Source organism: Bombus flavifrons, chromosome 3 (assembly GCF_040668555.2).
Source record: "Bombus flavifrons isolate JBK064 chromosome 3, iyBomFlav1_principal, whole genome shotgun sequence".
NCBI lineage: Eukaryota > Metazoa > Arthropoda > Insecta > Hymenoptera > Apidae > Bombus > Bombus flavifrons.
Genome location: NC_138444.1, coordinates 3,080,479 through 3,152,567, shown reverse-complemented (window position 1 = coordinate 3,152,567; position 72,089 = coordinate 3,080,479). Strand labels below are relative to the sequence as shown.

At 43.5% G+C, this 72,089-nt stretch overlaps 1 protein-coding gene across 2 annotated transcripts; it reads left to right on the top strand.

Moving 5' to 3' along the window:
* The first annotated feature begins 17,035 nt into the window (after nt 1-17,035).
* Nucleotides 17,036-65,485, top strand: Delta (neurogenic locus protein delta). Of its 2 annotated transcripts, none has more exons than XM_069132922.1 (6): nt 17,036-18,984; nt 23,139-23,441; nt 36,231-36,294; nt 45,840-46,091; nt 54,105-54,165; nt 59,703-65,485. In XM_069132922.1, exons 1-6 carry the CDS (start codon nt 18,925-18,927, stop codon nt 61,720-61,722), a joined length of 2,760 nt encoding a protein of 919 aa, XP_068989023.1. In that variant the 5' UTR covers nt 17,036-18,924; the 3' UTR covers nt 61,723-65,485. The 2 variants fall into 2 exon arrangements, with proteins under 2 accessions (XP_068989023.1, XP_068989024.1); XM_069132923.1 differs by lacking the exon at nt 17,036-18,984 and adding an exon at nt 21,247-21,437.
* The last annotated feature ends 6,604 nt before the right edge of the window (nt 65,486-72,089 follow it).

Here is a 72,089-nt window from a genome sequence, read left to right as displayed (position 1 = left end):
AGATCCCAAAATTATTCTAAAAGTAATTTCCAAAGTAATTTTCCAAAGTTTTATGATATTTAATTAAAATTCCACGCGCGTCTCGATATCCGTGACCATATATCGAACCAGATCCAAGATATACACAGTGCACGTGTTAACGTCAGCTTAATTAAACTGTCCACATGATTAATATTGTGCACTCGAGCTTTGATTTCGATATCATAATTAATTCATTGGAAAGATGCATTGTAAAGGACGACAAATTATATTAATACAACAGATACTGTAATTAAAATGAGCAAAGTTGAAGACAAATTATATCAATAAGGAAGATATTCGCATCTTCATCTTGCCTTTTTCGGAAAGTATTATATAAATCGAACATAATCTCCATCTTACATAGTGCGTGCCTTTCAGGTTCCGCTGTTTCGCAGCCATCAGCTTCCAGAGGGAGACAGACGAACTGGACCACTGGCAGGTAGCCGGTGTATGTGGTGCAGCAGGTGAGCAGTAGGTCAACTTTGCTCACATGTACATATATTTATACGCGTAGCCGATGCTCGATACTAGAAAGTTCTTTGTTTCGATCGAGAAACATCGTTTGTTCCTCTACACGTGAAATCGACAACAGCCTGTATTTGTACTTGCAAAAGAGTTTCGTGTACATTCTTCAAACAAGCAACAATAACATCAACGAGGCGAGACTGTGTCAAGGTCGCTCAAGGTCGTTCAAGGTGACACAAGATTTGCACTTATTTTTTAATATTCGTTAGCAATGAAAGAAATATCGCGTTAGATTCTCTTTTCGAATTATTGTTACAATTCAATGACTATTTTAAATTATTGGAATTTTTAAGCAGCAATGTGCCAATCGCGAGGAATTACTCAACGATCACCAGTAATTTGTTTCGTCTCGAAAGCTGGTCGGAACCTCGGAAAATAGCGAGGAACTCGACGCACGTTGATCAAAGAGAACTCATCGACTGGTCAAAATGATTTGAGTTTTCGGGTACAGCCGGTACAGGCACACTCACACAGAGTTAGCAGTCAGGTAGTAAGGTGGGTAGGTGGTGGGTAGGTAGGTGCATACGCGTAGCGTGGGAAGGTCCGGCAGCTGAGCGCAGAAGGGCCCCAAAAAGCGGCTGCAGCTTCTTCTTCTTGCCTGTTGCTGCCGCTGCCTTCTGCCTCGGTCCTTCCTTGCCCGTGGGACCTACCCACTTCTTCTTCTTCTTCTGGATATACGACCCCTCGGCCTGACTATTCAGATGCCCGTGAACGCGACTTTTCCGCTTTCCTCTTCTTCCATGGCTCTTAATTCCCAGCTGCGCCACCAGTGCTACTCATCGAACTGTGTACGCGAGCTGACGCGACATGATCGATTCTCTGAAAAGCGTATAACGTTCTTTTCAGGACAAAAGCTTTAGCTCTCCGTTTTTTTCTTTTTTTCACAAAAATATGTTTCGCGTGCGATATATTTTTGACATTTGAATAATTTCATTTTAATCAGAGCGTTTCGGTTAATTAATCGTGGATAGTGAGACAATTTCTTAGAATTGAAATTTCACTCTTTCAATTTCCAATCCAAGTTTTTCAAATTTAAAGATAATTTGTTGGCACAAAAATTTGGTTTCGTAGTGGAAAACGGTAATTACACGCAGAATCCAAATTTTTACGTTCGAAGAGAGCTCCGCACGGTTGAAACACCATTTCCTAATATATTCATGTCACACACAATTGCGTAAATCTTCTCTAACCTATTTTCTCCACGGTAAGAACGATATTCGAACTGTAAACTAACCGTAATTTACATACTACTCCTTCAACGTGCCACGAAACAGGACGTCGAATATCTGCCCTTTCCTTCGACAGTAGAACAGCGGCACATGGGAAGGTAGTTTCCACGGTGATTCCCAATCGCGGATGCGAGACGTCGCAACGACAAGGACAACGACTACCACGACGACATCCTGTCCCCTGAATTGAAAGGACAGCCATTCGGTGAAGGTCTCATTATTAATTGTTCGAGTTCCTGCTCAAACACAGGAGATTAAATCCGGGAGGAACTAATCCAGCACGTAGTGCCTCTTTATTCTGTCTGTCCCACGTACAGGCTCTCACACACGCGTTTCTCTACATGCTTCTTGCGTCCACAGGTCTGGTAAGATAGATCCAGCTCTTGTGTATCGTAAATACACGTACACACGTCTGTCCCCCGTGTGTCTTCGTGAGGGTAAATACACGCCAGGGCCACGCAACGTGTCTTCCTGAATGAAATTTCAACCCTTGAATCGTGTTCTCTACCTGGAATATTTTTTTATTTTGTTCTTGTTTTTTTTTTTTTTTTTTGTTTCGTTTAAAGGCTTAGGTTCATTGTAAAACACCGCGAGAATGTTAATCGAGGGTAATGAAGGGTACAATTTAAGAGTAGGTTGGATCGTGGCCTGGTTTCTTCAATTGTATTTTTCGATATTCGTTAGAAATATGACATATGTTGGTTTTGTGATATTTTTATAGAAAGCAGATGAAAAATTACAGACATGTATCTCTTATATAGATGTATATAAACAGTTTCATTCTAAACGTGTAAAATATCCAAATTAAACGCGTTATAATGCTTGATAGGTAAAACGTACTGCTATTTATGTCTATCTTCAATTATGCCCATAAAAATATGAATCTGGATAAACATCCGTAGCCTGCTGGGACCTCCTGTCCACGAAATCTCCAATTTCCGAAAATCGTTTCGTTTCAAAACAATCTCACCCCCACTCCTTCGGAAGACATCGTACGAACAAGTGACGCGTGTAAGAAGGAAAGAAACAGTGCCATTGAGAAGTGTCGTTCTGAATGAAACCATGAGAAGCCGACTAAAAGAACACGAGCATTCATAACATCCGGCGCGGCGGATCGTTCGAAACAGTAGTCGGCCATGCTAAAATGCTCGTGTCCCTGTTGTTCCGGGCTTCATGGTGGACCCACGGAAATGGCGTACGAACGTCGAAAAACCAGAATAAATCCAGTTTTAAAATACAACGGTGTTTACGTAGAGCACGAAGACGGTGGAGAGCTGCGAGTGCTTGGTCCTGAATTCGAATGCGGGACAGGAAGCGCCAGCCTCCCCCGTTCTCAGCTCGTATACGTATGTATATATTCATAGGAACGACCTTCCTCCCCACTATCCTTCGTCCTCACTGCGCGAAGTCCCTATCTTCATCTCCTTTACTCTATGGGTCTCGCTGCAGGGCCGAAAAAGGCGCGCAACAAACACAATAAAAAGTGCTTCCTTCCGTTCCGTCTGTGAATCCTGCATCTGGCTCGCCAAGCCGCCGATTTACTCTCATCTTTTCCATATTCAGCCTTTCTCCTCTTTCATTCGCTGCTTCCATGTAACTTCAATTTTGCTTGCATGCTTCGATTTTTCTCTCCTTGCTTTATCGAAGCCAACTGTGTAAAGCGTGAAACTGAATACGAGCAGCTACATAATGAAAAATGCATATACGAAAATTGTCCAATTTATATATAAAGTAACAAACTTTTGCCCATATGTTTTTAAAAAATCGCTCGAATCCTAGAAACGTACCGCTGTAATACGTTACGATGCAACAAATATGTAACGTACATGTATACATATACATTCTGAACCCTCTTGCGCAATAATTTGCCAATTAGTGATATTAATTAATTAACAAGTTATAGTTCATAGGTTACAGATCGTTTCCCACAATTTTACAATTTTACGACTATTTGTAAGATTTGCTTCCAAAACTTCGTTCGCTGTATTAATTGACTTATTGGTATTACATAAGAAAATTTGTCAATACACAGTAATAATTTGTGTCTTGTAACTTATGAAATTTCAGACATTTAGTCATTAATATACTGGTACCAGTATCGGTAATATTCAATGGTTCTAAATGATGTAAAACAACGTTCTTTTGTCCTCCGCAATAGCTTCTGGCGCGCGGAAACCTGCAGTCTGTCTGATGAATCTCTCTTGTTCCGATTGCTCCTTCTCTGCAGCTTTATCTAAGTGGATGGCTCAGCCAGCATCCGAGGAACAGGCCTACGATCTGGTCCAATCTGCGGATCGGAGTATTTTAGGTAGGCAGAACCCGCGGGGATTGATCGTCAGATGGGTGGCCGATTCCACGCCCACGAACGGCCGGGAGGCGTTTAGGGTGGAAGATAGGAAAGTTTGATATCCGGAGCCTTGATTTGCCCCAGCCGCGACGCCCTGCGAGCGCCGCTTTTATCCCGTGCGAAACCGACGACTTTACCTTTCTTTCGCCATCGACACTATATTATCGATGATATTTAGTATTGTGAAATTCCTTGGTAGTTTAGATTAAATTGAGATTAGGATGATTTAGTTTTGATTCGATCGAGGCTTTTCCCTCTTGGTGTAGAATTATTTTGAGTCTTCTAAGTACACAAGCACACATACACACACGCGCGCGGTTTCAAAGCTACTGGTATAACAAATTTTGTTTTTTAGATTTTCTAAGTTTTTAACACATTGAATAATTACAAAGGAAGCAATTTTGCTGCTCTGTTCTAGATGTATATATCTGTTACATTTATAATATTTTTAATAGGACAATTCGAAACGAAATGAAAATTATATCCTAAAGAATCTAAATACGTAAATTAGTCCAAATATGATTTATGTTTCTATTATACCCGTTCCCGGAGAAATCATTTTTTAGGATTCGGTGTAATATAACTACGTCTATCTAATAAATTCCTCCACTAGGGAAGCTCCACAGAATAAAAACGCTTCCACAAAAGAGACGGGAAAAACGAATGGAAAAATGTCATTTTCCATGCTCCATCGATATATCGTGGCTCGCTTAATTCGCATAATCGCTTGCAGCCGCTTTCCTGCCAGCCCCAGCCATTAAATAACGCGAAACATAAATATCACAGAAGGCTGCGAATGGCATCGTGAAAAAAAGAGGCTAGTTGGGCAAAGATTTCAAGAATACAGGGCCGAGAAAACAAAGAAAGAATATAGAGAAGAGAAAACTAAAGAGAGAGAGAGAGAGAGAGAGAGAATAGTACGGTGGGAATGGTCGCGGAAGAAGGGAGAGGAAGAACAAGAGGGACAGAGTGGGCGGAAGTGGCCCGTATAGGGAGGCTGCAACCACCTTGGCTTCCGCTATATTGAGAACCACCGATACAACACACAACCACCTTGTGTTTTTCATCTTTCTCCCATGGTTCCCTCACACGTGTTGCCGTACAAGATCGAGAGGAGAGCGTGTATTCCAAGTCGCTTCTGCGAACACAGGCCTAAAATAAGTGGTCCTCTCGTCCACTGTGATTCGTTTCCTTCCTTGTTTTCTTTCCCGCATACGCCTCGACTCGCCATTCCTCTTTCGCCCGATGCTTCCCTTCGTTTCTTCCGCCTTCTGCCACTTCCTCTTTTACTTTTCGTGTCGCGTTTTCAGTTCACTTCTAGTTTTTCTTTTTTTTTGCGATACTTGTTGCAATTAGTCTGATACAGTTAATGTTTGGATTTGATAACACATTGACTGCAAGGAATTTGCTATACGTTACAGGCAAAATTTTTACAGTCGATATGTAGTTTGCTATGGAAGAACCTCTTTCTTTTTTTCTTTGAAGACGTAAGAACGAAAGATTCGTATCCTTCATACTTTCTCATATTTCTTTTGTATTATTTTCTTGATCTTTTGTATTTCTTCTTCTTATTCTTCCTATTTATCGAACGCTAAAGGTTAATCACACGTTGAATTTGAATTCAATAAATTAAGAGAAGAATAACCAGGTTCTCGATTCTCTATTCTACTTTGCTCTCTGTTCGCAACATCTGTCTTCTCATTGCACGTTCTTCGACTTCTGTTTCTTCCTTTCTCGTGGAACATCTTGCAGTTATTCAAAGCAGCATTGTGACTTCATCTTCTTCAAACTCGCAACTTTTCTTTCCTACGTGAACAAATTTTCAAGAAAAGTACCGTTACTTGAACTAAGGAGAAGGGATTAAATTTCGTATCGTTTTTTTCTCGAAACAGTAGATTCGTATTATCTAGAGATTGCAAAATTCAAATTTCAACAGAATTGGAGTAGGGAAAAATTTTCTCGAAAATTATTTCTCCGACCCACCCAAGTGGTTTGCCGTGAGGTGAAATTAATTAAGGGGTGAGCAGAGTTAATTAAAATTCGGGCTGACGAACGGTCAGAGGGTGTATAACAGCAAGGGTCAGTCTGCAGCTGACAAGATAATCGTCGTAAACTACGTCAGTTGGTCAATTTCGCTAAATGGATGAATGCACCCTAATGAAGCGAGAAGACAGATCGCTTCCTCGTCTTATTTATCTTCGTTGCTTAAATATCACCGCTCCATCAGTTTCACGCTAGAAAATTCTTCCTCCGTCTTTGACCTGCGACATCAATTAATTTTTTTTATTCTAAAAGCAAAGCGGACTTCCTACTGTCTCTGATAATATCTGCTTGCAGTAAGTTACACAATTGTTAGCATAAACCAATTAAAAAAAAAAAAATAGCGATCCAAGTATATAACCACGTAAACTTAAGTGCATAAACATCCACAGTCTACAATTATAAAATCCATATATACGCAAGATTTTTTATTTTGTTTTTTTTTATTTAACAATTACCTATTCTATATAGCTGTTAAAAAAGATGTTGGGTTTTGTAATTATCGGGATTCTTTATTGTATTTTGTTATGCTCAAAATCAACTTCAACCATAATGACAGCATCAGGTGTATTAAAACACACAAAGTATAGGCGTTAATGATACGTCGAATTCACGATGATCGTCGATTCAGGGATTATGATTCATCACTAATTAGCGATTCAACGAGTGCTACTCGTGATTTAACCACCACCATTCGGCATAAATTAATCGCCTGGCGATTTTGATTTGACAACGATCAATAAGGCGGCGATTACGATCTCTGGTTAATTGGTAATTTATCGAACATTTTTTAATGGTAATTAGCGATTCATAGTTACCAATTAGCCAATCGATTAGTTGGATATGAAAAGTCACACGGTAGGAATACGAGAAACAAGTCATACCTTGTAGGTACTTACAATGGAAGATGGAAGAGGTAAAAGGGCCATTTACCTCGAAACCACGGTACTTTGGGAAAGTCGATGGTGGTCATACCTAATGACACTCGTGACAGCGTACACGACGTCCAACGACACGTACTGCATCTTTACCGATAAAGTACCTTAAGCTTTTTTCGCTTCCACTTTGCATACTAACATCGAGGATATATATAAAAGTCTAAACTGTTCGATGTGGGATGTTGAGAATTAGGATATATGTAATTTACAAATAATTATTTTAACAAGAAAATTAGCCTAATAGAAATATTCTTATTACGTCCGAAGGTTTGTTCCGACTATTATTGAAGAATATCTGTTTCTATTAATAATTCGTAGCTTGTAAAATTCTACTAATAATATGAATTTAATTGTGCATTGTTTTGACCATCGTAGACCTTCGTAAGCTAAAGTTCCAAGGAACAAAGACATTGCAAAAACTTTCGTTACTGCCATCATCGAAACGTTCAAAGTTCGATGTTCCAAGAACTCCGATAAATCTGTCGAAATATTGACACAACGTAGCACCATCCCTCCACAAAGTTGGAGAAATCCCAAGAATGCAGAAATATTAAAAAATCGATCGTCTCTTAGTTCTCCGAAACATTAAAAATCTCAAGAATTCCACTAACTGCATTCGCAGAGAAGTCTAAACGGAGATCTTGGAAACCAGCAACGCCCATTTCGCGATTTCATATTAATTCGTCGTATCGTGGTTACCAGGTGATTCGCCGGAGGAGCCACAGGAACGATAAATCACGGCTGGTCGACGTGGTTGCGTTTCTCGAGCGGCTTACGCGTACGTACGCGGTGCCATTAGCGCGATGAATTCGCGTCACGTAGGAGCCGCGTGTGGGAAAACGTGGAACAATACGCGCGCTTACGGCTATGACGAACCCGTATGCATTGTTATGGTAAAAACGGCGTGGCTGCCTTGTCGCTTTAATCACCGGCAGCTCACCGACGCGCGATCGACGTGGTACGCGCGCCGCCCCAACCTTTCTCTCTCGGTTCCGTGATTTTTGAAATTATTCCGACGATACACCTGCCCCTCCATATCAGCTCCCCCTTCTTCCCCTGCTCGCCTTTTTTTGTTCTTCATATTCTTCTTCGATGCGCCGCTATGCCAATCGTTCGGTTCGATGATTCGATCGATTCGAGTGTTGGAATTTGGGTTAAGAAGATTTTGAAAATGGAATTAAGTAGGAGTTCTAGAAAATTTGAATCGTTGCTTAAATTGTATAGATATTTCTAGTTTGAAATAGAAATGACGAAGCAATGCAATGATTCCGTATACGAGAAGAAGAAAATTGAGAAACACGAACATAGCTTACCGAATCTTGTTTCTTGACCGAATAAAAGGAAGCATTGTGACACAGGCAGTGACCGCTTCACGGCTGGTCCTCTGCAGGAATAATGGTGGAATAATGGTGGAGCTGTTCGTTCAAAAATCCACGTGTTACAGCGATTCGTGATGGCTATTTTTCTACCGTCGTCGTGACTTCCGTGGCGTACACACCGATGTAGGTAGGTAAATGGAAATCACCGCAGCGTTTTGTTCACCGTGCGACCAAATTCACCGGTTCCCCCAAAAAATGTCCAACCTGTGTTTCGTGGCTCTTCTGGAATGTGACTGCGTTGTCGAGTATCTCTCGAATACATTTCGAATTCGGTATTTTTCGAATAAAAGTCTCGAACGATCGCGACATGAAAGAGATTCGAGGAGAATTCTTGAAAGATTCGAACGAACGATAAAATGTTACCAATGGTAGAAGTGCTATTTTAAGATTTAACTTTTAACTTTTATCTTTTCATGCCCTTTATAACATTAAAAATATCGTTTGTTATCATTCGTAAACATTGAACAATATTAATATATCGAAGGTATTAAGATATTATTTGTCTTAACGATTATAACGAAGCTGCAATGAAGAAAATAAAAGTTAGGAGAAAGAAATTCAGAAAGAAAAAGGAGATATACGAGTGAAATAACTCGAGACAAGACAGGGTGCATGCAAGGATACTGCTTCCAGCTGTACCGCAAAATTCTTCTGGACGTTTTTTTCTTCTAGAGGGCCATGCACATTCTCCGGAGTTGCTGGAGAGAATCCACATCTTCCAGGCATCTTTTCAACCCGTTACACGTCGGATCGCCTCCCTTCTGTGCGGTCACTCTATAGAGGGCTATTAATTTCCAATGATCTTCTGGGGTAACCAGCTGCTTTTCGAGTAAAAAGAAAGAGAAGAGAAAGAAGAGGAGAATAAAAAATATCCTCTCGAAGGTCGAGTATCGATGCTCCTTCGTATCCCTACTCCTCCCTTTGTCGTTCATCATGAGGTACGGTTTCGTTTTAAGTACAGAACCAGCAGACTCCTTCGGTTTCTTCCATCCGTCTCTGTGCAAACTCTCTCTCTGTTTCTTTCCATCAATGCCATACCTCTGTCTCGTTTTTCTCAGTTGCCTCATTCTAACGAAAAGAAAAGCGAGCAGAACAGATGCTGCTCTTCTTCGGTACGAACCAATTCTTCCACGACCGTTTCCCCCGCAGGTAACGCGCAGTCAGATGCAAATCGCCGTTTTTCCTGCGCTGGCTTCTCTCAAGTGGCCACGGGCATTGTTATTTTCTTTTTCCTTCTCCTCCCTTCTCCCCATTTCTTTCTTTTTCTTTTTTTTAATTATCGTTAGTGTATTATAATAATAATTTTGTAAGTTTCGTGCAGTTTAGAGTTTCACGAGTGGACGATACTGTATACTTTCAAAGAGGGAAGCTACAAAAGTGTAGAAACTATCTTTTGTTTTGGTAGGTAACGGTTTCGAAGGTTCTTTACGTTACTGATTGCAAGTTGGATGGGTATGAGAGCTGGATTCACCGTGGTCTCTTCTTTTACCGTGATAATTGGACACCGTATGGCGTCTGGTGAAACGATGATGGTGAAATTAGAGGTTCCCTCTGCAGCGCTGAAAAGTGGTTAAAAATTAAATCTGTCTGGTACGAACTTATCTATATTTAGTATATTTTAAAGGGGTAATTTTGCGTTAAAGAATACTGAAACAGTGGTCAATTTACGCGAAGCATCATGGGATAATAATGGTAATTTGTTTGCTGCCCGGCATAATAACGACGAAGTTAATAACAATCGCGTAACAGTTGAATCACTGTTTGAAAAGGTAGGTAAGAATCAATGTAAGTGTTAAATAAACAGATTAGTGAAGATTTATCATTCTTTAGATGAGACGTCATTTGAAATTATCTTTACTACTTAATAATTAACGAAATTTTCTGTTAAATCTCTCTTAAAAAAATACGTATGCAAATTCATGCTTTTACGAGTTCAACTAAAGAAATGGTGTCTAGACAGATAGTCGCATTGTGTATTACGAATACTTGTACATTTCCATATTTTCGCATACTTTGTACGTTCTGAGTATTTTTGCAAATATAAATATGCCATAAGTGCCTAAACAACGGCAGTTTAATCGTCACCAATTAATTACCCAACCTAACCCCAACAATCAAAACCACCGGGTCAATAGAACCATTGGACAGACCGAAGCCAGGACGAAGGTGCGTGTGTTTAACGCGCAAGTTATTTGTTTAGGAAGCTGGCCCGACCCTGAGCAAGAAATCAGGCCGCGTGCGTAAGCAGGAAGAGCCGCGAGACGAAGGAAGGAAGCAAGGTAAGGAAGAAAGGAAGGAAAGGAATGGAGCGGAAGGAAGAAGGAAAGAAAGAAGGTCCGCTGGAACTCGCGACGGGAGAAACAGCAGCTGCAACACCCGATACGTATCGTGTTGGGTCCGGGGCGTGGTGGGGAATATGCCCGGCAGGGTCACTCGGGAGAGATTATTATCATTTGTATCGGTCGGTTCGTGCGTCTCCGTGGATGGTCGGGAGTGTTCGGGCGCGTGGCACGCGTGCCGTATCCCTACCACTCGGCCAACTCAGGAGAACAGGCCCAACCCGACTGTTCCTCGGTCCCCGGCCGTCTGTATACTCTACTAGGGTGTCTTGGATATTACGCTTGACCCCGCGACGCCAGTGATCGTAAAACTGGGACATTGTGGGCTCGAAATGAATGCGGAACGCCGTCGCTCCGGACATGCTCCATTTTATATCCGCTACCAGTGAATGTCATCATTATCACGCTATTCCTCGCTATCGCTAATAACGCATGGAAACGATTATTGTTAGGTGTAATTGGATTAATTACGGACTACTACCGCTGTGTATGTAAATACAAATTTGTAATAAGATTAACTAAGGGCATTTAGAATTGTGGAGTGAAGGAAAATTTTATAATGGAAATTATTCGCGGATTAAGTAACGGGATTTTTGTATCGATAATTATAAAATGATTCTGGGAAGACTATCCAGAGCTAGGAAACACTGAGTAGCGAGTAATAGCGTTTGTTGGGAGTGGATTGACAGGCGGGGCAGCAGCTGTAAGGAGAATTTAATTCGGACATCGTGACTAAACTGGCCTGACGAAGCTTTCTAATGTAGTCGAAGAACGCGAGACTGCCTCTGCCCGCCAGGGCTTCTGAAAGTGGCTCCTCTTAAAGTAGCAATCGACCCTCGATAAATCTCCGCCAATCGGCTGGAAACGTCACACTGGCATTAAGGCGATTCTACGGAGGATTACGCGTCATTACATGAATCACGCTGATCCACCGAAACACCTAATAAACGAATCCAACCACTCCTCCTAAGTACGGTCGCGTATTTCGTGTCACGAAACGTTTCTAGTTTCGTATACATGATTTCATCGTCCGTGATAATTGACATGGATGAGAATAATCCAGGGGGAGTCGCTTCGCGGAAATGGAAATGGAAATCGAACGACCCTTTTAAACTGATACAATCATCGCTCGAACATACAGATATAGAAAGAGAAAATGTTGAATGTGACGAAAAGATTCGTTAAAGCTGAAATAATGACTGATAAAGCGTCACTCGAGTATTCGAATTTAATTTTTCTTTTAAAGATGAAACATAGAAAAGGTAGCAACAAATGTATAAAATAAAAGGTTCGTGAAAACTGAAGTGACGACAAGGACCATGAAATGCGAAGAATCAAGATAGCGAAGCAAACAGAGGGAAGGATTAAGAGGAGTGCTTGCGAGGTAAACAAACCACTTGGGAACCACTTTCTGGTCTGTGAGAAATTCAAAGAGCCCTGCAAACAGAAAACCACCCCAACATCACCCCCTTGTGTCATAAAACGCTGTTGTCACACCGACTGGAACTTGAAATCTCGTTGGATCTACCTGTTTCATTGTAAAGCCTCCCTAACAAAGACCACTATTATATAATAAACGAGGAAATTGCACGTATATAACATTGCATACAAATAAAAATTCTTTATCAATTTTTTAAAGACAAGATTATGATTTTCAGAATGCAGGATATTTATCGTCTTTCACGTTTTCACTCTTCCAGTTCGAAAATATCTTCCTCCGTATATAACCCTCGCACAATTCTAATTACGCAAATACGAATGTATATGAGTGCTGATAAGTAGAAACGCTTGAACGTCGGCCAAAGCATCGAAGATAAGAATTATTTAGGATAACACGAGACCCGCATTTCCGTGTTCGGGACAGAAATAAGTTGGAATTAAGCTACCCGTTTCTCCCTTGGTCGATTTATGTAACAGGGGCCAACGATCGAATAAGGAGACAATCGAGCAGCGTTAAATTAACATAATCGGCGTGTCTACGATCATTAGTGTGTGTCGCTTAAGAGATCGATTAATTTGTGCTTCACCTGCTCGCAACCAATGTGGGGGCGAATGTCGCCACTCACTGGCGAAGCACGCGATGAAATTTAAACCTGAGCATACCGAGCTCGCACACATAAGTGCGTTAATTAATCGAAATATCGTCGTGCGTCCACCATATTGCACATTCTTCCATTTTTTTTTCGCCAAGTTGTTCGTTCTCGAAAAAGGAACATTGGGCCGTGTGCACGCAAGTGAAACGCGATCTTCGTTCTGGACGAAATGCGTTTAAAACTTGCATGATTCCATCAAACAACAACACGCGCTTATGGCGAAAATTTATAAAACCTAGGGTTCAGATTCGAAGATAAGGGAAATATTTATACAAATATGGATTGACAAGATCGTTACTGGCGTGACAACAAAGAATTTTTCACACGATCAACGTTGTTAGAATGGCGTCAGTGAAGTACAAAAAGTTAAAATACTTAACGGTCGGATCTAAATCAATTTGAAAGCATAATTTCTTTTTTTCGAATGTACAAACAATATGTCGAGAATTTTCTTCCACTCGTATTCAGACCTATTTGTAACATACTTATTTCTATCTCTAGCGCTTCTTCAACCCCTTCGATGATTTAGAATGATTCCTCGCCCCTTCTTTCTCATCCGCTCCTTTTTACCTTCATTTCCACGCGGCAGATGCTGCAATCAAACAGAAATTAAGTTCTCCAAAGGAGAACCGGAATAAACAAGCAGATGGACGACAATGAAACAGAAAGGTGGAAAAAAGAAGTAAGGAAGCTTGGAGTGGGGTAGAATTAAGGAAATCACCGGTTACTTGCGTCGGTTAGGTATAACCCATCGGATCGATCGATCGATCTGCAGGATTAACGAACCGATAAAGTGTTAGGACTGCGTAAATGGCTGGTCTCGGTGAAGAACCGTAGAGAATGACCGCAAACTACCAATCATAGCGTGCAAGATCCCGAACACACGCTTACCTCTAATGGTACACACATGTGCCTATTACTAGACCACGTCGTGTAGTATACCTTAAGCGTCAGCAGTTCATTGAGTCCGGCCTAAGTACGCATACCAGTGCAACGGGCGCATGTGCCGATGCGTCACGGTCTTTCTCTTTCTTTCTCTATCTTTCGGCCTTTGCCCGTTCCCTTTCCTGTACGTGCATACATGAAACGGTCTTCTATATGGCAGCACGTATGAATGAAAGAGCGGCGAACGAAGAAAGGAACGAAGGGAGTCGCGTGACGGATTCACGTGTTCCGCGCCTATCGACCGAACCGCCACGTTAAGACCTGTGGGTCGCAGGAATTCGACGCGTGTTTTTCAGGTGACAATTGCGTGAGAGAATTGGAAAATTACTCAAAAGTTAAAGAGTTAATAGTATGGTAATGTGATTCGTTTACATTTCGAAATATTGTAAATTCTCACCTCCGAAATATATCACCGATCATTTTTGGCTTTAGTCGATTTAAGGACTTAGAATGCTAGGGAATTTTTCTACATACGTAATAATAGCCGGAGGGAAAAACATGAAATGCTTAGAAATTCAAAATGTAAACCGAAACGTAAAATGACGTAAAATGAACATGTACAAGACATCGTGCGCTATCTGAAAAAGTACCTAGACGTTTGTCATAGAAATTTAGATAATCTCGATAACTTAGATAATAAAGATATCGAGTAACCGATCAAGATTGATCTGTCAAGATTAATATGGATGAACCTTTTATGAGGGCTTGTTTATATCGACAGCAATCTCTTCTCTAATTTCTAGATTTATCTTCTTACCTCAATCTGTTTGTACACAAGCCGTACACAATCTGAGAGAAAGAGAATAGGGTAAGAAAGTAGGAGACAGTGCTCATATGCGGAGTATGCTTAGAAAAGGATGGAAAGGGAGTACTACTTGCAGCGTAGTGGCAGAAGCAAGGGCGGAAGTGGTTCCATCTGGCTCCCCCTTGGTCTGACCTGTTGAACCACCTCGTGACCGGAAGTATACCATACACCTACGGCCTACGGGTACCATGGTCGCCACACGTCCCCGTAGTGTACGCCACGAAAACAACAAAGGCTTCTTTCTCCTTCGTGACACGTTATCACTTTTGTTAGCACTGTTTGTTCCATCACGCGGCCATGATTTCGTCCTCCTGTTAGCATACATCCTTGTTCCTCCGCTTACGATTATATAATTGTGAAATAAATTATGTGGTTAACCTACAATTGGTATCATTAGGTAGGTGCCCTACGCAACAGTACTAGAGTACGGCCATTTAGCCCTTTCATAGTGCAGCAAATGAAGAAATGCTTGCTAGAATTTATCTTGTAAAATGTAAAATATGTAGAAAATTAAAATTACGTATCTCAAAATTAAGTATCTAAACTCAAATGTAATATAATTTAAACTGTGATGATCATGAATCATTCGGGGATATTTGAGAATTACTAGGACAATTGAGAGTCAAACAGAATCGGAAGAGATGAACATGGTAAGACGATAGAGTAAAGAGGAAACGAGGATGGACCAGGAGAATTTTACGAGCGGTACAGTTAGTTTCCGAGCCATAATGTTAGATTTACGATTGCACTATTGTCCATGGCACTTTGCGGAACAGGCTGCGAAAACTAAATGAAGGATCGAAGAGGGGACGAAAAATGCGATTCGCGCCGGGGAATAATAGGGGGGACGTCGATTCGTGCTCGAGACAGGTCCAGGGTATTATAATCCAAGCACAAAAGCCCGCGACGAGCAGTATGTGCACCGTAATAATCTGTCACCCCGTACACTACACCACATATACTTAATACTTACGCGTCTTGCATAGAGGGCCGATAGAGGCGGGGTGGGGTTCACCGCACCCCATCAGGTTTTGCAACGAGTGACGTCAGACCGACCCAGGAGACTTTTGCGTATTACGCATCCGCTGAAAGAACCGGGGAAGGGTGACAAAACGAGAAACGTTCGACGAATAGGCTGCCTAACTCTCAACGATTCGCGAGCAAATTGAGTGCCAATATCGGGGTGATACGCTTTACTAACGAGAGCCGCGAGTCCATTTTCGTACTCGTGTTTTTAAAGTAAACATTTTTATTCGTGAAACTTAGGAGATAGGAACATTGATCGATGAAAATACGTACAATGGAGTACAACGCGGGAGATGATGCACTCCCGCGCGTCTATAAGTCGCAGGGCACTCGTTAATTCAGAAAAAAATGTATTTATCCAACTTAATTATTTACATGTATACGAGAGTATTTATCACTTTGTATAAATACTGTCGCAACTTTTTCGTCGCCTCCACCAGATCCCACAATAATTTTACTAAAGACAATTTTACTAAAGAACACCCTCAGATCGCGTCCTATAACATAATTTCTTTCGAGGTAACGGTGGAGCGAGAATACGAGAAGAGGAGAGGAGAGGACCAATACTTGGACGTAATCAGACTAGCGAGTAGCGGCCAGTGGATGGCGGTGGTGTGTATCGCGACTTAAGTAATGCAGCCCGGGCTTCGGTAACCCGTTCGGTCTGTGAGCGTATCGCGGCGCGTAAGAAGCGTAATATGCTTAAAAAGAGGGTATGACGTCACGAGGAGGTGGCACGCGGCGCGTGCCGTCGGATGGGGTACGGCTGGTACGAGTTATCGTGGCTCGTGGAACAGAGACAAGAGACAAGCTGGGGAGTGTAACCGGTGCAATGTTGGAACGAAGGGAGGTAGAGCAGAAAAGCATGCGAAGGAGCCCGAAGAAGGAGTAGGACGAAGACATAACGACATTGGCGAGAGGTGAGGAAGCAGAGCGAGAGAAGGGGGGCGGGAGAGAAGACAGGCGCCCCGAGGAGTCTCCACGACAGACAAGCAGGCAAGCAAGCAGGCAGGCAAGCAAAGCGGGCAAGAAGTCCGCACGAGTGGCTGGGGTGTCGTACAGGGGCTACGGTGGTGGGGGTGGGCGCGTGCAGCCGGCCTGCAGCTGCCTCTTTTACCATCCTCTTCCCCTCACGGTCCCTCGCCCAAATTCCCCGTACCCCTCTAGAGTTCCACACGTAGTGCCACGGGCGCAGCCGCTACCCACCACCCCTCTAGTTGGACAACCCCTCCCGCCGGGGGCCCGGCGGGACCACAATTATAAGTAGGGGTGCTCCCGGCTTACTACCTCCAGTCGAGGGTTGCACGCCGTGGTGTAGACGCGGATACATAGTCCGTCGTTCCAGAACTTAAAGCGCACGCGTGTTCGCGCAAAGTAGAAGAGCGTTTTTAATTGAAAGAAAGACGGACTATAGTTTACTACGCTTTATCACCTAAGGATATCTTCTGTTCTGTCGTGTCCTAGGAGCGACAGAGATAGAAAATAAAACGAGGAAAAGAGGCGGGCGCGCGCAGACACTATATAGTCAACACGATTCGGCAAAATTCCTATACAGTCATCGTGTACACGAAACAAACCGAGATCGGACTCGCCATCTGTCGATCACGCGCTGCCAGTGTTTCGTGAGCCAGACGATGCTTATAGTGCTTCCCGAAGTGACCACAGTGTGGCGCTAGTGTTGCCTGTTAGTGGCGCGGAAACACGTTCGACGATACACACAGAGCTTTTCTAGTGGAAGTTACAACCGTACATATATATCCACACGGTGTATATACCGAGAGAACGGAAAAAGGATAGGAATACATTTGACTGAACAGAGAGTGAGATCAAGCTGTACTCGTATACCGACATACGTACGCACACGATCGAACAGTACTTTCACAAAGGAAAATACGGGCTTACTGGCACCGGTACCGCGGGCTAAGGGGCGCATCTCTGGATCCAGTAGTAGCTCAGCTGCGGAGTAGTGCCTTTCGTGCCGGTTCTCTCTATAGTGTGTAACTTCTCCTGCTTTCCCCTTCCCCTTAACCCTACGAAACTCTTCCCCTCTGTCGGTGTGCGAAGGCAAAAGCACATTGACTCTCCCGTTCGTCTTTGACTCGTCACACACGACGAGGGTATCCTCGCTCCACCTCCACCTTCGCCTCTCCACCACTACCCTTCTCTTCTTCCTCCTACTCTTTCCTCCATCACCACCACCACCATCGCCGACATCACTTCTCCTCTCGTGCTACTCTTGCCGGCGGTCTCCGAGGGAATATTCCTCACGGTTCATCGACGGCCAGTCAGTGCGCGACTCGTCGTTGTTGCGACGGTTGGCGAGGAGGAGAGTGTGGTATTCGTGCCTTTTCGTGGAAAATTATGCTCGTGGCGGATCGTCGTGCTCCTCGTCAACGTAGTGGCTCGTGCGCCGCGAACGAACGCTCAACACGAGCGTAGTTGTGGAATTTTTAACATCGATCGAAGAGCTGACGGAAATAGAAAAAAAAAAAAAAATTAATAGAAATCGTTGAGTACACGATCTGTCTATTATATAGATACATACGCATATAGAGGCAAAGGAAGAATCTGGGGAGATATTGAAATCATCAGAAAGAGAGAGGCGTCGCCCGAAGGATCGCAAACCACCAGTGTGTTTTTCATAGATCCTACGCGCAAGAGTATTTATCCTGTACCCTGTCGGACGAAGCTGTTCTACGACTCTCGGCGTCCCACGGATAATGGAATAAAGTGTGTCACACAGTGTTCAGTGATCGCGCGTGATTTTCTTATAATTCTCGCGGCAACCGTGAATACCTCTTTGCCATCGGATATACATAAATATAAATAAATATATACCAGTATCAATTTTTTTCTGAGTGTATTATACAGTGTGCTACAGACCAGCAGAAGTGACCGCGCGAGTCATTCGCGAGTTCCCTTCGTTTCGACGACTTTATTTTTTTTCCTTTCGCTACATCTTTCCGTGAAATAGAAACCGGTCAAAGTTTTCACATCTATCGAAACGAGGATTACCTATATCGACATCTTGACGAAATCGATCAACGAAAAAACGGAAAAAAGTGTGTGTTGGAAGGATACAGTAGCTTGTACCTCGTACGGTACAGTGGCTATGCAGCCTCGCGAAATTACGGCGAGCAGGTAACGCCGACGAGCACACCACAGCACCACGGTCCACACACCTCCGCCGAGGACGCACCGGCGGCGTGTAAACATCGAAGGAAACAACCACCAAACATGTGGACCACGATGCTCGTGTGGACGATCGCCGTCGTGCTTCTGCCAGCACCCCGAGCGGTAAGTTTAATCTTTTATTCTTTTCTCTCTTCTTCATCGATCTCGCAGTTCACGATCGATTCTGTTACTTGAAATTTAGAAAGAAAGATGTTTCGGAAATATTCCTTGAAAAGAGAAGAAGTTTATTTAGGCGCGAAGTGTGAAATTGGTCAAAATTTAAATACCGCCATTTCTTTCTCTTTTTCGCATTGTTCGAGAAAGATGGTCGGCGGTTTCGTGGAAATATTTCTGTTTATTTTTAGAGGCGTCCGTAGGTTGCTGTATAACGCGTTGCAAAACTCTTTTTTAAACGCACGCCGAAGTGTTTTACAACCGTCTCCTTCCGAAATATCTCGTACCTCCACATTCCAGCCTCGGAATATTCCTTCCGAACAATTCTCGAAACTGCAATTCTGTTGCGTGTCACATATCAATGTAACAAAGTCGAATGATAGTTCGTCGAAATTTGGATGGAGAAAAATGATCAGGATACATTAGCTTCTATTTCGCCGGCTCTTTTATCGGAGGTTGTTTTATGGTCCGTCAATCATTGCTTCGGTCGATTTCATAGGAGTATTGCTTAACGCGTAATCGCCGCGCCACCTTTGTATAAAACTTGTAAAATGACTAAGATCGATCGATAACATATCTTAATATTAAAACTACCAAAATAGTCAAAATGTCATTTTTAGCGTTGATGCTTAATTTTAAAAAAAGCAACATTAGAGTAACCGAAATATATAATTTACAATACTTTGTATGTATTTTATAGATTTATAACGGTCAAAATCTTTTATTATATACTTTTTCATACTCTATTTGACTGCGTTGGTACAGGTTCCATATTCCGGATCGTATGCGTGAATAGTTCTAATGTTAATGAAATCGAACGATATCGTAAAATATCGACATGCAATGCTTTGGATGAAGGAATAAAGTGGTATATACGAATGAACGAATTATTTTGTCAACGGATCTAATCCGTGTCGCGTGTTGTCAAACGGAACGGAGAGGGAGATATACGTTTGTCAACTCGGAGACACATCGTAAGCGACCTTCGTCGTCGTCGATGAATGGCGCGATGTTTTGGTTCGGAATCCAAGAGACGTTCCCGTCTGTCAAACCGGTCGTAAGCTCTCTGTTGGTATTTATGGTAAAAACGATGACACGCCATCGATGGGTGCGTTCAGAATAGAAGCTCGTCTCTATATATTTACCATCTCATTTTGGTGTTTGTGCGCGCGCACCACTGATACGTTCTCCCGCGTCTAATTAAGTACTTGCGTAAGTGCGATCGCGGCTTATATTTATCCAGTCGACCGCTATATCTGTAAATGTGTATAAGGTTCGATCGAGCTGCAGAATGTTTTCCAATTTTAACTCACCTTCAATCTGTCTTTTCCCTCAGTCGTCCTTTTTCTCTTGTGGAAATATTCAATTTTATAAACTCAACGTAACAACGTATTTATAATACAACTTCATGGTTGCGTGTATAATAGTTTCGTTTCTTTTTCACGCACTAGTCACCACGAGTTCCAAGTGTATTCTTCCTGGGAGAGATGTTTTTTTTTTTCACTCTTTGCCTTTCCCTCTTTCTCGCGTAGTTCTTTGCTTGTCCCTCCCTCTAACGTCGTCCATCTTTTTCTTTCTCTGTCGGTCACATTTCCAAACCATCCGTCGAAAGAGGAGAAAACCAGTGGCAACAGAATTCGCCGGCATACAACTCTAAATCTGGATCCACTCTTTTAGAAGTGTCTAGCTTCTGTTCGTCTGCTCTCCTCGCGTCTCGTTCCACGACACTACCCCATCGCGTCTTACTCTCTTTTCAATAATCTCTTTCCGACCTTCGCTGCGGGCGTACCTTTGAAAATACGCGAAAGCAATCTATCATCATCTTCAAATCGGTAAAATCGAGAAATATCGAAATACGTAGTACAATGCGACGTGGGATCACGGGTGCTTAAAGGGTTCCTCTAGAAAATTGTTTAGTGACGAAATAACGCCGGTTGTATCCGTAAATAGTCGGTGGCGGCCATTCTCGTTCCGAGAATAGCGCTCCAGCGCGCCAAAAATGAGAATTCCTCATCGAGGATCGTGGTGAACCGCCTGTGTGTACGCGTTACCTCTAACCTGCTGTGTTTTACGATTCGCAATGAGAAAAGTTCGCGAGGGAATATGTATTTCTTTCGTTCGATCGCGAAATCTCGTACCCGTGTATATTTTTTCACGTTCCGATCTTACAACTCATAAAACGCCATCTATATTCCCAGTCCGCCTCGCGAAAAGCGTGTGGAACGATCGTTTTAACGTAAACGCGATAAAAATGTCAGTCCTTTATGTTTATTTTCTCACTTGCTGACAAAAGAAAGGTGAAGGAATGTCGGTGTCACCGAGTACGAAATTCGAAGATCGCAACGGGCGTATAATGGACGCGCAGGACGGATCGTAAAACGATCCGCAGGCTCGATAGTAAGGTTAGTGCGCTCCTCTCGTTCACGCGAGACACGATATATGTATATTTTTGCTAGGCTATACAATGTCTCGTGGGAAGGCTTTCTCGGTTGTCTGATGACTCTGTGTGTGCACTTGCGCACCTGCGCACGTATGTATGTGCGTGTTCACATAGCCGTAGGCCATTGTCCACAGTGGTCAAGAACTTTTGCTATCCGAACGACGACAAAGGACAGGGTAGAGCCGGAGAAATATTGACACATCGGCTCTGTTTACACTGGATACTCTGTCGCCGAAGAAAAACCATTCCGCCCAGATTGCTCTCTGATTCACCGATCTTAACCTCTACATGTGTTTACGCCTCTCGCTAAAAGTCTTCATAGAGTGACATTGTAGGTTAGCGGACATTTTGTTACAAAGTAGCCATTGGTGGTTTTCGATCGATTTAAGCTTTTATATATGTATTTGACGAAATACAGAAATCTTCCAGATATCTCTGGTTAGATATGCAGTCGTTCCTACTCTACTCGACACATCGGGATTCGTAACGAATTTCTCGTGACTTTAGTTTAACGCGACGAGGAACAGCGGTCGGTAGCATACGTTAATACGTTTACGACTGCTTTCAGAACGCTTTCTTTTTTTCTCTTTGCATGAAAACGCCCCTCGTGTTCCACGATCGTCGAAGCTCGGCAGCACGCGTGGCGAAATGTCCATCTGCGCCTCTACCCGTCTTCTTTTCCCTCTTTTCTTACCAGCGGTTTCTCGCTCGCGTCTTGTCAAGCGAAAAAAAGCACTTTTTGCTGGGTCACTCGCGCGGATATCTCTGCTCCTCCTGGGAGACGTGCAGCACAGAAGATGAACGCGTGCGCAAAAACGAGCTTACACACGTGCTGCCCCGGCGGCGGGTTCGGTCGTTGGGCACGAGACGACCCCCGACGTGGAGTGTGTTGGCCAAGTTTGTTTGTCGCGTGTTGCGAGCAAGCTCTGAGGATTCCTTGGTTCTCTTGTATATTCTTCTGTCGTTGCCGTCAGTTCGTGGAAACGAATCGGCGTAGAGCATATAAATTCGAGTTAAAGTTCTGTTTAGATGAAGGACGCGACATCGTTTCAATTTCGTAGCGATAATGTTCAATTTAGTAGATCTATATTTCTAAAGATACGAACAGACGGTGCGAGGCAGACACACGAGGCTATTTCAAGGCGAGCCAACGATTGTTGGTTTTTTGACGAAATCAGAAGTGCCTCATTTGCTTGTCTCGTATGACGTTAGAATACGCGAGGCAAAGAACTACGATGAGTAGTGAAGAGATGCGAGATATATCTGATCTCACCAAAAAGCTGGTAATTATTGGTTCATCACACGGTAGTCTCGTCTTGAGACAGGTATACGTACACTTTGCGTGGCAGCCTCGCACAGTCTGTACAGTTACTTAGAGTTGCTAAATCACACAGCGTCCGCACGATGAAATTACGACGACATTGTGCCACTTTACCGCATTGAACTAAAGACGGAATCACGAAATGTTTGCCTTTTGAATCTTTGTAATCTAGTGGCGCTAGTGTACAGTTGGAATAAATCGGTGCAGCGAGAAGTATTTCGAGATCCATTAATTGGAATTAAATGACAATTGATACGCAAGAGAGACGCACTTAGGATAAGAATACCAATAATTTGTTTCTTTAATGGAATTTTTATTGAACGAAATCCAATTTGTTTCCAGGTAAACGCCTCCGGGGTGTTCGAGTTGAGACTGAAGTCATTCGTGAACGAGTACGGAAAAGACAGTCTGGGCAAGTGCTGTTCAGGCAGCACTTCCAAGACCGGCGAGTGCTCAGGCGTTTGTAAAACCAGGTTCAGGGTCTGCTTGAAACAATATCAAGTAAAGATCGACACGACGACGCCGTGCACATACGGCGACGTCGTCACACCCGTTTTGGGCGAGAACATCGTTAATCTCAGCCCCAACGTCGCCATGCCAAGCTTCACCAATCCCATCAGATTTCCATTCGAGTTCACGTGGCCGGTAAGTGTCAATCTTTCGAAATATTAATCGTAATCTTAGCTCAATTGATAAGATAGATCGGTAAGGCTAGGTTACCCTCAATGGTAAAACATATTTACTGGTCATATGCATAAAATGCGGCTAAACAATTTACGATTACCCACATTGAAAATATCGTCATCGATAGAACTGTAGAACAGATAGATGAAACACTGGTCGGTGTTCTTTGCCTCCGCTCCTCTGCGTTTTTGCAACTGGATGGCATTAACATATCGCGTGCGTCGCATAGAACGCGAAAAATCGTCGGTAATGTAAGCGGAACTGAAAAGTGCGACGCGTAACAAATCGAACAAAAAGTCAATTCATTATGAAAACCATCGAGCACGATCGTGTTTTTCTCACGTTCGTACGAGAATCGTCTATTAGATAAACGTTTCCCGCTCGCTACAAAGACTTCATTTCCAACAACAATCTTCCTCAACGATCGTGATTGTTCGTTTCTTCTTTTTTTCTGCAGACACGTCACGCTAGGTAGAAAAAGGGAAGAGACTATTATAGAGGGTTTTAACGTCAGCGATCAGTGCGTGTTGTGGCGTCTTTCAGGTACAGTTAGCCGATTCTATGTTGTAACGTTGCTTCCTCGATCTCTGACGAGGAGAAACGACACCGGTACGACCGCGGCTTGTAACTTTGATCCTTGTCTTAAAAAATGAACGCGCGCGAGAAATTAAGATCTCGTCGTTGACTAAAACACGAAAGGGACATGCGCGAGTTAAAAAATCTCTCGTTGTATCAGGCTGATCTTTAACTTCTATCTTTTCACATTCTGGGCAAATTAAATTTTCAAGATTTTCAGTCATCTTGTCTTTTGTATCACCCTGTACAGCAGAAGTAACATACCGTTGATATACGTTACACAGTTAGCGACATTATTAGTTGTCTTATCTCTACTTGTTTTCCGACGGTACAATACCGACAGTAGAACCATTCGAAGGGGTCGTAAAGGTTGTCTTTAACCACACGTTTTTTGTTCTTCTTCTGCCGCTTCCGTCAGGGTATCGATAAGGGAAAATTGAAAAGTAAATTGGCTGATTAGCTGTCGCCTCAATTACCTCGTTCTTTAAAAGTAGACTGCTTTCCATTCTTGAAACACGAAATAAAATTGCGTAAAAATCTCACGAACATACCGCACCTGCCCATCGCACGCGTAACCGGTCGCCTCGAGTAATTAACCTCGTGGCGAAAAAATGAAACGAACCAAGAGAAAAAGAAGAATTTGTGTAAGCAGAGGAAAAATTACAGCCCCCCTTGTCCTCTTCCTACTTTCTCGCGGTCGCGACGAAAGAAAGGCAGGTCGATCAGCATTAAAAACGAACATTTCGTGGCACGGTGCGCGCGTGCACGCACAGCCGCGCGCCACGGTGCGACGAGGATGACCAAACGAATGGCAGATGGTGCGAGAACCGACAGTGCGAGCGAGACGGACGATGGCACTTGTCTCTCCCTCCTGCTGTTGCTGCTATTACTTGCTTGTTGTTGCTTCAGTAATTCCTGGCATTGGCAGGAACGGTCGATTTTTTGAAATGATAAAATAATTACAGATCGATGATATACAATTTAGATAAAAAAGCTTAATGGCAGAATATAACCAATATTTGTTCCACTTCTATTTAATTTTTTAGACGTATTAATTTTAGAGAGAAATAAATTCCGCGGTAGTAAAACTGTCATACTTGTTTTCGCAGTTACGAAAAACATACAAGTACTTTTGACAAAATTAATGTGCTGAAGTAGACATATGATTACATCTTATTTATCTTCATCATACCTCTTTAATTATTATTTCTGTATGGTATATTTAGGAACGTCTAGAGATCAGTAATTCCAGTGATAATCTACAATTTCTTTTTGCATTTCCCGTATTATTAGTTATGTATATTTGTCTGGTGTATACACGGTTTCGATGACACGTAGATAAGATACAAGATGTATCCCAGACTATGGTCGCAACATAAAATTATAATAATACAAATTCGTCGAAAAAAAGTAGCGATTGGTATGTTTTTATTCGGTTGTGCAGCAGTATCGTGAAGAAACTAGAATGCCATCAAGTTCAAACACCTTCGTTACATAAAGCGACACGTTGACGAGGCGGTGCATCACAAGCGTATTCGCTCGTTAACGCGTGCCATCGAGTAGCGTGTCTACGCCAATGTTTGCCCACCATCCCTGGTATACATCAGTTCTCTCGTTGCTGTTCGCGTACTTCTGCCTATGAGACGCACTGCAGGGCCACTGGCAGATGGCTAGGCCTTTTGTGCTTCTACACTTCCCTCGTAATCTCTCTTTCGTTCTCTCTCGCACCGTTTATGCCCTGTCCTTGTTGTCTTGGAAGCTCTCTCGCGGGCAGAGTTAAATTTACTAACCCATATGGCGCCCCTCGCGCCACCTCTGCGCCAGTTCTCGTTCTCACTTCAAAAATTCGCCTTGCTCGTTCCTTTTCCTCGCTTTTCGTCGTATTTCAAACCGCTTTCTGCATCGTCTTTCACTTTTTTCTTTCACAACAGCCGTGTACGTATTTATTTATCTTCCAGAATCTTTCTACCTCTTCTGCCACTGATTTCCATTCGAAATTTGTCTACCGCGTCGTTTAACCTGCTGCTCTCTGTCTCCATCCTTTACCCCCACTATTTTCCAACAGTGGTATCGACCGATATTGCAAGCTATAAAGCGGCAAAAGGCTGTCGGTTGTAAGACAGGAACTCTTCTCGACGACGAGGAAAAAAAAAACAGCGACGTTCTCGGAAGAGAGGCTGGCCGAAATCCTGTGGGTAGAAGCAACCTTTGAATCGGCACGGTAGTCTGTCTCTTCTTATATGTGGCGGCGGACGACGTCAGGGAAAAGGAATAGACGCCGTACGTGTAATCGCTATTTGGAGTGTCGGATTTATTTTCGTTGCGCCAGTGCGCGAGAATGGGTTTCCGTCTGGTAAAAAAAGAAGAGAAGGACCCTAGCCAACAATAATCGTGAATTATTATATCCTATGTAATAATAATCTACGATTGTACCGATTATCGACGAAAAATCATATACCGTATAAAGACTAAACATTTAATTGAAAAATAGTTAACACCGTAGATGTAGCGAGCGGGAAATCTTTGCAGGTTTAAACGAATGGTCAATGAAGAATCGTACACTTCCACGTTAAGACGAAGCATTTAGTGCTATGAAAGTAGTTAACAGCGTATCTTCTTCGAGCGGGAAATCCTTCGAAGTTTGAACGCACGGGTGGATCGACGTGCCGGAAACGCGCTAATTACAGGCACTGCCGGGAGTCGCGGTGCGTAGACGCAAAAGCAACAATGCATCATTAATAACAGTTAGCTGAGTGGCGTGGATAGACGAGCTTCTTTCGTTCGAAGACAGAACGAAAAGAGGAGGTGAAATAAATAAGTGTGCCTTTCCTTCGTGATTTTCCACGCCGGATTCATTCGCGAATTCCTTTCTTAATTATCCTCTGTCGGTCGATCACGAGATAAAAGGAAAAGACGGGTAAGCCTGGTGTTACCGAAAGTTGGCCAGGAAATAGCGAGGAAGAGGTTGGTTGCGCAAGCGTGTTTGTCTGAGGTACGCGTGTCTACCGTTAATTAAGAGGCTGGAAAAGACAGAAGAGGCCCCGAGCTTGATACACGTAATCGTAACCTTCGTCTGGTTGCATCAAGATCGAGAGTCGCTCTCTTCCCGCTTCTTTCTGTCGTCGTCCTTCTCGGGTTAATTGCTTTACGTTACACACTGCGTTGCAAGTCTTATTAAAACAGCGCCAGTTCGTGACAGTACAACCACTGTGCGGAATCCTCGAGGAATTCGCTTCGTTCCGTGGATTTCTCTATGTACTCGGTCTTCTTTAATATTTGCGTACATATATTTCATCTTAATTGTCACGAGTCTCTTAATTCTACACGGACACTTTCTTTTCGTTAACGTTTCTTCCCATAATATTAATATTGTTATTCCAACGTATTTCGTTTCCTATTCTTTCGTAGTTTAACTATATAATTTAGTGTTTTAGCGGATTTCTATCGATAATTTTTCGTCACCGCGGGTAACGTAATCCTCATTGTCGCTCGTAGCCGGACAGAAGATTCGGACAAAGATGATCGGGTCGGTTCAAAGAATCATTAAAAAAATTCCTTTCTTTCCCTTATCCTTCCTGTGTGTCCGCGGTCCACAAAGCAAGCGAGGGCTCTCGCGTATCGTACATACTCGAGGATCGTGGGTACCAACCGGAGGAGGACGTGGAGCGCAGAAAGAAAGGGAGAGAAGGACGAATGAAAGGCTCCCGCCGCGCGACCGACAGAGACGGCCAAGGATAGAGAGGAGCATAAAGGTGGCGCACACATACAAACATAGGTATATACACGTAAAGCAGCCGCGCGGAAGGTGGGGAAATGACGAAGAGAAGGTGGGGCCGAAAAAGACAGAGAATCGTGGTCCCACGGCCGAAAAGGCTGCGTGATTCGCGTCCCAGACGAAGGAACAAGCGGAGAAGGGCGTCGGATGAATGGCTGACTCGGGTGTACGCCGATACGCGGCATCCACGACGTGAAACGTTTAGCATAAATTACGTCTTAGAGACTGGGAGAGGACGCGACGTGGACTCGGACGCCAGCTGACCGGTACTCTACCCGAGTCAGCTCCACGATGCTCGGATACCGCGGCTTTTTTCTCTTATATCGCTCCGCGAGATAGGTACACCAGAGGGATTCGGTGAAAGTTTCGCAATTGTAAATGCCGTTGATTTCTCGAGTCAACTGAGAAACTGTCGATTCATCTTTTATGGTACCGTCAAAGAACATCGATAAAGAATAGATAAAGAATATTAATTCTGAGATGTTATAGTAACAAGCCTCTCACGTTTATTTTAAAAACTTGGTAGCACTTGTTTGGATCATGTACATATATCTTTGAATAACTTCTGCAATGGTATTTAGGCTTTACCTTTATTCATTTTCATTGCTACAGTATGCAGCTTTCTGGAATAATGTTCATGGATTTGTACTGTATTCGCAGGATTAATAAAGGATAGTGTACCTATATTAAAAAGGTATATTTTTGGTAGGAAGGTCGTGTTTATTAAATTCATCCATTTGTGTCAGCTCAGTCATATGGTAGATGTTTGGCACATTTCTGTTTTCCTTCTGATATGACGCAAGACACGATGATAGAGATGATGAAGTTCGACGCCAGCAGATCAAACGAAGAAACGACTGCGGTGCAAACTTATTCGCTAGGGCTAGCAAGAGATTTCAAGCTGTAGAGTATCTTTAGAACCACCCGCGATTGACCTCTTTTCTACCTCGTCGCTTCCTTTCTTTCTCTATTTGCACGCCGCATACGTAATAAGATCGTTTCGTGTATCTTTCGGATCGATATATATATATATATATATATATCGACGAACGACAATACTTCAAATCTGAGCGAGAGTCGAATGGCGGAAAAACGCGTGGCAGGTGGCGCCTCGAGGCGGCCATTGTGTTCCGATCGTGGGAAAGTCGGCTGCTAATTAACCGTCAAAATCTAATTAGCAGAATAACTAATTAGAGCGTTACGTCGGCTAACGATTACAAACGCGCTTGAACTTATCTACAAATAGCTTACTAAGAGGCGGAGGCACGGTTACTCGAAGCGTGTCGCGGATGATGATGAAGAAGCGGTCTTTCGCTACTTAGCTGGTCGTCTTTTGCTTCTTTTACCTCTTTTGCGTCTTCGTCTTTCTTACGGCATCAGTGACTTCTTTTAGAAGGATGCTGAAAGAGCTGAACGAGAGAAGCGAGGAAGAGTGCCCTCCGTAATAATGGTAAAATGGCTTTCTGCCCGGGGGCCATCTTTTTTTTGCCGGTTCCGTGCACGCTGCTGGTACCGGAAAGAAAGAGAGAGTGTGTGTATATGGGCCACAAGCGTTTCTAACTTCACTCTGGTTGCGACTCGGAATAGAGAGACACGTAAATAGGTACCCACATATGTTTCTGCCTCATTCTGAAGGTACGACACGTGGTCATCGAGCAGGTACATCAGCTGATAGACCTGCTGTTTAAGCTTATTAACATGTCCCATGGAACGCGCGAGCCGTTCATGTGGATTCGTTTCATTCCAGCCTGCTTTTCTGGCTCATTTCAGTTCTTGCCGGCACATTAGCAGGATTTTTTTTCCCTTATACCAAGATTGCACGACCAGTTGTATACACTTCGAACGCGCTACTGTTCTTTTTTCTGCTCGTTTTTCTTTTGTTTCTACTCGTTTTTTTTTCTTTTTTTTTTGTCACTAGAAACTCCTCCAATTTGGTTCAGGGTGATCGTAAAACAAAAAAAAAAAAAAAAAAAAAAGAAAAAAAAAAGAAAAAAAATAGAAATCACGCTTATAGATCGAGCGTTTTTGCAACTGCGCTTATATTTTTTGTCAAGTATCTTTATTTTATCTGTTTTTTACTTGGCAGACACTATCCCGCCTGGGACATTTGTTTCTATACCAGTGTATTTACGAGAATAGATTGTATCTTCATCTCTCAGTTCTAGCTTCTAGCACGTTTCACTTTTTGTTCTTCTCGATGTTTTTCCTCCTCCTCTAGTTCTATATCTTCGTTCATCTCACGATGGTTTCCATCCGCGAGACGCGCTCAATGCATAATTCTGAACGCGACACCAACAGAGGAATCGAGTTTATGTTTGTGTTTCGATGCAATAAATCCGCGACCGATGCGATTCTATTGACCAGACGCATCGATCGCAGGAAATTCCGCTGAATAATTGAATAGATTGCGCGGGAAATAGAAACTCGGCGAACGGGTAATATCGCCGCGGTCGCTCAGTGAAATATCCATTAACAGAAGAACGCTCGCGCGAGTTAAAGAGGGACTGTGAAAGCGTGACTTTTGTTCGCATTACTCAAAACGAGGAAAGGAACGAATAAAATTATTCGGTTGGTGTAATAATTCAGTGTAACGAGTAGCGATTAAATGCACGCTGCTGTGTTCGCCTTTAAACTACTTCGACATAGTCAGCGGGGGGAGCGGAGACGTATCGTTTCCATTCGTCGATAAAAAAGGACTCGCGGAAATTGTTTCGTACTTTTGTCGACCGGTCAACGTTACGGGCTACGTAACGCGTTTAAAAAACTTCATATGCACGTTCGAGTGGGTGTGTCAATGTACTTTTCATAGGTCGTGAGCGCCTATAGGAGGCATAGCTTAAAGGCGAAGAGTCGACGCTGGCATCGTCGCTCGTTATCCTCGGTTTCCTCTTCCTCCTTTCGACGAAGAATGGAGGCCACGAAAATTTCTCCATGCGGAAATGCCACGCTTGTCGAGCGCGAGACCACACGCTCGTCTACGCGCGCGAGACATTAAAGCGTGAATGGTTAAAAATAGAACCGCTAGGACGACCGGCTTTCTGCGATAGCTCGTTCGATGTTTTTCTCTTACACTATGTCCTTTTTATAACGACCCTTACCTAATCGATGCTTCATCAATTAACGTTTTAACAGGCGAACTCGAGCGAACTTATCATTTGGATATGGCATTTTTGTCTTGAAACAGATTTCTCTTCGAAAAGTATGTTAACAGGTAAATATTGGCATGAGAATGTTTATCATAAGAACTTCACTTCGCCTCTCTAGCATTTGCATATTATTATCAGGCATTAAAAGCTTTTATGATTATTTAAAAAAAGGAACACAAAGTTAGTGCAACCGGTTGTAAAGATCTAGCTTGTAGCAAGGATAATCGCGCGTTTTCCCAGGAGACGGCGAAAAGTCGTAGCCGACTTCCGGCTCCCTTTTCCACTATGAATCATGCTGCAACAGCAACAATCTCAGCCTCGATACCGAATCACCGGTCGCATCTATATGCGATCGTGTACACGTTCAGGCTACCTGTTTCTTCTTTCTCGTTCGCCGCGACCGTTTTCCGCGATGATTAATATACGTGCATATATGTACATATATGCAGCGCGACGAGATTGCAACGCTTGCGCACACTGCGTGGCGAAACTGTGCGCGCGTACGTACGAAAGAAGGACGGATGACCGAACGAGAGGAGCGCTAGACGAGGTTATTTTATCGGGGCGAAGAAATAGAGAAAGAAGCCAGGGGCTAGGTATTAGGAGTAAAAGAAGTGGCTAGATGTAGTCTCGATAGTGCGAAACGAGGAAAGAACATTCTTTTTTTTTTTTTCGAGCGAATTGAACGGGGAAAGACGAATTACAGAGTAGAAAGAAAGGAGTCGACGTGATGGCGAGTTGTTAGAGCGAGGAAGAACGAGACGAAAGAGGAGCACGAGCAGGAGAGTCGTGTGGAGCGGAGAGAGAGAGGCGAGAGAAGGTGGAGGTATGCTGCGCAGCCGTGGGAACCAACTGCCGCGAGTGAGCGAGCCTCTGTCTTTCTTTCTCTGCCTTAAGCCGGTTTCTTCGCGTTCTCTCTCCTTCACGATCGCCTCGTCCATTCTATCCTCGTTTCTCTGTCTGTCGAACACGGAACGAGAAGAGGCTGTTTCTCTTCCTTTTCATCATTCAGGTTCCTCTTCTGTGTGTGTATATATGTATATATATATCCAGAAAAGGAATATATGACGGTGTCTCTTTTGCAGTGTCTCTTTTCCTTCCTTTTCCTTTTCTCACTTTCAACGTTACCTTACTGCTTACGGTGCGCTTTTTTGCGTCTATCTTCTTTCATCCCTCCCTTTTCTTGTTTCTTTTTCACACAATGTATGTGTATATATATGTATATATATATATATATATAAATATATTCATATATGTACTTGTACATATACATTTACGTACATGATGTATATGTATGTGGAAGTACACCGTCCCTTTCTTTCTCTTTCTTTTCCCATATTTTTCTTCTCATTCCTTTTCATTCAAATCTTCGGTCTCTCTCTCTCTCTCTCTCTCTCTCTCTCTTTTCCTCTCTCCTTGTCCCTCTTTTGCTCATCTTTATATCTCGTTCCGCCGTGGCAGAACTGCTAACCGGCCACTGAACACACCCAACACATTGTTCTTAGGATGCCTACGCGAGGCTTTTTCAGGTTTTTGTCGGCTTAATTCCGATCCCCGTAATAAATTAGCGGCCGATCACGGTGGCATTTGTCTCCTCGACAATTTATTTCCTTCCCCCCGCGGCTCGGGCCCCCCTCTCGATTCTCCGCCTCCGCGGACCGTTCGTTCCATCGTTCCTTCTTTCTGGCCTCCATTGCGCCTCGCTTTCGTCCTTGCCGCGAGAGAAAAGGGCGGTCTGCCTCTTTCAGCTTTCCTTCTCTTTTCAGACATCTACACCTTCCGCTCCATCCTCTCACCCTTTCCACCTTTTCCCTCCTGTTTTATCCCCATCGTGCTTTTCTTCTCTCTTCCATTCCTTTTTGTTTCATCGTTCCATCTCTGTTTCTCTGTGAACGAATGCGCCCCATCTCGAAGGTTCAACAGAGGACTAAGGTATACCGCGGAATTCACGCTGGAACTTTCTAACGTGTACACGCATGTGACATACCTGCGGCCCCTCTGCCTTTTCGTTCTTTTCCCGGTGACAAATTGCCTCGTGATTTTACGGGATATATATCGGGCAGAGAAATCGCCGCGGCCTTTTTTCCTACGTTGCCTGGTATTCCAGGGACTTTTGTCTACGATTTTTTGATTAAAGACCCGAAAGTGACGAAATTCTAAATGTTCGTTCTTAGCAGATCCCTATATGTAGTGTGTATATGAGTTCTGTCGAAACACTTGCCTGTTATGGTATATACATATTATTATTGTATTATGAATGTGTTGCAATGCTAAGCATTTAACTTGCAATTATATCTTGCAATTCTCTTGTAAGAGAATTCGGTAATGAGTGTAAGTGAGTGAAGCTAGATCTGTTTCAGTCGATTAATATTAGTCGTTTGTTAGCTAAGGAAGGTTTCAAACATTACATTTTACAAATCTTGGCAAAACATTAAACAGTATATCACTAGCCTGCAGAGGTTTACCTCGCATTACCCACTGGGATCTCTCGACATATCAAATATTCATAGAAATGAAACCTACCCTCGATACACAAATGTAGTTCGGTTTCACATTTAATTATCCAATCTGCATCTATCACGCCATCGAGGCACGATTCATTAGCAATTGCAGCAAAACAGTCCCCGCACAGCGGATATCGCGTTTCGAACAACGATCAAAAGGGTGTACACCCATGCGCCCGACGTACAAATCAGCCATTCGTCAGCTGCTATCACGAATCATGGAAAAACCGGGTTAAATCGTTCTGTTTAACCTGCAGGGAAAAAGAGGCCGGGCCCGGCAGCGGGAGAGAGAAAGATAGGTGTAGGGATACACGCAAAGCGGATTTCTCACACGAGCGATGCTCGACTCGGCTTACTACGCGCCAGGTCATCGGGGATCTCTGAATAATGAAATTGTTCCCAGTGCTCGCGGCACGTCCGAGTTGCCGGCTCGTTTACGCGAACAGGAACGGCAACGATGATGACAGAGAGGCCGGATATAAACATTTATTATTCACGGTGCGGCAACGACTAACGAGGTCGTGTGTAATACCAGCCGCTCCTCGACCATCTCTCTCTCTCTCTCTCTCTCTCTCTTTCTGTCTCGATAGTCTCTTGTCTGACTGTGTCAGGTACACACGCAGGCCGATGCAGAACCATGTGTGTGGATATGTACATACGCGTGCGTGTGACGTTAATAATTAAACGTCGCATTATCACTGCATGTACACGTACGGAGCACCGCGTGTACGGCACGTACTTATTACACAATAATGTGCCGCCGCGCCGGTGGACGAACGACAGCGGCGTGCACACGATGCGTGTGCACGAGTGCGTGTGTCGCCGCGGCGTGGGCCGTACTCTCGTCCATAGGGAGTATCGTTGCTGGATTTATGGTCGTGCGAGCGATTCGACGCCTACACACCGGTGCCTTTCGCGCCCGGATTTCTACGCAGGGACGTGCGAAATCGTTCGATTCGCGTTTGCTTCGTTAACCGTTTTCTTCTTTTGTTAGATAATTAGGTTCGAAGTGGAAGTCAACAAAGAAGTTGATACGAAGAGCGTTATCGGTGTCATTTTCCTTACACTAAAAATAATTCGGTAAACGATAATAAGGTATTAAAAATAGCGAATCAAGTTTAGAATACTATCGGTGTGTTTGTACTCTATACACTCGCGTCGTTTCAATGTATAATTAGAAACGAAAGAAATATATATCCCATCGACTTGTTTATTCTCAGCTCGCTAAAGACCGACGATAAACACATTTGATAAGCGATCTCTGCGCAAGTGGAAAAATATCAGACGCAAGATCGCATAGGTGAATAACGTAAAAAACCGAGGAATTTTCCGAGTTAACAGAACCTTATCGAATTCTCCGATCAACCGAATGATCAATTACAATTACTGTTCCGTTAATACGAATCAACGTAACGATCGGGTCGTGCGCGGGAATTAATAGATCGCCGGTTGCGTGTCTGCAGAGACAAACGTAATTTCTGTTACACAATACGCGGTCGCGTGTGTGGCCCGTTCTGCATGCACATACACACAAGTGTATATGTCCACTTGTAGCCGTATATATCCATAATGGATAATGCAAACAAGAGTATAACAGGTTTCCCCGGTACGACGACGACGATGGCGACGAAAGCATTCCATTAAAACGGTCTCCAGCGCGATGTGGATCGATTATTTATTTTCGAGACCAATTAACCATCCCTCGGTAATTCTTGGTCAAACGGAGCGGACGAGCACGTGCCATCGGCGGAGAAACGCTTGTCGCATGATTTATATCCGGTTGGTCGTTATAAAAGTTAACCCTCCCCTGTTCGAAGCACCCTCGCCCTCTTCACCCTTCTTCTTTCACGGTAATTCGAAAAGCTGCAGGGAAAGAAGGGGTTCGTCGACTCGTGTACAGAGAGGGTTGAAGGTACGCGAGGCGTGACACGCTCTGTCGCGCCTCTATCTGTCCGCAACGCATGACCTCGGCTCGAGTTCCGCCAGGTTTTTAGGCACGCTTCGCCAAAGGGACACACGCACCCTTCTAATGCGTGGCAGGTGCGCACGTGACGCGATCGGCCAGTCCGCCTCTGGAACGTTTAATTTATTGTTAATTGCGTGACGCGATGGCACGCACAGCTGCCGCGCTTTTTCGCGCCGAAACGTGGACACTTGGGTTCACCGTTCTGTGTGTCGTTCGCGTATCTTTCACTTGGCTTTCTTTTGCGATCGAATCTGTCACGTTAAGTGATTTATATCGTTGTTCAACGCTCGCATTGAACATTTGCTAATCTCAAGCACAACGACTGGCAGGATTTATTCTAACAGGTTAAATAGAATGTAAGCAAAACAACGTAGGCTAACATATAGTTTGTGGAGGAAATGAAGTTGTAGTATTATTAATTTCGAGGAAATTGTTAGTGATCGTGAGTTCTTTGATGTAGATATATCGATCTTTATACAAAGTGACGTAGATTTACACACGCCTGACTCTCATTAAAAAAATATCTTGGATACATAGTACAGTTTATTACAGGTTAGTTTATTAACAATAGCATGATAGAAGTCTATCTGATGAAAATGGTCTATAAGCATCAATATCATTTCCTAATTAAAGTCTTCGTTATCCTGACCGTGTTAAGTGTTCAGTGACTTACAACCAGCGGTATAAGTAACTGTATAAGTCGATAGGGGTAGCGGTTAAGATAAGTAATAGGATTAAGCTCGGCGTCTCATCGAAGTTCACCAACCTCCTCTCTGTTCCCAGGGCACATTCTCGCTGATAGTGGAGGCTTATCACGACGCAGACAACACGACACACCACTCACCCGGTAAGTAACCTTTTCTACCCTTCTCTCTCTATCTTTCGTGATTCTCTCTTCCTATTAAGCCTTCCTGAAGACTGTATCTGGTCTCTGTAGCGTTATAGGCCCCGCGTGTGCGCCTCGTATCGGCGGCACGAGTGCGCTCGCACGCGCTTCGAATAAAAAAAAAAGAAAACGAAGAACGAAGGATGAAGGAGATGAAGAGAGGAAAAAAAAAGAGGAGATGAAAGGAGAGGAATGGAGAAAGGAAGGAGCATGATATTTTAAAATTAGTTCTCTCTCTCTCTCTTTCTCTCTCTCTCTCTATGTATAGTTCTAAATACGGGGAAGGTTTTAGAAGGTTTGGGCATGTGCAGTCCAGCTGGGTCGTGGCCCTCGATACCATGCATCGGGTTCGAACCAGCCGAGAACCCACTTCCGGCCCCTGTGCACGACACTCACCAGAGACGTAACCTCCTTGTATACTTCCTCTTCTTCTTTTACAAGACCTCCGACACTCTTTTCGTCCTCTTCTACTTCGTACGGTTTCGATACGTTCAACCTCCGGAGGGACAGGTCTCTTCCTGTGCCGCACATTTCCGCGGACAAATATCGTTGCTTTTTTCTGAATGCTGCGGTTTCAGCTCTCGTTTAACTGGTTCTCCGTTTTTTCTTTTCGAGCTTTCGGTCGAAAGTCTTGTTTGATGATCTGACTGATGAGGAATAGTAACACCGGCAGAAAATATAGTTTCCTTCGTTTGCGGTTGTAATAGTTCGTGATTCGAAAGAAGATCGAATCGAATGATTGTCATTTCTTGACAAATACGTATACATATATATTTCGTTCGACTCTTGGAAACTAGGTTTTCAAATAAACGCGTAGCGTATCCATCTGCTACCCTACATCATTTATTGTGTCATTTTCTAACGACAAAGTAACGTGTACGTATTTTGTTTCAACATTGTTACGATCTTCGAATTCCTACATTTCAATCTCGTTCCTATTTCAACAGAAGAAAAATAACTTGAAGGACATAATAGACTAATGTAAACAAAAGATACGGTAATTCTCATAATTCTAGCGAACATCTGCGTTCTCTTTCCCAATTTTCATCCTCTCACCGCAAATCGCAAACGCGTTGCCAACATTCTGCCGATAGTTCCAGCTGTACTCGAGTCTTTCTTCCCCCTTCGTGACTGTGTCTGTTCTCGACCCATTTTCAGTTATGTTTCCTTGCTCATTACCGCGTCGCGTCCACGTGCACAAAGTGGTCGGCGCTCTCTGTTGTGTCATAGCGTACGGAGAACAGGCAGAACGAGGGAAAGAGAAGCAGCCGGAGGCGCTAGTGTTTCCTTCCTGTGTAACCGTAGCACCTAGCTTCCAGCAACGCGCCACGGTAATACGAAACCCTCTGTGGACGAGGATATGGATGTATCCTATGTGTACCCGGGTAACCCGGGGTTCTCGTCTATCGAACTCTTCTATGCTAGCCGATATTTTGCCGAGAAACCGCGGAAGTTTTCTATTCATATTTTTTGATGTCTCGCCGAACCTTTTTTTTTTATATATAGTAGATCATCTCGTAGCAAATTAGAACACAAATTAAGCTTTGAGAACGAGTTGTTTAATTTCAACTTTCACCCGGTATCGTTAGATCGTAAAGTAATTATATTATGTTGGAATTAAATACTCTGAGATCGAGTGATCCAAAAGATTGAGAAACTTAAATTCGTTGAAACATCGTTTAAGCATTTACAGAATGAAAGAAGGGGATGTATAGTTTCGTCAAGTGTATTACGTGAAAATATAGAATTCACGGCTTTTCCATGTATAGAATATGAAATCTTGCTAACTGTAAAATATAGAAAGTCGAATTTTGCGAAGTATAGAACACAGAATTCTGATGATTTTTGAGTTGATTCCACAATAGAAATAAAACTAACTGGCTCGATCGATAGTTGTATAAATCCTGGCATAGTATAACTATTGAGCGAAACGAAAGCGCGTATCCATTTACATCTCCAAGTATTGTACAACTTATCAGTGTTACCAATTACCGGAACGACTCGTCGATCCAGTGATACCCTAATTTCCTTCAATTTCCGCAGATGATCGTCGCGAGCACGCTTGAACGCGATAATCGTCGCACGGTTTCGAGACACGACATTCTCTCATTAAAGCATGTACTCCGGGAAAACATGCATGCAAATAGCCGAAAGACGAGCAGGACTGTTTATTACTTCCGCATCTGGGGAAATCTCAGTCAGATTGGCGAGATAAAAGCGAATTAAGCGGTCGAACGTAGGTCCCGAAATAACGAAATTCAATTACCGTCCTGGCGTGATCCTCGCACTCGATGGAAGCGTAGGTAAAGCAATGTGCTTGGGCACACACACACACAGACGCACAAATACACACACGCACACACCCGCGCGAACACACACGCGTATATAAGAGCCACGCATGAGAGCGTTGCACGGCCACGTATAGCTTCCGGTCTCTGGTTCATTCTAATTGCCAGCCAGACACACAGGACCTCGGGAAAGAAATTAAGCGGTCTCGCTCTTCTTACTACGCTTCAGGCCTTCTTCATCTTTTAAGTTCAAAGTGACGCGGCTAGACCAAAGGATCCGAGATATTTGCTCAATCGGATGAAAATCATTCAGTGCATTAAGAATCGTAATAGCGGTGTATATAATTTGAAGCTTCGAGAGTATTAATTAACCTAGAGGCGTTTGAATTTTCAATGATTTTTAACATAACGTTATCCAATATTAAATACAAGATATCGCTTTTTGAAATGTAGCAGTGGACTGAGAAGTCAGTCTGACTACCATGATGATTCTTAGCGCGACGTATAATACTTCTGTTATTTGCTCTGATACATAGTATCCTTCAGCAATTCGGTATCCTAACAATATTCCTGTGGTTTCAAGCCTTCCAATTCCGTTTCTACGAAATGTCGTTTCGCAGTGCGATCCTCGGCTCTAACTTTTTAATCAAACTTCTCCGATGTACTACGTAAAATGGTAATTCAACGAAACAACTTCCTCGACATTCTACTCTTTCGCTCTCCTGATTAATATCATTACTCAAACTGAAACTTTTCCGCGACATTCTACGAAAGAAGAAAAAGACTGCGGTTCTACGGAAATATCTTGCCGAAAGGATCGCTTCCGCTACTTTTTTAATGAAATTTCTTCCGGTTCTCCGCGAAGCTTCCTAGTCCCACGGAGGCTCCACAGCTGCGCAACTCCAGAAAAACTCTCTTCTGATCCCCGTCGAAGCGGCTAATTACGAAGGGAATCGAGCTTGGCTTCCTTTGTTTCAAGCTCGCCCGAGAACGGAATTCCTACCGTTATCCCACAGATGTACCTGCCCGGCGCATCCGCGGCTGGAAAGAGACAAACCGAGACGAAGCAAGAAAGATGGAGCAACCACGCTCTGCCATTAATATAGTACGACGCGCGTTTTGTCCGCTTGGTTCTCGTATGTTTGGACATACCCTGGACCCCTTTATCGTCGAAACACACCGCGCACATTGTGCTCGGAATTTTGTGTGCGCCAGCCGTGTATATCGTCCGCGCCACGCACAATATAATGCCCCCAACGTACTGGTGAAACGAGCCCTTTATTGCTGTTCGCGTTGCTCGGATGCTGCTTCCTTTCTCAGGCCCACACCGTCCTCCGTCTCTCTCCCTCCCTTTCTCTATGTTACTAACCTCTCTTTTCTCTCCTTCTCTTTTCCTCTTCGCCACACGATGCGTTCGTTTGCCCGTTGCCCATAAGCCGAAGATACACAACGTGGTTGCTCGAGGACCGCACCTGCGCCACGAATTATCGTTGGAATTATTTCTGGTTCCGTTTCCAGCAGAAACTTGCTAGGGAAATACGGTTAAATCGAGCAAAAGTTGGCCCTTTCTTTATCACGACAAAAGGCATTCTCTTTTTGCAGTCGATTCTTGTTTACGGATGATGTTGTTCGTCGGTGTAGGATTTTCTCGAGATCCGGTTGACTCTAGATCGGATGAACTGAAACCGTGAAGATTCGACATTCTGCTGCGTGAGTTGTATTATGAAACTTAAGAAGAAGTAACACGTAGTCCCCTTGATAATAGAATCCATAGAATCGATTACAATGGAATCAGAACGATTAAACTTCCATTAAACTTTCCATTAGTCTCTTCATTAGGACGATCTAACCAACCAGTTTCTCTAAATGTTTCCTTAAGACATATCGTCTCAATATAATAGAATTTATATTCTTTCATGATCTTTAGAAGATTAAATCCCCAAAAACACTGATTTTGGTAACACGAGTTTCCGTTTCTCCTCTCGTTTATTGAACGAAAAGGCGTGAGTGAGGCAGCAGCCAGAAGAGAATCAGCAGAGAGAGGTCTCGTTTGCGGTAACGCGGTTCGTTAAACGAAACGAGACGCGGCTGGATTTACGACGGTTTTGCGGTGTGGCAGTGTGTACAGAGCAGCTTGAACGGGAACTCGGGTATAGCGAGCAGAGAGGAGATGGCTTACGTCATCGTCGATTGTCAACCGCTCTCCATCGCTTTTCCCTTTTGCTCCTGTCGGGACAGGGGACACGCCGTGTGCACGCGGCCGCGTGTGCACTGTGCACGCCGTGCGCGTTCCTCGCGGCGCACCTGCCATTCCACAGCCGAACGATAATGAGCGAGCGGAGTAATTGGTCCGCTGTCGCGCGCATGTACCCGCCGTGATAACACAGAACTGGCCTGGCTTGTTCCCGGAACCCCGTAATTCGTCGAATCGACGATGAGATATCGAAAAATCAACCTGCATGCATATCTCCTTGCCTCGTCAGTTGGTAACAAAGCTGTATTAAGATGTTTTATCGGCTGCTAATTAATCGCTAAGTGCGTTTTCTCTTATCTTTCGTACAGTTGTATGTACATCCCTTTTTTTCAAGCTTTTTTTTCTTGTTACTTTTGTACAGTTTTTTATCTCAGTTAATTTGAGGTAAAGGAGACTCGTTAGTGGCACAACATTATATCATATTAAATTTCCGTATTTGCTTAGTTCTCCAATTTCCGTGCTAATTTGAACAGTTCGACGTTGATGAAGGGTTCTTACCGCGTTTCATTCATAAATCATAAATTTAGTCCGGATGACTTAGAAGTTCTGTGTGTGTGGTTCGACGGAGGGTGTCGATCGAAGGGTGGAAATCGAAACCGACCGCAAGCCCTTGTTACATTTGAAAGCTACGATTTAAGTCGTAAAGTCTCGCCCAAGCGAGTTTACACATTCATAAGAAAATAACAACTTGATATTTACTTGATACAGTTATATATACCTTGATAAAATCCATGCTACTCTACAAATCGATCAAAGCGTTCAGTTACGAATGCTAATCTAAGTAACCATAAGTCGTCGGTCTTCTCGATATCACAACGTAAAACCTGTAACTCGCGAGACCACAGTGAAATGACGATACGGATCGTCGAAGGCGGCGCAGTAACCAAAGCTCGTCTCAGTTTACAAGCCTACAATTTGACACGATTAATTGATCTACAAAAACAACAAATAAACATATTCCGTATAAAGACGTATGCCGCGTATGATTTATTCTTGGCGATATGTGGCGACCAGTGGAACGATGTCGTTCGAAGAAGCTAGCTATCCGCGACACAATGATCCAGGTTACGAGAGTTTTTTCCGCGATAGAGGAGCCACGGTGGTTGAGTAATGCATCTGGCTACCTGCCAGCTCGGGGCTATCCTTCGACGACCGCTCGTTTCTGAATGAACAATAGAAAATGTCTGGCTACTCGCGGCGCTGCCGCCGCGTCGTTAATGAATACCTTGAATCGGCCTGGCCTCGAGTTCACCGGGCGTTTTACAGGTGCACACGCAGGCGTGCACGCAGCCGTTCCACACTGGAGGAACGACTGCCAAGCGTTTTCTCCCGGAATAACGCGTTCACGTCGAGAAGGAAGTCGCGCTAAGACTGGTCACGAGCGAATAATCGACCTCTTCACCGGCGTCTTAGATTAACATGTATTTTCATTCAGTTTTATCATCTCTTTTCACGCAAATCCAGACTTTTTTTATTTACGCTGTATCTTTATATACGTTTTGATTTTCCTGAAAACTGTACGCGTCTTTTTTTCTCTTTCTTCGTAAGCTTGAATTTCCGCGATCTACAGAATCTATAACACGGGATATATTGTGTTGGCAACTAAGTGATTGCGGATTTTGTCATTAGGTAGTATTGACAAATCCGTAATCACTTAGTTGCCAACCCAATATATCGTACAGATTGTGCGATTTTAAGATCGTCGCTTGATAATCGATCTTGGAAACCTCAATAAAAGGAAAAGAAGGGGTTTAGGCAAAAATATTGTTTAAAAGGAGGAATTCACGCGAGACACGCTGCATTTGTTTGCAGATTCTCTGTCTTATTCGGGCGATATGAAATTATCATACAACAAGTTCATTGATCTGTCTATCCCGATACAAATAAGACGTTTGAAATTGTCCAAGAAATTCTCAAGCACACGTAGTTTCATAGAACATAGAACACTTTTGGAACGTCGTTATTAAAGCCCTCATCTCACTACGATTTTCATTGCGTTCCGTTGATTCGCATCCGACATTAGTCGCAAACATAAACGATCCGCCTATACGCGAACATGAATAATTCCGTTTTAATGGTACAATGTTTAATGCATGAGCAAAATCCACACGCATAGACACAGGAAACAATAGGGAGTTTCTCGTTAACGAACAGCCAGGAAATCAGTTTCTTGATACGATTTTTCAACGTAAACAGACCGCTTAAGAACCGTTCTTTCCCCTTTTACATCCTCCTGTATCTATGTCTAGCCGTTAGAAAAAATACCGATTCATCCGAAAAGCAAACGAATAAAACGTATATATAGAGGCTGGATAGAGAAGAAGTGGTGGAAAAAGATGGAAGCTTCGTGCCGTGCGAATCGATGCCGAAGACGAAGGACGACGAAACGAAGTCGATCGCGCGTACACACGTCCATCTGCGGTGGTGGCGTGCGAACATCGGCGTTTTCAGAACTCGTAACAGCATCACCTGGGAAGATAGGCTCGGTAAACTGCTTCTCCCTCGACTCCCGTTTCGCCGACAGCGAAACGTTACTTCCCTTCTGGGAACAGAGGGCCCTGGGTATCCTGTTTAAGTATTGCCGGGCACGCCATCGGCGAATCCTGCGTTTCGTCCTTTTATTTCTACTCTTCTTTTTATCTTCTTTCCTTTTTTTTTAAACTTCTTTGCTCTTTTCTTCGTCGATTCCCTTCCCTGCTTCTCTGCTGCCTGTTCCGTCGATTATTTATTAATAATTTGAGATATATGTTTGCTTTACAAACACTGTACGAGTATGTTTAGTTAGGCGATACACTGTGTATTTTACTTGAGAGTAATATATATTTACGTTCCCACCGAGATCTTTAGTCGCGAGAAATCTCAGTTTTGGTAGTTTCCTTGTTTCGTACTTACCGTCTCGCCTCTTGTATTCGTCAAATATGCAGACGTTTATGAGAAATTGAAATGAGCAAAAATATTGAAAGTATGTGCTCGGGTAAAATAGGCTGCACAGTGCATGTGGGCTTTGTAATTCCGGTCAGACTCGATAGCGTAACGAAAGGTCCGTTTTCTGACGGTTGTCGCCGCGCGATATGGTCACGGTTTTCCGTAGCTTCAAACAGGCGTCGCGAAATCGTTGGTCGACTGATTCGAAGCGCGCGATCTTCTTACGATCGCGCCTCGTGTTTCATCCTTCACGAAACAATTGCTTTTTGTATCTCGAAAACACCTGGAACGCATCTCGAAACCTATCCTTCCCCCGATTATACCAAAACTCTCTTTTCTCCCAATTTCTACTCGCGAGTTTTCGCTGGCGATTACTGCCGCAAAGTAAAAAAGAAAAATGGAGGCTCTCGAAATTCAACCAAGTTTCAAAAATAGACCCCTGGCGATCGCGAGACTGCTCCGGTGAACCGTTCATTAGGTTCATCACGGAGGCCCTGAAGGGAACCGAAACCTAGAACGAAAAGAAAGGAAAGAAAAGGATAAAAAAAGAACAGGAACACGGAGGCTGACCACTTAACTCTTCCTTACGCTACCGACCACAACGTAACCATACAGCACGGCCGATGTATATACTACTCGACCCATTTGCCCGTGCCATGAATCTCTCACACGAACATCATGAACTGGCCCAGTCAGGCTTGCTTGGACCCTGTGTGCATCGTGAGACGCAGCTTTTTCGGTAGGGCACCTGATCGAGGCTTGAACGACGGAGAAAGATGGACGAGCCCTCCTAATCTGTTGCCCCATTACGATAATACGTTTAGTAGGAAGCCTGAACCGTGTGTGCTCTTCTTCTTCCTCCTTCTACTTTTATTCTGTTGCGAAAACAGGTAGGCAATGGTAGAAGGAAGAAGAAGAAGGAGGCAGCCAGGAGAAGTAGAAGAGGTGGAGATACATAGGAAAGGAAGAGGGTAGTAGTTTGTGTGGTGGCGGTGTAGAAGAGAAGGAAGAAGAAAAGAAGAACGCCTCTTTCCCAGAGCCACAACGTGGTGGTATACGCTTACTCTCTTTGTGCCGGATGCGTGCCGCCGGCGGAGTAGCAATAGCGGACGAACGTCCGGTCTGCCCTCTCTCTTACTCTCTCTGTCTCTCTCGCCGGAGGCCGATGCACTTCGATCGCATCATTGGGCGCAGCACCACCACCTCGCTGCTCCTCTGTCTCTCTCTCTATCTCTCTCTCTCTTTCTGCCCTTCCGATGGACATGCTTAATTACTTTTCGCGTTTCGTGCCGCACTCTCTCCCTCTGCCGTGGACGACGATTGATCGATCGAGATGCGCCAAGACGATGATGATCACCGGCGATCGATCTTTTAGAACTCTTTCGAGGTTGGTTCGTGCTGATTTATGAAACTTGGAAGCGTCAAATTTCAGACTTATCGTATTGATCGCGTTGCTTTCACGATAGATTTTTGAATACGCTTTCGATTTAGTGTCACGTCGATTAGCGTGATTTTGACGCGTGAAATTGTCACGTTGAAGAATCGTCGTAGTAATTGATCGGAGGGGTTGGTCGGTCGTATAGAGCGAGAGAGTATAGAATGATAGGTGGTATTGTTGGGGATGTTTCTGGGGGATACGGCGACACGTGGGACATCGCGGACGTGTCGAAATCAATGGGTGGTAAATTGGAATTGATTTCAGCCGGGCAAACGGAGCAGTTAATTGTATCGTATCAATCGGAGCGAATCTCTTGGCAAATCCATTTGAATTACAGCGAGGTTAATTGATCTCCTGGGAAAGCAATATTGTCGTACTGTAAACAAAATTATTGCTTCGTATAAGAAAAGACTGGGGAAAAGAATAAAAATATTTTAAGACAGTTTCATAGCGTAGAAAGAAAAAGATGCAACGAAACCGTTAATAGTGTTTAACAGTAATTAATTCAGTGAAAGAATTTACATTTCCTAATTCTCGGGAATAACAAAGATAGAAGGAAATATCACAAAATTTTAACGCAGACAATTTTCTTAATTTCCAGAAAAAGTATTGATAACCAGGCTGACGACGCAAAAGTGGCTGGACGTCGGGCCGAATTGGACCGAGGACGAATACAGAAGCGCACACGCGAAGATGGTGTACGAATATAGGGTGACTTGCGTGGCGCACTACTATGGAAAGGGTTGTGAAAACCTGTGCAGGCCGAGGGACGACAATTTCGGTCATTACAGCTGCAGCCCGTCCGGAGAGCGCGTCTGCCTCTCTGGATGGAAGGGTGACTACTGCAATACACGTAAGTCTGCTCTCTTTTTATTTTCTCCTTGCAGCGCCTATTATCGTACACGTAACATGCGTGCACTCCCACGCTTCCCATCGCGACTGCACCGCGCGTGACATCCCTCCTTTTGTAGGAATTCCGTGTATGAAATTACAGAGACGATCCTCTCTGACGTTCTCTTTCTTCTTCTCTCCGTGACTCTCCTCGTCTCTCTGTTCATCCCTTGCCCCGTCCGGCTCTGTGTCTCGCGTCCTCACCGCCGCGTAATTTATACTGTTCACTGGTAATCGGAGAGGCTGTCGAATTTAGGATTTTCTTCCGTGCTTGTTCTGATGACACGCGAAAAGGACGAGCAACGTGATTTGTGTAACAGGGTTAAATGACGTGGGAAATTATGCGAGCAGGGAATCAGGGGAAGAGTTTGTAGAATTCCAAGTGTCGTGTCAATGGCAACGAAAGTGGTCGTTACAACAGAGAAAGGTATAATTGTACCACGCTTTTAATAGTCACGTTAATCAAATTTCATATATCGATCAGCGATTACAATAAAATGTCAAATTACCTTATCGAAGGATTACGTTAATTTAGAGAATATATAAATTTGCCAGCCGATAAAAACGAACGCATCGCTTCGTATTGCGTGATATTTCCAAATATTTCGCTTCTAAAGCGTTTGAACAGCGATGTATGAAAGAAGGTAGAAAGAGCCAAGTATAATTTTCAGAAAACTCGCGTAGAATCCATCCGGAGAGGCTAGTCAGCTCGCCTCTCAACGCTTATATAACATTCACTCCAGGACGTTAGTCCGCGCCGGCCGGTATATAGCGTTCTCTCTATTCTCGTTCGTAGCACGAAACTCGACAAACTCGACGAGAGTCCACGAAGGAGAGGCCCGGTGCAGTGTCGGTGCAGTGTCGGGTCCGAGCGTGCAGCAGCTTCCCACGCTCGGCTCGCGCGCGCGCCGCACACATACCAGAAAGAGAGAGCCTTCTCTTTCTGCTCTGGCCCCGCTCTGTACCCAGTGCACCTCTCTATACCTCTCTCTTTCTCTCTCTCTCTCTCCTTTTCTCCCCTCCCCCTCCACTCCCTTGTTATATCCGTATCTGCTGTCTATCCGTCTCTTCGTGTGTATATACGTGTCTCCTCCTCTCCTTTCTTTCTCTTTTTTCTTCTCTCTCTCTCTCTCTCTCTCTTCATATGTATACGTGTGTGTATGTATATGAGTATATTCTCTCTTCTGGTCGTGTTCGAGTTCGTCTTCTGTATCCAGCATCCTCCTTGTCGCTCGTTCTCGCGTACCTGAGCTCTCCTCTCTCGAGCTTCTCAGGATTAATTTGTACGTGTACGTATATACGTGTAGCTTTCAGTGTCTACATTCCACGTGCACCTCGTGCACGTTCAGGATAATCGTTGATGTGTGGATGGAAACTCCTCCATCGTGTGTGGCTCTTTCAGTCTCTCACCGTGTTGGAGGCTCGTCTCACCCGCATAGACGTGTGGGTGTGCACGCGGATGAGACTGGAACGGGACGACTGGATCGCCACGTAGCTGTCGCTGTGCTTGCCTCTCGATGCTTCTAGTTTACGACGAGCAGGTTACGTGGTGCAGCTGGTGCGAGGACCTTCCAAACCTTCTCTTCCGTTTTGTCTTCGATCGTTTCGATCGTTCTTGCGCTTTCTCTCCTTTGTTTCACGGCATTGCTTTTTAACTTTTTTTTTCTTGTCTCGTTTCTTTGGTTTGTTGGTCGACGGTTGCAGGAGTGTCGGAAGGATGGATTTGAATGGACTCGGTTTCGCAAGATTCGCGCGCGAGAGAGCTCGCGCGGGAGGCCTTTTTCTCTCCCTCGACGATGGCATCCGAGATCTCGATCTTATTTTGCTTCCTTTGCCAGCGTGCCAAGTCATCGCATTCCCGTCCGCGGCCAACATTCGAGTCAACTCGCTGTCAGGGCAATGGTATTCGCGAATTTCGCCACAATCGCTAGTCTAAACGATCCTATAAACGATCTCGTGATCCATCCAGTCATTAAGACGTTGTTACATATTTGAAATCGTTCAAATCGAACAGTAGATTATTTCGATTCTAAGATCGAACATCGACAAACCTGCCACGATTTTATGAGAATTTTTCTCCTGCCAACGTTTATGTCAAATAGTAACCTCGACTTTGCGATGAACTGAAACTGACCAACACACTCTCAACTTTTAAATCCATGAAAGATTTGGAAATTTGTTCACAAGTAGCTGGGTACACACCTAATTGTACCTATTTTTCCCAAGTGCAAATCCAACCGTACGTAAACGCATGTAAACCAAATAAAACCATGCAAAATTACAAATCTTGCGAGTTTCGAATCTTCGAAACATCTGTAAACTTCCGTCGATCTTCCCTTAATCATCCTCCCTGCGCTTCAATAATCCTCTTGTAACGATCGACGAGAGGAAGAGTCAAAGTCGTCGACAGGGTCTCCGGGTGTGTTCTCGTGGCCGTCGTCGATCGGTCGTTGCACTCGTCGTCGAGCACCGGCGCTCGACAAAGTTTCTCCGCGCATTGATTACTAATAGACTACTTACTCTTCATTTCGTGACATTCCCGGCCATTCGTGGAATCGTCTGTTCGTGCGTTGAGTTTCGCGAAGGAAAGTCAGTCTCTGTCGAGTGCCGTCCCTGTCTCTGATAGACGGCGAAAAACGCCGACGACCACACGGTTGCCTCTCGTTGCGATCGCAGGCCGATCTTTTCTCACGTGTGCGGCCAAGCTCACGCCCACGCCACCGTTTCCAGGATTTTCGCCGCCTTCCTGTTCCTCCTGCACCGCCGCCGCCCCCTCGACGCGATGAGAATGGGCCATTGTTGCGATTTAATGCGAGTTCTGGCCCCGTGGACGCGTGCGAGGTCTGGCGACGGGGAAACAGATCGACTACGATTAATCGCCACGTAATGTATGTGACACTCTTTGCTCGATCGTCTTGTCATTGTTCCAAGTGTTTTTTTGCGTGAGATTCACAGTTATCGGCGCGTAACACTTCCTTCGTTTATTTTCGCTAATATATGCAACGAATTAGTAAGAAGATAAATAATAGATGTGTTGAAAAATATATTGAAATTGAACTTGCCTGGCAAACAAGTTTCGTGAGAACGGTACAAAAAGCAATGGAAGCCATCGAGGTTCGGTTTCTAGAAATGGCAAGAGTACACGCGTGTATCGTGCCCTAGCGGCTGTGTACTCAGCGCGTTTGCTCAGCTGACCCGGTGTGCCGCTTTCTGTAAAAAAATGTCTACCACCCGCGGGCAGAAAAATGTGACGACCCCCCTTTGGGCAATTATCTTTTCGATTTTATCTGTCCGTTAATCCTGCTGCATTCTTCCACTTACTTTCGATCCAATCTCTCTATTGCTCTTCGAAATCCATCGAACGTAATTGACGTCGAAAAGTTAGGAGCGAAGCTTCCATTTGAATTCCAATCAACCTGGTAAATTCATAAAAAAAAAAAAAAAAAAAAAAAGAAAGAAAGAAGCAAGAAGAAGAAGCAAAATACATCGGCTTGCAATTCAATTTATCCATTAACCTTCCTCAATTCCAGTTTCCGTAAGGTAAAACGTAAAGTAAAATTCAAACAAGGGCTGACCCATCGGAGCAGCAGAAAAACACACTGACATAAACGGTTAATCGTTGGAGACACGCAAAAGGAGAAGAAAGGCCGGCGCACAAAAACCAGTCCCTCGAGCATGCTATAACACTGTATATAGCCGATCGTCCTGTAAAACGGGTTAACGAGGCTAGGGGTAGCGGAAGGATAGGGTGGCTTGCAGCCAGGCGCTTTTTCGGGGGTGCCTGGACGTATTACAGGGGTTGTTGTAGAGGCAGCTGCAACACGAGCGGGCGAACTACGCCGAAAGAGGCCGAGTGGGCCCCTGACAGCTGCACAGAGGTCGGTGCTTTAACCAACAGCTGCACCGGCCTCACGTTCACAGTCCGCTTCCATTTCAACCCCTCCCCTGGCCATTGGTCCCCGTCACTCTTCTTCTTCTTCTTCTTCTTGTCTCTCTTTCTTATTGAACAGATCTGATGGAGCTACCTGTGCCAGTATTTCCTGAATTTTCCTTCGATGCTTTCTTCGGCTCTGCGTATAACTTTCTATAGAGCAATAGTCCTGTTTAGCGCGTCAGGTAGACAGAGGTAGATAGGGGGGAGAATGTTCGATTGAAACTCATTGTCGCTGTTCCACGAAAGGTCAGGCACGAAACGACGCCGCGCCGGTTAGCAGTCGGAGACCGGAGAAAAATCGATACGTACGTTGGACACGAGTCGTAAAATTCATTTAGGGGAGCGAAAGTACGGCTACAGGCTTGTGGACGTTTAAATAGAATGATATCGGTTTCGACGCGTTTCATGGTGTCTTTACGTGCAAGGAAAGGTGGAACGCGGTTGTTGTCAAAGTTCTTCATCAGAAGGGTTTGTTGCATGGCGCAGGTTGAGGTCTCCTCGCGGCTCTTCCATCAGCTGAGGGCCACGAGTCTATTGTCAATGTCTGGCCGAATGGTACCTGCGAATCTAGGACGCTTTCAACCATGTTTATGCTGTTTCCTGTGCTCTATTTCTTCGGCATACTACCGTATAGACTATCGGCTACAAATTTTCAAACATTTATCCTTCCGATTTAATATTACCTTTATCGTTATAACAGTGCATTTTATATAAAGACAAATAAAATATATATTATGTAAGTATAGTTGAAAGATGAAATTTTTTCCTAACTGACACTTGATTCGAATTTAATTAACACGAAAGCAACTCTTCCAATTCTCTCCGATCAGCTGAGGATGATACATACTTCGCGAAAGATTACCACACACCAATGCCACAACATAGTCTATCCGAGTTTAAACTCGGCATCAGACGTTGCCGTAATCCCAGGGTTTAATTCAGGAACAGTCGGTTTTCACCAAAGCCAATCCTCCTCTCTTTCGCTCTCTCTCTCTCTCCCCCTCTCTCTCTCTCTCTCTCTCCCTCTCTCTCTCTCTCTCCCTCTTTCCAGTCCCGCTTTTGAATTCTTCTTTTTCCAAGGGCCGGTAGAATCTGTGCGATTTGCCCGTTCCTTTCGTCGTCCCGCGGGATCCAGCAACCAAACTCGAGACTCGTTCCTCACGGTTCTCCACTCTATAAATACCATACGCTCCTTAGCGCGTCGAGACTGGCGAGCTCCATCGAGAGCCGCCTTCGTGGGCCGTTGCGCTCGGTGCCAAGGTCACGCGGCCCATCGGCCCTCTCCTGTCCTCTCAGTGGTCCCCACACGCTCTGCCACAGGGTTCACCTTCTCTCTTTTATCCAGACGAACCACCTTCAACCCCTTCATTCAGGAAGACACTAGCCGACCGAGTTCTTCGCAGATCTTTTGTCCAGCTTGTTTTCACCTCGCGATCTCTTAACTTCTATATTCTTTCTGTGAGCTTAGAGAAAGACGTGCCTTTATGAAAGATTGTTCATCTGTGAAATGTTCTTTCGGTGGGGTTAGGTTGGCCTTGTTTCTTTTTGTTTCTTTTTTTTTTTTCTTTATTTTCATTCGGTCGATGGACTTATTCTCTTTCCAGTTGACCGATTTTTCTAAGGCACGCCAAATAATTAAGGAATTAACTTTTGTCATACAGTTTCGAAGGAAGCATTCAACTTGAAAATACTTTTGAGATCTATCCGTTTTCCTGGACTGGAAAAAAAGGAAGACGTACCCTGTAGAGAGGGTTTCTCATTCATGAAACATCCTTTCGATGAAAGAACTTTGCTCTTACGTTCTATTCGATTTTTACAAACGAAAATGTAGGCTCTGTTCGTCTGACTTCTACCGATCGAATACTTTAATTTGATCGTGGGTTTTTATCATTTGAATGAAAAATCGCAATTAATGGAAGAATTAGTGAAAAATTCTCTTGTATATATGTAAATTCTAGTTATATCTCCTTCTATTTATATTCCATCTTATTCCAAGTAATTAGGAAATCGACTGTGTATAATTTCGAAGTGTGCCGTTGAATGTTGGTATTCGTAAATATCGTTAACCACAAATACTTATTGTACTGCAAATAAAAAAATCCACTGTGAACAATTTCGAAGTGTATCGTGTAATATTTTTGTATTCGACAAATATCGTCGACCTCGAACTCCCACTTAACGAATTTCAGATAGATTCCGCAACGCGTTTTTGGAGAACGTGTGCCGGCGTATAACGTGTACGAAGGATCATTGCGAAATGTAAAGATCAGAGAAGTTAGAACTCAAAGGTTGCTGAAAAATTTCACGGACGGAAGACACGTGTGCGGGAAATAAAACCGATTGTAGACGCGATAGATGCGCAGAGGAGATGGTGTGGTGGTATGGCAGACGCGAGCCGCGATCTATATGCTCGAGGAACGTACGTAACCGAACCGGTGGCTGGCAGCCAACTGAAAGACTTTGGATATATTTGCGGACTGGATAAACTGCGCGACACGTGACACAATTTCGTTACCCTTGCTGGCGTGTGCTGCTATGTGAACGATCTTTCTCCTCGTACCCGTCCTGTCCTGCTCCAATTTATTATCAGAATTTGGTCATCAGTGTGGGGGAAACCGAAATGAACAATATATAGAAACGTCGTTAATTAAAGTATCAACACGTTGTGTACATTACATTTTTCAAGTTTCGCTTCAAGTACTCTTGGCAAAATGTTTTTATTAAAATAATGTTTTCATGCATACGTTTTTGCTTAGAACTTCGTTTCTCCTGTTTGGAAAATATGACGAGAATAGAAGTAGGATTATTTTGTTTGCATAACTCGCATGAAACGTTACAAGCGTGATTTTCTAAATTTATTAAAAATTGTCAATTGTTAAAGAAGACAAACTGTCTTTCAGTTACAATACAGTTACAAATACATTAAAAAAAAAAAAAAAAAGAAATGCCTGAACGAACAGCAGAAGGTTTTAAACGAGGTTTTAAACGTAATTATCAAGCTTCTGAACGATTTTCTGACATCGTTGTAATTCAGTTTACTTCATTTTCATTTTGGTTTTGTTTTCGAGTCAAGGAAAGTGGAAGATCCATGAAATAATTTTGAAAGGAGGCGGAATTGGTCAATTAGCAGGGCGTTAGAGGTGATTTCACGATCGCAAGATAAGAATCGTCACACGTGACACAATTTTATCATCCTTGTGGGACGCGACCGTGTGAGCGCGAGCGCACGCGCGCGAGCGAGCACCCGACGACGTATCGTTCACTACTACGTGCAGCTATGCAAGGAATCGTGCGGTCAGACTCCTTTCCTATTCAGGATTCCCAGAAAACGGGAACGATTCGTGGTATATATGACATAAATTTTAATTAGACGATTCCCTCCATCGTATATTCGAGGTGTGAGCGATACCGACTTCGTGTTTATAAATTGGTCCTTTTTGGTTGAGGAAGCAAGTACGAGACATTACGACACCTGTGTGCATCCACTAGAAATTTACAACAGAACTACTATCATCTCGCGGAAAATTTGTGAAAAATTCTTTCTATACAAATAACTAGCTATTGCAGCCTTAAAGCTTCGACCTTCAACCTCTAACCTCCGCTCTTCGTCTAAACGTCTAATCTCAAAATCGACCGATCAAAGGATCGTTCTTTCCAAATCCTTTCAAACGTTCAAACTGTTTTACCAATTTACCACGGAAAACTGCTTTGCATAATTTACTCTCTGGATAAAGCAATCTCTCTGACCTGCATTGTCCTGTCCCAAAAGCTGCGGATCGATTTTCCATTCGAGTTTCTGAACAATTTAACAATTCGATTAACGGCGACACACAGTGGGTCCTTGTACAGAGAAGGAGAGAGAGAGAGAGAGAGAGGAGAGTAGCACGTTGAATTATCGAGTTCTCCTGGTACCCAACTACCTATAGCAGAGGAATGCATCGGGATGCATCGTATGGTACCGCTCGTGCAGTCGTGAGGGACGCGATCGACCTCTTGCGGAGAGTTGCCTTAACCTTTAGGATTTTTTCTTACTCGTTTCAGCCCGCTGCCTGCCCGGATGCGACGAGCAGCACGGACACTGCAGTCGACCCGACGAGTGCATGTGAGTATACGCATACAATCTACCATTTTTCTTTCTCTGTCTTTTCCCTTCATGATAATGTGTACATGTAGCCAACTTAGTCTTCTTCTTCTTCTTCTTCTTCTTCTTCTTCATCGTCGTCGTCGGTCTTCTTCTTCTTCTTCTTCGTGCGCCTTTTCTTTTTCTTTTTCCTTACTGATATTACATTCCTGACTCGATACCTGTACGCGTTGTATCATACTCGTGCCGCATTAATAACGACGCGACGCGACGCCTCGATAAACGAGCTTCCCGCGAAAGTCGATCGTTAATGAGTCTAACGCGATCGATGATCCAGCCGTGTTAATTGCCTCACCGTGAGAATATTTTCAGTTCCGTTTTCGAATCCTTTCTCTAATGAATCATCGAAATCCTGCCTACAATCGTTTATTTATTGTCGAATCTCCTCCCCGAATTTCAATTTATTAATTATTTATCATTTACAATTTCTAGATTATCTACTTATTCGGAAGTCGTTACGATACTGTGTACGATTATCTATTGCTATAATCCTTTCGTTTCCTGAATTTCCATTTGCCAATTATATTTCGTTATATCTATCGATTATTTATTAAAGATTAGGGTCCTGCTTAGCAAACAGTTATTAACGATCAGCTGCATTTATTGAATTATGAAAACCTTCGCAATCTAATATCGTTCCAAGATTATTGAAAATATCGAATAATGTATACCGAAGTGGATTGCATATCGAATCATCTAAGCAAGTATACTATATAGCGATAGTATTTACCTACAAAATATCGGAATTCTCGATTCGTTGTAAATAATTTGAGAAAACTGTTCGCCTTATCCAATCAAGTATTTCCATTAGCATAGCTACCAGTTTCTGCGATTGGGTCGCGCCATTCGATTTTCCCTTGACTCGAGGATCGGTGCGCGATTAGAATATCATCGGCGGAACTCGTTTCCGGGTGTTGCGATTCCCCTCGTTCCTGTTTCACCAGTAATTTCACAGTCAGAGGCGCGTCGTGCACGATGATCGTCGGGGGTCGAAGAGAACGAACAGGAATTCGAAGCAGCCGGCTTGTTTCCGCCGTAACGAGAGAACCGATCTTGCAACCAACACGAATTTTCCCCTCTCGCGTCCTTTTATTTGATTCTCGTCTTCTTTTGTCGCGTTTACGCCACCCTTTACTTTCGTCTATTTCGAAAGTCGCACGATTGTGTCGTTGAACCTTCTAATTCGACTCGACGAGTGGAAAAAAGAACACGCTGACTAAGGGCAGAGATCGATTCGGGAATTTCTGTATTTGCCGAGAATCCTGCTCTATAAATATGCCGCTGCCTCGAAGAACTCTTTATTGTTCTTGTTGGCGCGCGAATTTTTTCTCGGCTGCAAGAGAAGAATACCTTCTTCTCACCCTCGAGTTTTAAGTCTTAGACGATTCTAGAGACGCGTAGAATGTGAAATTCGATCGCTGTTTTCGCTATCTTCCATTTTGATTCGTTTGGAGAAAGTTTTATGTCCGTTAAAAATTTTAATATCAATGTCAATGGGATAACTCGATTTAGCTTCCGTATGTTATTTATCCAATTTTTCTTATCGTTGTGAATCATCGTAGATTATTATTAGAAGTTAGTATCACGAAGCATCGTTGGCTCGCGATCATAGGAACACAACGATTTAGCTGTCGAAAATCACGATACTCGAATTTAGAACGAACGCAGTTAGAGCAGATGAAGATTCCGCGATAATTCCGATCTGTCTTCGCATGGGACTCGAATCTCGGTGCGACGTTAACCCAAGGTTTAGAGTTAACTCGATCATCTAATTACTGTACGAGACTGGGGTTAATTGTCCCGTTAGCCGCAGTCGTCGGTCCCCGTCGAGTTCCCTGAGAGCACCATCCATGTCTCTCCTCCGCCATTCTCGTCCACTTTCTTTCTCAAGGGGTAATTCTAATAAAGTCGTGGAAAAATAATATTTTCGAAAATAGACGGGGCACTCGTCCAGACTGTTCGCTGAGACGCGGCTTTTAAAGGTCCCAGACGATCCGGAATTTATGGGCGTACCGTAGACGCGTAAATAAACAACATTTCGAGTCGTCTGTAATAAATTGTTCGTTGAATATCGTGCAAAATACTTTGAGACATTGAGGGTTTTGCTGTAACTTCGCTCTGAGACGCGGAGCATCGGTTTTCATGTCCAAGGAAAACCTGTTGCGAAACGAGCATAGAGGTTCTCGACGATTGTAAATTTTTGAGTTCCAGTGTAGTTTTATTGGTTATGGATATTTTAAAGATGATCCAACTGCATTAATTTTCTCCTAATTATAAGAGACGAGAGTCGATTCTCATAGAGCAACATATCGTAAATGGACTGAAGGATAAGAATATAAAAGCAATGTTACAAACAGGCTACTTGTATAAATTTAGATTTCGTGTGAATGCGAAGTGAATATTAGAAAAATGAAATCTAAATGAACATTAGTTTCATCTTCTAAATACTAGAATTAATATCTTAATTCTATAATATATTATATATTTATTTCTGGAAATTTAGATGACTCGTAAACGCATAAAAACATCCGCAGACTGATCATAAAGTACGCAAGATATTTGTGGCGCCAAGGTAGTGATGGATGGTGCAAAAATAGCAACGATCAAACGTTGACAAACGTTTCGAGGAAAGGTTTCGAATAAATAGCAACGTATTACGTGGACAAAGGGTAATCTGTTTTCTGGTTGCGTAACCGTATGCGTGGAAATAGTCGATACGATCGCTAAAAGCAGTTGCCATCTTAAGCCTCGTGGGATGTTGGCCCCATTCGTGATACGTGAAAGAATCGCGGCCCTACGGTGTCCCATTGAAATTTCGGAGTCCATGGCCGGAGCCGTACGTGTTATTGTAACTGAATACCGATGAGGATGCATATCGTGCATCATTTTACGATCTTCCCATCCTTATTTTTTTAAACGTATCTACCTAATCTTATACCTACATAATATTCGCAATTTCTCCAATTCTTTTTTCACCGAGTACCGAGATACTTCTAAATATCGGTACTCGAATATACCACTATTTTAAATTACCCTTATCGATAGTCTTGAACATTGGTATTTTCGAATACCGGTATTCCCGCACGCTAATATACCTAAGTACCGGTATTCGTGCGATTCCCAAACTCCACACTTCTCCTCTTTCACTTCACCGTTCCAGCAATTACTCGATTACCTAAACTCCTTGAGTGTCAGTACCCGAAGGTATTCTACCGACTTTCTAACTTCATTCATTTCGTGCATTGTTCTAATTTCGAATACGATAGCACTAGGATCAAGAATATGATCATTTCTCCGTATGAGTACCGCTGAAAGCAGGCTGCGTTTCTTCGCGGTCATTAGAAATCCGTTTCGCGCCCTAGGAAGAAGATTCGTTCGCTAGAGAGGACAGCTCGAAGAATCTCATTGGCTAAGCTCACGCGCGAATATATGAACTTCCATGAATTTGTATATGCATATATATATTATGTACTTGTGTGTATGTGTGTGTGTGTATATATACGTATATATGTACATATACATCTATGTACATATGGTGGCACAGTTTGACTCATTCTGTTCTACCTTCTATACTCTGTTCGCGGACCTGCTGCTCGTCTTTCCTTCTTTCTCTCTCGATTACGTTGCTCAGTGTATACATGGGATTTAATGGTATAGTCATGCGACGTCGACTGCTTTGGGGCTATCTCTCTTGTCTCTGTTTCTCTCTACTTCTCGATGTGTGTATGTACATATATATATATATATACATATTATATATAATATGCATGTATACATGTAAAAAATATATATATTATATATATATATATAAATGTAGAAAGAGAGAGAGAGAGAGAGAGAGAGAGAGGCGGATGGGTATTAGTGGGCAGAGCAAGGCGCGCGCACACACAGAGGAGCGTAACCTTTCCTTGACCCGCATACTGAACGGCTGTGCCGAGACTCGAACCGTGGGAACACAACTCGACGACTCGTCTCCCCACTCTCCTTCGAATTCTACCTCCTCTCCTGTCTCTCTTGGCTAAGGTTCTTCCTCCCTTCTCTCGACGGTTCTCTCCTTTTCCTTCTCCTTCTTAACCTCTTCGTCTCTCTCTCCCTCTTTCTCTCTCTTTCTCTCCCTATCTCTCCCTTTCCTCCTGCTCATTCTATTTCTCCTCTTCTCTTTTCATCTTTCTTTCTTCCTTCCTTTCTTTCTTTCTTTCTTTCTTTCTTTCTTTCTTTCTTTCTTTCTTTCTTTCTTCCTCTGTTTCTTTCCTCAATGTGAATTTGCGTTAGTATATGTTTGTATTAGTGTACATATAAATGCGCGAGGAAGGTGTATTTATACGTAATATCGTATATATATATGTACGCACGTCTCTCTTCATTTCTTCCTGTCTCTTTTTAATGCTTGCTCTTGTTCTATCTTTTCACCAAACGTCTTTGTCCTTTCTACCTCGGTATAACCCCCTTGGACGTAATGGCCGACCACCATATCCTCCTCGTTTCCCTCCCTCCTGTGTCGCGGATCCAGCTCCTCTCTATACTACCTTCCTCCTCGTCGCCTTCTTCTTCTTCATCTGCGCGGCCTTTACCCACCTTCGCGTATCCTCTGTCACGGCGAACTGCCTTTCTTTTTCTGTTCAACCGTTCCGCCCGTTTCTTTTCCTCCCTTTGTCCCTTTTCTTCATCGCGTTTTCTCCTTGCTCTCTTTCCTGGAACTTCTTACCCAAAAACCAACGATCGTGTAAATCTTTGGTCACGATATCTATGGGCAGCTTTTTCTTTTAGTTCGACTCGTGGAACGAAATTCGGAAAGCTACCACAACGATGATATACATCGTGTATAATACATATATACATCGTGGGAAGTTCGATTAATTTTATCGGACGTGAGAAATAGACGATGATTTCGTAGCATCTTATTTTTATCACATTCCCTAAAATTACGTCTCCGCGAGGATCGATTAGTATTTAACGATCCAAGTAATTAGAGTCTCCTACTCGTTACACCTCCACTGCTTGCATAAAGTAACTCGTGCGTTCGTACAGAATCACCCGGTATAAAGCTCGGTTACCTGGAAACGGGGATTCCTCCTCGTCCCATCTTCTACCTCTTTATTGCGCGTCCTCTATCGCGTTTCATCATTTTTCATACGAGTTTAACGAGGTCTTTGACATTCGTCTTCCACCAAGAATTTCAGAGGATTCTAATCGTCGCCTGTCGGGGGAAATTATACCAATGGTAGCCCGAAAAAGATATGAAAGATAAAGATGTTCGTGTTTCATTAAAAATTCTTCTTGTAACATTTGCAAAAAATGATGTTCTAATTAATTTAATTTTGCTTCATTCTTTAAAAAGTTTCTCCGTTTACATTCATAGTTGAGTTAAAAGGAAAGCTTCCGTTAGCCATCGCGCGTAGCCGCGGTTACTTTCTCCCCGTGTTCGTCGAACATTGAAGAAAAGCGGCAAACCGATCAACAGAGCTAACGAGCAACATCCTCTCTTGTCTCGGTTACAGATGCCACAACGGTTGGAAGGGAGCGTACTGCGACCAATGCGTGAGATATCCAGGCTGCCTTCACGGTAGCTGCCAGAAACCCTGGGAGTGCCTCTGCGACGAAGGCTGGGGCGGTCTGTTTTGCAACCAGGACCTCAACTACTGCACGAATCACAAGCCCTGCTTGAACGGCGGCACCTGCTTTAACACCTTTAACGGCCAGGGTTTGTACACCTGCTCGTGCGCGCCAGGCTTCAACGGCACTAACTGCGAGAAGCCTCTTTTGGACTGTGACTCGAACCCCTGTCTCAACGGTGGATCATGCACCATGGACCCGCCCTACGGCAATTCTAGCCTGATCAGAAGCTCCGTAGACTCGTCCTCCTCGTCCTCGTCGTCGTCTTCGTCCTCGTCCACCAGGCAACATTATCGTTGCACCTGTCCACCCGGTTGGCGCGGCCGACACTGCGAGATCAGCTCGAGATCCTGTCGAGATTCTCCCTGCCATCACGGAGCCACCTGCGAGGACGATTCTCTTCACGGATACGTGTGCCGCTGTCCGCCCGGTTACGCTGGCAACGACTGCGAATCCCAGCTCGACCAGTGTTCCCCGAATCCATGTTCGAACGGTGGCACCTGTACAGACCTGGGTAACAGCTTCCGATGCTCTTGTCCGGCCGGTTTCACCGGCGAACGCTGCGAAACCAACATCGACGACTGCCAAGGCGATCCCTGTCTGAACGGAGGAACCTGCGTGGATCTAGTCAATCAGTTCCGTTGCCAGTGCGTGCCTGGATACGTTGGTCGATTATGTCAAGATAAGGTGGATTATTGTCTGACGAAACCGTGCGCGAATGGTGGCCGGTGCATATCGGGAACGAACGATTATCGGTGCGCGTGTAAACCTGGCTTCACTGGGAAAGACTGTAGCGTCGACGTGGACGAGTGTCGAAGCGCGCCCTGTAGAAACGGTGGCACGTGTTTGAACCGAGTGAACGGGTTCCTCTGCCAATGCCCGGAGGGTTGGCACGGAGACACTTGCTCGGAAGAAGTAGGCAGTGGAACGGCCAATTTGCCGGCTCCTTCGAACACCGCAGCTGCTGTTCCTGCTGTACCACCATCCGGAGCTAGTTACTGGTCGGGAAATCTGTCCAGGCATATCGCGTCCGCGTCCGCGGAGCCACGAGACGCTGGCTTGACCACGGAACACGTAGTGGTGATAGCAACCCTATCAACGGCAGTTCCAGCATTCGTTCTAGTAGCTGCGGTCGCGGTGATGTGTATGAAGAGGCGACAGAAGCGGGAACAGGCAAAAGCTGACGAAGAGGCCAGGTTACAGAACGAACGAAACGCTGTTCACAGTAGCATGAGCAAAAGAAGCGGTGGTGTAATGGGTGGAGTCGGTGGTGGAGCCGGAGTTGGTTCTACCGGGAGCACCGGGGTTGGTATCGGTAACGTTGGACTGCTAGGAGGCGGTGGCAGCGGGATGATCAGCGGCGGAGGCGGTGGCAGCGTGTGTACCCTGGGTACCGGGGATGCTCACATGATCAAGAACACATGGACGGCGAACAAGAGCGTGAACAACGTCGCGTCTGCCAGACAAGACGACCTCGACTCGTCGTTTCAAACGGACGTCACGCTGGATAGCTCTTGCTCGGGTTACAAGCCAGAACCGGTGCTGCAAGACGGTCGAACGCGGACAACGAAGCAGCTGAACACGGAGGCGGCCGCTCACAGGGCGTCCCACCTCTTCCAAAAGGAGAAGGACTGTCTGGGTCTTGGTCTCGGTATAGGCGTCGGTGTCGGCGTGATCGAGAGTGCCAAGAGGTCGTCGGTGTTCGCCGGTAACGCGACGACGGACAGCTGTTGCGCGGCGGAGGCGGCATTGCTCAAGAGGCCGACGACCATCACGGAAGGGGGCAGTGGTCCACCGGGTAGTGGCGGCGGTGGCGGTGCCGAGACCGGTTGTGGAGTGTACGTTATAGACGATCACTATAGACACGACACGTCGCTAGCGGCGACACTCGCGACGGAAGTGTAGTTATTCTTCTTCTTAAACGAGTGTTTAACTGTTATTCTAGTAGTATAGAGAAACAGAGCCACGGTCGAACGAGATGACGAGATGGACTCTTGTATAATTCGTAAACGAACTTTTTCCCTTCTTCCGTAATGACCGGTAATAAGCTGTGCATGCCCCCGCGTGCGACTCACACGCGACAAATCAAGAACTCTTGTAAGAACTCTTGTTTTCTCTCTGTGTTTTTCACGTTCGTTTGGCGTTGCACTCTGTTGTACGCGCGCAACCACCGACCGACGCGACAGAGGAACCACGCGTGCGATATCCCTTTGTGCATGTACACGTACGCACGAGAACCACCACGAATGTTACACAGTCATCAGCGTGTGGTGCACCGTGCTTCTTGGCTCTCCGTTATGGGCCAGCGGGTGAACGAGCGCGCGTTTCTTCGTGATTCCTTTGTTTCTCTCCCTCCCGTTGCGCAGGACGTCGCGCGTGAGAACGTTCCACCGGACTTTGCCACGACGACGACGATGATGATGATAATGATGATGATGATGATGATGACTATGACGACAACGATGACGATGGCGATGACGATGACGGCGACGGTGTCTCGCGGTAGCCGTAGCGATAGCCACTATGCTATTGTTGCTGCTACTGCTGTTGCCGTTATTGTTCTCGATGGCAGAAAAGAAAGAAGTTGACTCGCGCGCAGACGTTCCGCCAGATGATCACGCGGGACGATCCTCGTCGACGTTGATGATGACGAGGAGACTGTCCTTTAACAAAAAGAAACGGAAGATGACGAAGAAGAAGACGATGAAGGCAAAGAGGAGGAGACTTCAGCGAGAAGAGTTCGACAACAGGGGGACGAAATGAAATATACATATATATATGAAAATATATATATATACAATGAAATGCTGTGGAGGCGGACGATGGCGAATATCGTCGTCCGACTCGTCCTTAGGTATTAATATTATATATATATCATGTTTGAAGCGAAAACTTTGTACAGAACTAATTTATTATTATTGTTATTTACTATTATTACTATTTGCTATTATTATTATTATTATTATTAATATTATTATTCTAATTATTATTATTAATATTATTCTATCGTATCACATTATCATTGTTCCGATAGTTCTCCATTACTTCTTCTATTTTTCTCCCTCTCACACAACACACACACACACACACACTCTCTCTCTCTCTCACTCTCTCACACACACAATCTCTCTTTTCTCTGTTCTTTTTCGAATCGCGTGACTGAAGACTTTTCCCTCTCTCTTTCCTTCGTGGCTAACGAGAGACGCGTTCGCGAGGATACTTACTTTTGCGTGTACACAATTGCGCGTGTATTGTGTATGTATGCGATTCTACGTGTGTGTTTCGTATATGTGTGCGCGACCGATAGCGACATAGCGTGCATGCATCGAGAGTATGTCTGTTTTGGTACGTGTGTGCGCGCGTGTGTGCGTGCTTCTTTCGTATATGTAGTATGTATATATATGTAAATATACATGTATATGTATGTGTGTCCATCTGTTCGCTTGCGAGCAAGCTGTGAGAGAGTACGAAGCAGAGTAACGACCAGAGAGAGGAGAGCGTTTGTATGTACCGTGCGTATATAGTTACGAGCGAGAAAGTTTACGACGAATCAGAATTCAAACGATGTTGCCCCTTCGTGAGATTTTTTTATTTTTTTTCTCCGATTTCTTTCCTCTCTTTTTTTTAGACTTTCGGATAACGCTTTTTTTTTTTTTTTTTTTTTTTTTTTTGGTCGACAATCGATCGATATCGGTTCCTCTATTCCTTTTGTCATTTGCTAATTTCATAAGAAAAGATCGTATTTCTTCTGGGACGGTGCCACGTGGATCTTGAAACGAGGCTTTCGAGGGTACAGCTTCGGGATCGCAGAGTCCTTGGTAATTGCGTAAAATAGCAATGTACAGTAAACGTTGGAACAAACTCATCGTCCGGCAATCTGGGATATCCTGTTTCTCGCGGCAAGCCTGGCTTGCCGGATGATCGAGCGCTGAAATTTATAAATTAGCCGTTTCAACATTGAACCATCCGTTCGTATCATCGCATCGGTGACAAAAACGTCAAAGAGACGAGAAATCGAAAGAACTCGAATTTCGTCTCTTTGGGGCAGAAACGCGCGTTACCCGATCCGGAAGTCGTGAAAATTCCATGAACGGAGCCCTCCACTTGCCTCGTCCGAACGACGAGCACCGTCCCCGATCGTGGAATGTGACTAAAATCAAAATTCACGCACGAAACCAGCCATATGATCGAATAGCGAACTTTCGAACCGTGTTTTTTGTATTAAAAAGAGGAAACTTTACAACAAAAAAAGAATAAAGAAGGGAAGAGGAAAGCTTATGGAGAAAATTCGCTATCGGAGAATGTTTGAAAAGTTAATTTTTATAAATTGAATAAAGTAATTGAAATGATTAGAATCGTTAAATTGAACTTTAGACGATGTTTCAAGGAATCTGGTAACTTTCTAGGGACATTCGACCATCGGCTTTCCTTCGTCCAACTTTTAAAACCTTTTCGTATCTGCGTGCGCCTCCGATGATGTGGCACATCACACAACGGTGAAATATTACTCGCGATATGTATAAATACAGATAAATAAAATGGATAAATAAATGAATATATAAATATATAGATAGAAGAAGAAATATATAGAAAGTATATATATATAAAAGTATATATATGTAAATGAAAAACCGGCGTCGTCGTCAACGGAGTGCGGACGACGAGACGGGTTATGTTTTCGAGATCGAAGTCAGCGAGCAATCGATAGCGGTTCAAAGAAATTCGATAAATCGACTCTTTTCAAATAGGATTCGAATTATTTTTCGGTTGAAGTTTATAAAATCTATAATCGTTCGATTAAAATCTTTTTCATACCTTCATTGAATAGACAAAAAATTAGCTTTTTTATAATTACTTTGAAAAATTTCTCGCCCACTTCGACCGCGGAAACGCGAACAAATGACGATTATGTGTTGTTATCGCACGGTTGATGATAATTATTTATTTATATGGATGATGAAGCTGCTGAACAAACGATGATGAATATGATGATGAAGGATGCTGCTGATATAATGATAATAACGATGATTGACACGCTACGACGCTACTTGTCCGATACGATCAATTAACGCCGGTGGTGATAATAATGCTGATAGTGATGATCACGATAATAATGTAGAAACGTACGATGACGATGTAACGAACAAAGATTCGATAATGTTCCTGTTAATAAATAATAATGATAATTAAATAAACGAAACAACTTACCACAACACTAAGTCAGGTCACGTATTTCTTTTTCTTTTTTTTTTTTTGGGGTCTCGCTCGTGAGCAAGGAGTATAGAATTTAAAAAAAAAATATATATATATATACATATACGTATATAAGAAAATTTACAGAAAAAAAAGATAATGGAGAACAAAATAGTGGACGGAGCGCATATTAAAAATTGTATAAAAAGAAGGAAAGAATAGAGAACGCGGAAGATAAGAAAAAAAAACAAATAAATAAAGAAAAACAAAGTGTGCGCACCGGCACACAGCGTCGACGACGTGGATTCGGATCGATTAAGCGGCGATTAATCGATCGTTCGTTCACCGGTCGACCGGCGACGACGCTGGCCGGCATTCGTCGACCCATAATTAAACGAGAAGCACGTACGTATAAACGATTATATTATATGGAATACAATGTGTAATAAAGCTGTTGTCATTTTTTGTACTTATACTTCTTTCGACTGGATTTTTGATTTTTCGACGATTTTTTTCCGCGGCTTCGCGTCGAATTACCGCCTTGCTTCTTCCTTGTCTCCTTATCCACGCTTTTCTGTCCTCTCGTTAAAATCCTATCAAAGCGGCCCGATTTTATCCTTTCTTCGTATCATAGATACCTCAGTTTTCGGGCATTGCGAGTTCTTAGTTTTTCCTCTCTCCACTTGTTCGCTTAAGATAAAAGTAAAACGAAGTATTTTTGTTTTTCTTGTTCCTCGTTCGATTGGATGTATTCGTATGTTTACGAGAAGAGAAGCAACGCGTATACATTTAGGGTATACGATGTAAAGAGATTCCTAACTCGTCCGTAATTCTCTGTCAACTGTATAAAAAGAAGTTACGTTATCTATACACAGAGATGTATATACACGGAGATTTATTTGCGGAGATCTATTATGTATATTTGTAGCAGAAAATTGTACAATTGATCACGGTCACGATTTTGCGATTATTATTACTATTTTTATTCTTATTATTAATTATTAATTACTGTGTTATGATTATCGCCAACGTGTACATAGGGAAAACGAATTGTCAATACGATGATGCCACGTGAGTGACAGCGAACGATTAATAATGATTCATTAAAACGAATAAATCTGTGTCCTGTATTTCACCCTCTTACATTTCACGATTTATTATCTATACTTTTTAAAATAAAATGCGACATTACCCGAAAGCTTGAACATGATATTCTTAAATAACGCACAATACGATACAACACAATAATAACATAATGTCATCAAATACCAAACAGTACACTTGAATATTCAAAGGCTAACAAGTGAAACGCGCAGTTGAATAAATCGTGAGACATTGATGCGATGTCTGCAAGAAATTAGACATTAATATACTATATGAACATATACGTACGGGAAAATAACAAGAAGAACTGAACCACGTTCCAAGAGTTACGCAATGCACGTTGAATCCTTAAAGGACGATCGCGAGCTCGCTATTTCCGCGGAGGGCCCCGCTTAAGAAGGCAAGACACGGATACATCGCGACAAAGTAGCCGCGAACGTGGCCCCGCTTGTGGGAAGATCGCGAAGAAACAGCGAGGAGAAAGGTAGAGCGAGAAGGAGAGAAAACGAGAAAGAAAGGTCCGGCTCGATGGAGGAAGTCGCATCTTCTCGGAATGACATCAGATTACTCTGATAAGGGGACAACGATTTTATGTAACCCCGATCGAGCATCGTCTCTATACATATATACGGTTTCCATTAGAATTCAGGGAATCACGACGATCGTTCTGCTGCTGGAATAAATGGATTCGACAGCAACCGTCAACCTTGTGGCCGTTTCTATGGGAAAGTGATAAGCGTATGGACGCATGATTTGAATTCTAGAAATCGGCCGAGGATTACCGTATTTCAACACGTTAGAATCGTTCCTTTTTTCCCCTATTTTCTTATTATTTATTTTTATGTCTACTGCGCCTACTTTTCAGTGCGTTATCATTGCGGTTAGTTTCTTATTTGTCGTCGTACAAGCATCGACTTGCATGGAAGGATACCTTGGTGAAATTAGTGTCACGAATACTTTATACAGTTTTGATGGTTCTAGTCTTTATAACCCGCGGGATGAAAGCTGACTTTATGCGCGAATATTACGACTTTTGGCCGCTGGATAATTCCAATTGGCGGATTCCGGTTGGCAAAGCGATTCGTGGCGAAATTTTCAAACGATTTTAACGAACCTAAGAATTATAATAAATTCCTCTGCTTGTTTTCTCTTCGTTCAAATGTCTGCAATAATAATACAGATTCACACACAGAGCATAAATAATCCAATCCGATGTTATCACCGAATACTAATTGCTGTTTTGTTGTTGATCCGTTCCGGCACCGATGCATGGGAATACAAATACCTGCATATTCATAAAACGATGATCAATATTTATGATCACGTTATTAGATTTTACCTTCTCGCTATTATTATCTCTTATAATAAATATTGATTTCAACGAGGCAGCAGAGGGAGGGACAGATAACGAGCATCTCGCCGCGATTTGAAAAGGAAAAATATATCGAGCGAATGTTCGAAAGTCCCTAACACTCGGTCGCGATCTTAGAAAATCTCGGTGAACTCGAATTTCTAGTACTCGAATCTATCGGATATTCGAACGCCCTCGCCATTAATTTTATAGAAGACGTCGACGAGAACAGGGACCGTGATTCCACGGAACACGGTCTCAGAAGATATTATACACGGTATACGATATAAGCAGAAGCCCGGGAACCTCGTGAAAGTCGTCGAAGTAACATCGTGGCCAAGCTACCCACGACTCATCGTGTCGTTATATACGCGCCGGTTATTACCTGCAGCTTTGCCGCTGCAAACCCATTACGACTGCCGTGGCATTCTTCGTGTCTATGCCTGCCTCCTCTCCCCACTCGCAACACCGTCAGCCCATCTTATTCTTTTCCACCTTTCCCCTATAGTTAATTAACATTTTTGCCCGTGCATTTTTCGCCGCTACTTCTTTTTATCGAAGCGTTTTCCGGTCATGCTTTCGCGCAATTGATGTTATTAGGAATCGAGAAATATTTGCGTATGCGTATGCGCATACACTCTACACACCAACATTATTGGTTATTATAGGAAAATTATTAAACGAAGATCGCATGGGAAAAATACGGCAAGCCCATTTCTGTTCATTTCCTCAGTTCCATGTCACTGGCTGTCTAAAAAGAAATATTCTTATATAATTTTCTCCTTATCGTTTCAGAAGTAATACGTCATGCCCGCTCGTACATGTCACTCGACCGTGTACGAACAAATGTTGTATGGGAAACTGTCGAATACTTTCCTCAGCCGCCGTGTATACGCGAAGGTCAAAAACTACGAAGCGAAGAGCGAAGTTTCAGTCATTTGCGATCGCTGGTGTACTTCGTCGATGCTTCGTGGGATCTCGTTCGAAGGTTACGTCCAGGTGATCGATCGTTGGATCGAGGTTCGCCGATTTCTTGTTTAGAATCGAGGTTGTAAAAAGAACGGGCTATCGATTCAGTTGCCTGTCATCGTCTTAACTTATACGATTCGATCGGCGCAACGTTGACAGGAAATATCGTTCGAGATTTGTAACCGATCACCGATCGACTCTCGATTTGGAACGCGATAGACAAGCTCGAGCTACGAAACAGCGCGCGGAACAAGTTCGAAGAAGTTTTCACCATTCTATACGCGATGGAATATCTGGTTGAATCTAGGAAAGCCAACGGGGCGAAAGCGTTGTATGGTCGGAAGGGAATCGGCGGCCCGACGAAATCTGTCGCAATCGATCAGAGATAGGATTGAACGTAGCCGGCCGCGATTCCATTGCGCTCCAACGATCCCGAAATTTCCTCGTCGACGCGACGGTTCGACGTCGAGTTTCACCCCAGGAAATTTGGCGCCTCTGCTCGTCTTCTTGACGATCATCGGAACCGACGAACTGAGAAATCGTTCTCATTCGACGAATCTTCTCGATCAAAAAGAACTTTGCTCTTCGCAGACATTCTATTCGGTAAAGATAGAACTGAATTACGAATTGTACTAATTCTAACGACTGATCTGAAGCTAATTAATTGACATCGAAATATGTGTACGAGCCGTTGGCAAATTCACATTGACCCACTCTATAAACTGGAAAATACAGAAATGTGATAATGTCACAAACATTGTTTTCTACATTTACCTTAGGATTTGCTATCGTTTGGGTCATCTTCTAGCGATAAACAAACTTATGCCAGTAAGTCGTTTGTTTTCTTGCCAATTGAATGTTAATCGGCTCGTGAAGTTGTAGATGCTCTAATAGCAGTAAATAGTCTAAAAGCAGAATGTCTATCTCAAATTAAATCTTCCACGATGCTCGCTATGAATTTTCCGAATAATCTGATAAAAGAATTTTAATTGATACTAAGTATAATAAGGTGATAAATAAAAGGAGATAATGCAACAAATAAACTCTATTATACTGGGTGAGGCGGAAATCGTAGTACAACCGGGCACAGGGTGATTCTATAGGAAAGAATAAGAAAAATGTTTGGTATAACGTTTGTTCGTGCGAGGCTTCGTTCTCGAGAAAATCAAGTATGAAAATTTGTCAAGTATACCTTAACTTGGCCAAGTACCGAATAAGTATGAGTTATTATATATGTGAAAATAGGTAAAAAATGATAAATAATATTTTCCCGTTTAAGACTTCGTTTCTAAGAAAATAAAATTTGTCCATGTCTAATTACGAAATGGCTTATAATAAATGGAATATACATTTCCGAGTTTATTTTTCTCGAAAACGGAGCATCTTACGAAAAAATGTTATTCTGTATTTATGATTTGTTTTCACATGTAGTTGAAATTTCTGTCGATCATTTACTCTCGTTCGGTCCGGAGTTAACGAAATTCGAGCATCAACCAAGTTCAATCTCGATTTTCTCGAAAACGAAGCCTTGCACGATAAACCGTTAATCCAAATCTTTCTCCTATTTCTCCACGTAAAATCACACCTTGTCCTACGTTGTACTACGATTTTTGCCTTGTTCTCCATGCTCATATAACATTAGCTAAAATTCTTTAAAAAACCGCTTTCAAAACATTTTTACACCATTGTATTACACACAACCTAGAAATATTTGAGTATTAAACAGGAATATAACCAGTCGCGATTCCATAATGTTTGTACAATCTAATCGATGGAAAGTAGCATCAAACCAATGTACAGCAGCTTCGTTCGTCAAATATTTGCAACAAAAAAGCAGTTTAAAAGCTGAATCCAACAATTTTCCTGCAGATGTACCTACGATTTATACGAGCAGACGCGTGGAATTGCATGCAGCTAAAGGATATACATTTGCAGGCATACGTCCACGTATACACGCGCGTATTCCTCGACGTCGTCTTTCCAGAGACTTTCACTTGCCCTCCGGTTCGGTGTATCGGCGTGCAGAGTTTACAGCCACGTGAGACGGCGTTAAGGATCTTCTTCCTCTTCCCCCACTATTCTTTTTCAGAGCTTGATCCGCTTCTTCCCCGAGGTAGGTATCATCGTGAATCGAGCTCATATACCAATCGCGACATGGTTCGTCGCTTTTTCATCTATACTCCATAAAGATTTTCTCCGTGCTGAATAGACTCGTTCTTTTTTCGGTAACGCGTTTGCTAATTGACGACGCAGTATATACCTAGTGGCGCTTAAGAGGAACATCAACTGAAAACCTGCATTTTACTGTTCTTCAATTATCATGTACGTAGACGTTCTTGTCCTCGTCTAATGACGCGAACTAATTTATATTTCGTTCCAAGTTAGAAATTCTGTTTCTAAAGAGAAGAGATTGAACACGATATAATATAAGCTGAAATTTAACGTGACATTTTTCTCATTTATGGTGCATTAACTTTCATTCGATCTCGGTCCTGTCTTAACAGCTAAGAGAACCGTTAATTTAAAAAGAAAACGCTTTAATATAAAATTGAAGGAAAAACCCTTGAACCGAAGAAATTTTACAAGTTTAGAGACAACCCGAACGAACTCCGAATAACCGAAAGAAGAAGCAAGGTTAAATGTTGGTTCAGTGTCATACTACCGTTAAAGTTAGATTATAAGTAATAACGGTAGAAAGAAGACGTTGAATCTTTATACGTATCGGGCTAAATCGGACGAAGCGCGCGTAGATCTCGCTGAACGCGCCAAAAACATCAGCGACCGCTTCCGGCCGGTTCCAGGTTCCCTTTCCAGGTGCACCGCGACGTTGCACCTCGGTGCACCAGGTCAAACAAGAGCATTCGGTGAGGAAAAGGGACAGCTCTCGCGAGGGGGATGCGCGGAGAGGCGGTTCCGGCAAAAAAATTAATTGGGCGGATGTAATCCGATCGATTCCCACGATTCGACTATGCGCCGCCTTTATACGCGACGTACGTACGAATCGATCCGGTCCATTATCGTCGATAACCGGTGCACCGACCACTATATATATGCTTCTGTCGGTTCTTTTCAGAAACGGCTGATTACTCCTTTTCGATGGTCGACGGACATCCGCGCCTCACGGGATTTTGTTTCGTACACGCTGGAATTAGGGAGCGGTTACGGGTTACAGACACTATCATCTTTTTTCCTCTCATTTTTTTTTTTTTTTTTGTTGATGATGATTATAATAACGACGTGCAACTTGGTATTCTCTCTCTCAATCTCTCTCTCTCTCTCTTTCTCTTGTTTTCTGTAAAACGTAAGCTTGTAGCATTTTCGAAATCTTCTTCGCTTTAATTAACAGAGAAGGGTGCAGTGGCTCAGGAAGACATTTGAAACAGTTTTCGCGAATATATTGTGTACGTCGCGCAAAAAGTTAACAAATTCGAAAGCTTTATTAGCAGTGTCGTGATTAAAACGATAAGTTTTTTAAGCTATTAGCTCGATTTTCGTGATTCGTTTCGGACCAGTTTTTCACAGAAGAGCGGAAATTCGCTCGAGTTGTCCAATAGAAGCTTAATGTTCCGTTGATATCACAGTTCGCTTATACACGTAAATCGTCTATCGCTTTCCCATTTCTAAGGCGTCGATGCCGCCATCGATTCGACCCTAA

Coding starts and splice junctions, on each gene's coding strand:
- Delta (XM_069132922.1), top strand. CDS start 18,925: ATGTGGACCACGATGCTCGTGTGGACGATCGCCGTCGTGCTTCTGCCA. Junction 18,985..23,138: donor TTCTGCCAGCACCCCGAGCG/GTAAGTTTAATC, acceptor ATTTGTTTCCAG/GTAAACGCCTCCGGGGTGTT. Junction 54,166..59,702: donor AGTCGACCCGACGAGTGCAT/GTGAGTATACGC, acceptor TCTCGGTTACAG/ATGCCACAACGGTTGGAAGG.